Genomic DNA, 72,089 nt, shown 5'->3' on the forward strand with positions numbered 1-72,089 from the left:
GCGGATGACCCTATCCCTACTCTAAAGGTGACAGTCTTTAGCAACAACTGAAAGTAAAGCTTTGATGTTTTCCTTTATGAAAGTACAGAGAGGGGGAAGAAATGATTAACTAACCTGGTGTCCTTCGCTTAGTTGATCTTGATCCTCTCTCTTTGTCTCTTGTTCCCAGCTCCTTGCTCTCTTTGCCGGTCCAGCTACACACAGATCCTGCACAAAACAAGAGAGGAAACTACAAGATACATGTACTCATAACTGATGCATGGATTAGAGTGAATCAAATATACATGTAAATACAATACATCAATGCAATACAAGTATATAGGAGAACATGCAAAACTTTATTGATAGAAGTAATAGGGTTCTGAGAAGGTTACAACCAATGATGGCTCCAATCCAGCAGCACCTCCCCAGCAGCAAGAACTCTCCTCTTCACCTCTAGTAAAACAATCACCCAATAGCTCTAACTGTAATCCAACAGCACCTCCTTGCTTTACACAAAATTCCAGCCTCCCTAGACCTCATAGAAGAGCTCTATATATAGGAGGGAAGAGGAAAGGATGAGTCAGCTGGAGGCTGGCATATAGCTGACTAGTGTCCTCTCCATCTTCAGTTAATCTTCAGTTCGTGTGTCCACTTGGAGATCCTTGCTTACACATGGTGATCAAGTACCTCTTACTCATCACAGGGCGAATCTCATGAACCAAGTGTCATTTTGGAAGCTTCCTGGGCAATTGACACCTTGCAGGATGACTGTGCCACTTGGCCAATCTCGCCCAGCGCAGGTAGCCTTCATTGTTTTTGACTTCCAGCGCAGGTACAGAGTGGGACAGTTGCAATACAGCGCAGAAGCTCAGTTAAGCAGCTGACATGATCCAAAATAAGCCTGTTTTGAAGTGTTTTCAGGTGGAGAACTGATTGGAAGTGCTGTTGTTTGATGACCTTGTTCTTTTAGGGGTAAGAACAACATGTTTAGGGACTGAGGATCCCTGTAATTATCGACATTCCATGCTCCGTGATGCGAGGCACAAAAATGTCTATAACAGTTGCCCCCTAAAGTATGAGGCCGTTTATCAGGTGAAATGCTTTATCTAGAGGATCCGAAGTTCGTTCCAGTGCTGAGGAGAGTGCCCTGTAATACAATACAATACAATACATTATTTTTCATTCATCATTATTCTCATGATCTAGCTGAGGCGGGCATTCCCATGCTCAGCTTTTTATAAATACATTTTGGTACATATGACAGACGATCGTCTGAAGATAGACTGATAATTTTCTGCTGAAATTATCATCCTTTGAGTAGGATGATCATCTGCTGCAATGATGTACATGGTAAATGCTTTTATATTTCCTGAATATATATCGCAGCCCGGATGGATGAAACTAGATCCGGGGTCTTCAAACTCGTTCGATCTTCACTCTAAGTACAAGTCGATCCATGTGAGAATTGCGCTGAAGTCGAACACGGAAAGACATCGCTTGATTACCGGTCAATAATGAAAACCGTTAACAAGCGTGAGAGGAATCACCAATAATGACGATGACCCTCAAGGTACTGCAGTACAATTCACGTGGCGTGAATAAAGGACTTGGCGTCGAACGCCACGCAAAATCTTCTGGTCAAAGGTCATTGATGTATACCTGTCGCCGGAAGTGAGAAACTTGCCATTGAGGCATGCAAGCTTCAAAGTACTGATGGGGGTGTTCCTAGATCAACTTCTTGGATAATGAGCTGAAGTCGACAAGAAGCGATCCGTCAAAGGAGGGCCTTAATGAATCCCACATCAATGACACGGAACGGAGCTAATGACTTTAGTGGAGGTGAAAACAAACTGTGACATATGATTCAGGGTGGCGATCATGAATGGATGAAGGATAATGTATGGCAGTGGATGGGACACGGTTGACACTTTCAGAATGACCCCTCTTGAACATATAACGACACTGATGCGATGAATCGGTAGCATTACCCCAAATGTGGATGGTGTGGCGAGGACCATGGTGATGAGACCGGTGAATGAAACAACCCAACCCGATGTGATACGGAGGAAAAGTGTCATGTTCAAGAGTGACTTGCTACCATTAAATTTTGAATGTTCTCCCAATTTTTCCCCAGTCATTTCTGACCAGTACCTCTTTATTTTTGTCAAGCTTGAGGAGGATAACATATGCTTGTTCTATAACCTGCCCTTCGGGCAAGCCTATCGCTATGATTTAACGAGCCTAGCGATAGGGAAACTCGTTCTCGTCTAAAGACGAGTTTGTCGCTGTTTAATCATTTTAACGAGTCTAACGACAAAGAAAACTCGGTCCTTTTCATTTTTAGAGAGTCTAAAAAGGTACGAAAAGTTAACTCCGAAATTCCTTTTTCGTCATCTAATCCCTTAAGTCCGAAAAAGTTTAAAACAATACAGAAGGGATGAATTTTCGGTTGCTTTAACGAGCCGAACAAAACAAGCGCTCGATCTTTTTGTGCAATAATCCCTCAGGTCCAAAAAGATTAAAATCTAGAGGAGGGATAGCTTTCCGGTCGCTTTAACGAGCTGGAAGGCCAAAACTCGGCAAACTTTTCATATTTTACGAGTCAGTGAAAAGAGCTCAAAGAAGACTCGTCTTTTGAGGAACGAGTGATGAACATGGATAGCAGCAGATTCCAGGTACAGGTTGGAATTCTCCAATCACAGCAGTGTCACAAGGATGGCTAAGTGAAATCACTCTTCGCAGTTGTTCCTCAAAATGGGTAAACAAACATATGGAGGTGAACGATTGGCCAAATGAACAGATGGAGGCGATGGCATATAAACACGACCAAGGGTTTTTAATATGGCTTTCAAAGGTTACATTTCTCGAGGTTGTTTACCGGTTCATTTTTTCTGGATGAGCTTGAACTGCTAGGGAAAGATTGCTCACAATTTACGTTTATTTTTTAACGAGCATGAACTTCTGCACAAAAACTGCTCGATGATTGCGTTTATTTTTTAACGAGCATGAACATTGCTAAAACTGCTCGATTTTATGCATGCCCCCAGCATCATAATGACGTATGTCAAAGGAGGGTGCCCCCCAAGCTTCATTGCATTCAACTTTGGTGGTTGGAATGAAGGTTTACTTTGGTGGATGGAATGAAGGTTTCATTTTTTTTTTTTAATGAGGTTGACATAGTAAAAGAACTATCCTCATGACTCCTTGTTTCATTTTTTAACGAGGTTGACACGAGATAAGAACCGTCCTCAGAGCCCACTGTATTTACAGTATTTCCATTAGGGCGATGATCCATGCTGACAAAATATTTAGGAATCTTCTGAATCCAACCAGAAGATTGGATTAGATTTCATATTGTAGGTTTCCACTGTGGCCACCTCCGCTAGATTACTTGCAGGCGGTAGGGAAAAAGTACCCATTAAGGCAGGGTCTTTTAGGAGACCTACTCCAATATTTTGAAGCGAATGATCGCTTCCATGTGTCATTGGAATGCTTCCCGTAACTTGTGAACTGTCGGGGAGGAAAGTTTGTTGGTCGACGACTGTAATTCCTCCTTGAAAGGGAAATGCAATCTTCCTAAAGTAGGTCGACACGACTGCGGCCATGGCATATATCTAGGGCCTTCCTAGTAGGATGTTGTAATCGAGGTTTCCATCAATTACTTCAACATCGACCTCTACTGTTTTGCCCCCCAGTTCAACTTGCAAGTTACCTAAAATCCCGTAGGGAGTGTATGATCGTCCATCAAATGCTTTTAAGGTCGTTGACGATTTCGACAAGGGTGGTGAGCCTAAATTTTTCCAGCAACTCATCGACATAAGACATGTAGATGCCCTCTCATCAATAATTGTTCGATGAACAGTTTTGTTGAGGGCTTTCACTTGAATAAGGAAAGCTAGTTGAGCTGGTAACTTAGGGTCATATCCTTTATGATCAAAGGCCACAAGATTGGAATCCATTGGGCCAATCCCACCTATTGCTGATAATAAAGTTTGCTCTTGGGAGGGGCAATTTTGTGGTACCTCAAGTGTCGACATAGCGGACGGCGATTGGGCCAGGTCCTCTATTATATTATAATTCTGTGCTATTTTGGCACGAGGATTAAATGTCGATTTGTGTACTACTCCCTTTGGCAACTTTACCATTGGTTCAGGAATGATGGGTGGCACAACTTTGGTCAAAGCTGTCGTCGAACTACTAGGTTGTTCATTAGCCTTGTTATTTGACAGCCATGGATTCCCGTAATCTTTATTCCTTGTCAAAGCATTATTCTGCTGCTTTGAGGTAGACAACATAAGCACTTGGGATCGGGAAGCATTTTGATTAGCAACCAGATTTTGACCAGGATTAGGAAACGGATCAGTCAACACAGCTGAGGTTTTCGGACTCTTAAAGAATCTTTTAAGCTCAGCTTTGTATGGACAATTTGCTGTCCAATGATCCTCATCGCATATATGACACCCCGAAGGGGGTTTCCCTTTTCTCCCTTTCTTTTTCTTCTTGTCTCCTGGTTGCTTCAGTTGTTTGCCCTTGTCGTCCGACACGACACTTACTTCCGAGGCAAGAAGTTCTTCATTTGCATTTTGATTTGAAGTCTTACGGGTTTTCTTAGACGAATCCCGTGTTGACTTTGCATTTGCAGTGCCAATCACACCATCGCCGGCATGAGAGTCACTATTTGATCCAGGAGGGGGAGGAATTGAAAATTCCGGTCTAGGGGCGTCAGGTATCTTGTCATAGAGCGTGCCAGACTGAGTATATACTAAGTCTAAATACTGGGCACGAGCAATAACTTGCTCCTCTGTTACGACGCCTCCCTTGGCCACATCTTCTGTTATAGCAGGAAGAAGCGACTTTATAAACCACTCAGCTAAAAGCTGATCTGGAACATAAGTCTTTACCATTCTGCGACGACGACGCCACTCATGTATATGATCTGATATATGTGTGGCCGTTGTCTGCTTGAAATTGGTTAAGATCTCGGTTCCAGTTTCGTACCTTATAGGTAACTGAAAGTGTGTTAAGAAAGTCGTGGCTAGGGAACTAAAATTGTCGAAAGAGGCTCTAGGTAATTCAATATACCATTTAGCCGCCGGACCAGTCAATGTCCTCTGGAAAAGGCGAAGCCTTATCGAATCATCATTCAAGGTATTCGACGAACACCACAGATGGAAAGTCATCACATGATTCGACGGGTCTTCGCCAGGATTTCCATTGAATTTAGGAATGTCCGAAGGAAGTTTGTGAGGAATCGCTGGCCACCAATGGGCATAGGCTATTGGATCATTCGTCAATCGATGTAAATCTGGTAATTCTAGAGTCGCCACAAATGGCAACTGCTGATTTAGGTTTGGCGAGGCGTACCCAGGATACGATGGAATCGCCTGAGCAGTAGGCCTTTGCATACCAGCATAATGCAACTGATGTTGATAGGACTGATATGGCTGGTGGGCTTGGCCACTGTAAAGTGGTTGATTTAACCCGTTCTGAATATAGGGTTGCCCACTATTCGCAAAGATCTGTCGCTCAGATCCCTGGTACACCTGTTGAAACTGAGGTTGTTGGTATTGCATCATCCATGGCTGCGAAGCCATGTTTTGCTGTGCGATACTAACCGACGGACCAAGATGCGGGATTATGGTTTCCGTTTGTATCTGTGTCGTCCCGGCAGTTGGCGATTGTGGTTGTGTTGCAGGGTCAAGGGGCTGTTGCATTACAACTTGGGGTTGACATACAACAGGCATCGATTGAACTTGCGACACGGTTACAATTGCTGGCGTCGTCGGGATGCTAGACATAGGTACACATTGTTGCATGGAATATACAACTCTAGGTTGTTGGGGTAACATAGGTACCCAACCACTCGTCATTACTTCAGTCAAACCTGAATGTTGTTGAAAACTGCCGTATGGGTATCCCCCCAGAGGGGGAAGTGAAAGGGCATATTGCCCCCCATACGGTAACAATCCGGAGCTCAAGGGTATAAATTGCCTTTGAGGACTGGATGGCCCAAATTGATTTCCAAAGGGATCAATTTGTCTAGTTTCAACATAAGAACTACCGGGTATTATACCGGAAGAACAAACTGGAACAGACCAAGTTGTCATAATAGTCCCTGGGTGTGGACTCCTTCTAGCTATTGAGAGCTAGTCGGGACAGCTGGTATGCCGGCAAACATCGTCGGAGTGACAGCAGGAGCTTCTGCTGTCGCTGTGTCATTTGGCATAGTCCTAGATGTCGACGGTTGCTCAGACATTTTAAGTCTATCCAATAAACTGCCTAACGATTCTACAGGAACTTCCACTGGCGATGGACAAACTTCTGATGCAGAAGGAAAAAGAGTGATGCCTACTCCAAAATGAGTTGGAGTATTTGCTTGCTGGTCCTCTACGATTTCCTCTATTGCAATCAGACCAGGAGGAAGAGGAAGACCGTCAGGTCCGTAAAAGATTTCTGGTGCCGAAGAAGGGGTTGCTTCGACAGCGACAGTTGTTTGAGCAACAAGACTCTGTGGACCGGTTTCAGATGGAACTGGTTCAGTTATGCAAGTACTTGTTCTCAGACTAGGATCAGTACAACTGTCCCTTTGTCGCTGTTGAACTTCTTCAATAGAGGCAGGGATTCCAGAAATATTAGGAGTGACCAGAATCTCAGATGTAGTTGGAACTGTTGTTCTAACTTTAATGGGAGATTTTGACCCGGTCAAGCGAGTTTGCTTCGTCCGTACTACTCTCGATTCCGGAGACAAAGACGGTTGACTCGCGAGTCTCCTCGAACGACGGAGTTCTAATTGACTTTCCTCCACGGTTGCGGATTACTTGATCAACTAAAATACAAAAAGGGGAATTATGTTTCCGTATTGAATGAATTTTATTAGACGCTTTTAGACACAACTTTGCTTTTTCATGTTTTAAGAGTCGAGAAAAAGCTAAAGATGACTCTAGTCGCCTTCGATGTATTAACGAGCCCGAAGTGACAAATGCTCGGTTGGACTTTTTCAGTTATAGAGTTTGAAAAAGGCCAAAAGAAACTGCTCTGGAGATCTAGGCAGAGGGTGTGCCAAACCTTTCGCGAAACCACAGAATACGTTTTACGGTACGGGTGGTCGATCTTCGTGAATGCTGTGTTCACTGCATCGCGATCAGTAGGGCGGCCGACACGGCTTCCTAAGGATAAAGGATAAATGCCTATAGGGGTCTCCCAATATACGCGACGGTACGCGGGAGCACGAGTCCGTATTAGTGCTATCGTCCCTCAGGAGGAATCACCCACCTTCGTAGAGATCGACAGTCACTACGTTTAACGACGCCGGAACACGTCTCTACCTAGACCTCTATTGTGAGCGTTATGTTACAAAGCGTTTTTAGATTCATTCAATATATTTTAAGTTGATCTTGTTTAGCAGTTTGTCTTTCAGGATCACCACGAGATGTATTGGTACAAATTCCTAAATGCAGCTAAAATGATAAGCAAGCTTTACAATCTTTTTAGCTTTGAAAATCCTAACTACTGAGGGGAGAGAAAAACATTATCTTTCCACACAGAGCACAAAGCACAAACTAATGCACTTTCCCCTAGATCAATCACGCAAACTTATCAAAAAATGCAAATGCAAGATGCATGTATTTCTTTTCTTTTCCTTTAATGTTGATGTAGACAAAAGGAAACTGTCGTATAATTTTCGAATTCAATTTGAAGCGTAAACAAACAAGTTTTGTCTAAAATCAAAAGACGCCTTACAGGTACTTGTTTCGACACTAAAAATGTATGAATTCAAACCATAAAATGAAAAACAAACAAACTCAAACAGCCATGAAAAGTAATAAAACTAGCTCTTAAGATCACGACGACACTTTTACAGTTCAAGATCTAAGAGGCCACAACTATACAGGTTTGCTTTTCACAATGGGAAACTGTAACTGAAACAAGAAATACTGAAAGAACAATCACAGTTTCATCACACAACAGAGGCGGAATAACGTCAAGGAAAGTTGGTTTACAGCAAGTACAAATGACAAGCAATCAGCAGCAAAACAACAGTGAAAACAGGGCCAAGACTCAGTAGGAAACCTCAGCAAGACACTGGCTAACTGGTCCAGCGCAGGCTCTGGTCTGTCAAACTAACTTTCAGCGCAGTTCCCGAAGGGAGTACCTGCGCTGAAATGCAGACTGCCTTTGGGCAGCCTGCACTGAGACACGAGAGTTGCGTTTACAAGGGTTTCTGGGTCATAAAAAGCTCAAAAATTCACTGTTTTTGCTGAAATAAAAAGCTATAGGTCAAGTACAAGCTAAGGGATGATCAAGAGGATGAAAAGCTATCACAAAGAGTACAAGAGTCTTTTGTAGATCAGCTCTTCAAATCATGAATCTGCTCAGAAAATGAGCAAGAGTAGCAGCCCCTCTACTTCGCTTTTGATATAGTCAAAAGCTTTTCGATTTGGTACTCTTTTCTTCAGGAAATGAATAGCAAAGATACTACAAACACAAATCAAACGGATACAATCCCCAGCGGAGTCGCCAGTTTGTTGTGGGGAAAAGTATCCGATGCGGATGACCCTATCCCTACTCTAAAGGTGACAGTCTTTAGCAACAACTGAAAGTAAAGCTTTGATGTTTTCCTTTATGAAAGTACAGAGAGGGGGAAGAAATGATTAACTAACCTGGTGTCCTTCGCTTAGTTGATCTTGATCCTCTCTCTTTGTCTCTTGTTCCCAGCTCCTTGCTCTCTTTGCCGGTCCAGCTACACACAGATCCTGCACAAAACAAGAGAGGAAACTACAAGATACATGTACTCATAACTGATGCATGGATTAGAGTGAATCAAATATACATGTAAATACAATACATCAATGCAATACAAGTATATAGGAGAACATGCAAAACTTTATTGATAGAAGTAACAGGGTTCTGAGAAGGTTACAACCAATGATGGCTCCAATCCAGCAGCACCTCCCCAGCAGCAAGAACTCTCCTCTTCACCTCTAGTAAAACAATCACCCAATAGCTCTAACTGTAATCCAACAGCACCTCCTTGCTTTACACAAAATTCCAGCCTCCCTAGACCTCATAGAAGAGCTCTATATATAGGAGGGAAGAGGAAAGGATGAGTCAGCTGGAGGCTGGCATATAGCTGACTAGTGTCCTCTCCATCTTCAGTTAATCTTCAGTTCGTGTGTCCACTTGGAGATCCTTGCTTACACATGGTGATCAAGTACCTCTTACTCATCACAGGGCGAATCTCATGAACCAAGTGTCATTTTGGAAGCTTCCTGGGCAATTGACACCTTGCAGGATGACTGTGCCACTTGGCCAATCTCGCCCAGCGCAGGTAGCCTTCATTGTTTTTGACTTCCAGCGTAGGTACAGAGTGGGACAGTTGCAATACAGCGCAGAAGCTCAGTTAAGCAGCTGACATGATCCAAAATAAGCCTGTTTTGAAGTGTTTTCAGGTGGAGAACTGATTGGAAGTGCTGTTGTTTGATGACCTTGTTCTTTTAGGGGTAAGAACAACATGTTTAGGGACTGAGGATCCCTGTAATTATCGACATTCCATGCTCCGTGATGCGAGGAACAAAAATGTCTATAACACCATGACATCAAGAACATCATTCAACCATACCTCGATGATCTTTCGGCTCATTCATGAAAGCGGACTGATCATCCGCAACATTTAAGAGCGATATTTCTACGTTGCCGACACTACAAGATACGACTCAATCCACACGAATGTGTATTTTGCGTCAGCTCTGGTCGTTTACTTGGCTTTGTAGTCTCCAAAGATGGGTTTCGTCTCGACCCCTGTAAGGTTCAGGCAATCATAAATTTGCCTCCACCTTCAAACTTGCTTCAAATTCAGAAACTCTAAGGGAAAGCAATCTTTCTGAGGAGGTTCATTCCAAATTACGCAGAACTTGCTAAAGGTTATACTCGTCTTTTGAAAAAGGATGTACCTTTTGTCTGGGATCAGGTGGCGCAAGCTTCCTTTGACGCTCTGAAAGATTCTTTAGTAAAAGCATCATTAATGTATGCCCCGGACTATCAAAGAGATTTTAACCTGTATCTGGCTACAGCGGATACGACCATTGCGATGGTTTTAGTTCAAGAAGTTGATGGAATCGAACACCCTATATATTATTTAAGTAGAAACTTGAATGATACAGAAAGCAAATATTCTTACGTTGAAAAGCTAGCACTCGCTGCTGTTCAAGCGATACAAAGATTTCGACATTATGTCCTCTTTCGGAAAACTACCATTCTATCAGATTGCAACCCCATGACTTATATATTGTCGCGACAGTTGTTGGGGGGAAAATATTCAAAATGGATAGCAATCCTTCAAGAGTTTGATCTGGAATTTTTAAAATCCAAATCAAAGAAAGCTTTGGTTTTCGCAGAATTATACTATCAAGTTCATTCATCGTGCGATCTCCCATCGTCGTCCAACGATGAAACATCCGAAGAATCAATCGTGGACGAGAATTTGTTTCTGATATCTACAAGCAATGAGTGGTATGGAGATATAATAATTTATCTCCAAACCCAAAAGTTCAGGCCTGACACATCTCACTCAGAACAGAAACATATACGATACCAAGCAAAAGACTACATGATCGTCGGTGATACGCTTTACCGTCGTGGTATCGATACAGTTCTGAGAAGGTGCCTCACTCATGATGAGGCCGAAAAAGCCCTGAATGAGTGTCATTCAGGCGCGTGTGGGGGGCATCAGTCTGGATATGCTACAGCACAGAAAATCTTACGAGCAGGATACTTCTGGCCAACCATGTTCAAAGATTGCATAACCGCAGTCAGAAGTTGCCATGCTTGTCAAATTTTTGATAGCAAAACCAGAAGACCACCCGCACCTTTACGGCCAATAGTTGTTGTGGGGCCTTTCGCCAAATGGGGCATCGATTTCATGACATGTAACCCCACCTCGACCGGGGGGCATGGGTATATTATAGTCGTCGTTGACTATTTTACCAAGTGGGCCGAGTCGATGCCTACATTAGATAACACTGGTGAAACAACTGCCCTTTTCTTTTTCAATCATGTAGTCACCAGATTCGGCGTACCACAGGCTATAGTTACGGATCATGGATCGCATTTTCGCAATCACATGATGGTTGAATTAGCTGCTAAGCTAGGGCTATCTCATGACAGCTCTACCCCGTATTATCCGCAAGCCAACGGACAGGTTGAAGCGATTAAAAGAAGGTGGCACCTAATCCTGTACTCAGCCTTGTGGGCTTACCAAACATCGGTAAGGAATGCGACCGGGTTCACACCTTTCAAACTGGTGTATGGCCTGGAAGCAGTCCTACCAATCCAGTGTGAAATCTCGTCTCTTAAACTCGCAATTGATCTCCTCCTCGGAAATTCAGAAGAAGAGGCCCGTTTCTTGGAATTAATCCAATTGGATGAAACCCGTCGTGATGCCACTTTGGCTAACGAAGCCCATAAGAAATGAGTCAAGGCGCAGTTCGACAAAAATGTCAAACCCCATGTCTTCTCAGAAGGTGACTTGGTCTTGCTTTATGACCAAGAATCCGATAAATTGGGAGCGGGTAAATTTAATTCTTTATGGATGGGCCCCTATATTGTTAAACGAGTGTTAGCAAAAGGAGCCTACGAGTTAATGGATTATGACGAAATTCCACTGGCGCAACCCCGTAATGGGTTGTACCTCAAGCGTTACTATGCTTAAATAGTAACCTGTATGCTTTTGTTGTATTTTGTTTTCGCTAAAGTGCTTGTTTTGGTCAAGTAATCCACCTTTTTACATTTATTGCAGATGTCAAACCTTTTGGAGACATGTGTGGGATACGCCGACAGAGCGAGTCGTAGTTCGCAGAACCTGTCCTCCGCAACTTGGGCCATTTTTGATCCAAGCGGCGAGTTAGTAAGTTTCAGAGGTGTATGTATTGGGCAATCAACGAATAACATCGTTGAGTATAGCGCGTTGATAGAACTACTCTCTGATGCCATCACCCATGGTATACGCCGACTAATCGTCAGGCTAGACTCACAACTCGTAATACTACAACTCAATGGTATATATTTCGTCCGCAATCCAGCTATTTACCGCATGTTCCTAAGGGTTAGGATTTTGGAAAGACAATTTGATTTAATTCAATACCAACATATTTCCAGAAACTTAAACACATTAACCGACTCATTAGCAAACTATGTGTTAGATAGACATTTGCGACATTTATAAAATGAAACACATCATCAATGTTGTACATATGGATCACATAACTCAACCAGAATAAAACCCCGAAAATCAAAATATATATATATAAGCTGTTTATGGTTTACATATAATGTTCTGTAACCAAGACAAAATCAGTCACATGACCCAAAAACTCAAAAATGCTATGGGGCACCCTAGTCTAGTGATGCTCATGATAGCACATCACAGCCTGTGCGATCATGCGTAAGAGACGAGTCCACCGTCTAGGCACACCAGTAGTATGCCGCTGCAACTGTAAAGGTAACTCGTCAATCCTCACATCTGGAATGCCGAGAGTAAGGCTCTCAACCTGCTCCTGCACAGCTATAAGGGTCTCGGCCACGTCAAGGTCATGAAGAATAACCCTCCCAGCAGTCTCCCCTGCTGGGGCAGCCGCTGGCGCTCTCGGGCGAACTGCTGGACGAATAGGACCAACATCTGCATGCACACATGAGTTTGATTAAAGTCTTGATAGAATAAAGCACAAGGACATTATAAATAAACGCAAGATCGAGCAGTTTTAGCACACAGTTCATGCTCGTTAAAAAATAAATGCAAGATCTGAGCAGTTTTAGCACATAGTTCATGCTCGTTAAAAAATAAACATAAGATTGAGTAGTGTTTTCCCCGTGTTTAAGCTCGTTAAAAAATGAACTATTCCGGTAAATAACCACTGTGAATGTAACATTATCAGCCATTAAAGCCTTGGTCGTGTTTTCACCATCACCTCCACTTTTCCATTGGCCGATCGTTCACCTCCATATGATTGTTTACCCATTTTGAGGAACAACTGCGAAGAGTGATTTCACTAGCCATCCTTGTGACACTGCCGTGATTGGAAAATTCCAACCCGTACCTGGAATCAGCTGCTAACCCGTTTTATCACTCGTTCCTCAAAAGACGAGTCTTCTTTAAGCTCTTTTCATCTGACTCGTAAAATATGAAAAGATTGCCGAGTTTTGGCCTTCCAGCTCGTTAAAGCGACCGGAAGTGCTATCCCTCCTCTAGATTTTAATCTTTTTGGACCTGAGGGATTATTGCACAAAAAGATCGAGCGCTTGTTTTGTTCGGCTCGTTAAAACTATCGAAAACTCATGCCTTCTGTATTGTTTTATACTTTTTCGGACTTAAGGGATTAGATGACGAAAAAGGACTTTTGGAGTTAACTTTATGTACCTTTTTAGACTCTCTAAAAATGAAAAGGACCGAGTTATCTTTGTCGTTAGACTCGTTAAATGCATTAAATAGCGACAAACTTGTCTTTATATGAGAATGAGTTTCACTATCGCTAGGCTCGTTAAAACATAGCAATGGGCTTGCCCGAAGGGCAAGTTATAGAACAAGCATATGTTATCCTCCTCAAGCTTGACAAAAATAAAGAGGTACTGGTCAGCAATGACTGGGGAAAAATTGGGAGAAACTCAAGAAAACTTTGATGGTAGCAAGTCGCTCTTGAACATGACACTTTTCCTCCGTACCACAGTCAGGTTGGGTGGTTTCATTCACCGGTCACATCACCATGGTCTCGCCATACCATCCATATTTGGGGTAATGCTACCGATCCATCGCATAAGCGTCGCCATATGTTCAAGAGAAGTCGTTCAGAGAAGTCAACCGTGTCCCATCCACTGCCATACATTATCCTTCATCCTTTCATGACCGCCACCCTGAATCATATGTCATCAGATCGTTTTCACCTCCATCAAAATCATTTGCTCCGTTCCGTGTCACTGATGTGGGATTCATTAAGGCCCTCCTTTGACGGATCACTTCTTGTCGACATCAGCTCATTATCCAAGAAGTTGATCTAGGAACAACCCCTTTCAGTACTTTGAAGCTTGCATGCCTCAATGGCAAGTTTCTCACTTCCGGCGATAGGTATACATCAATGACCTTCGACCGAAAGATTTTGCGTGGTGTTCGACGCCAAGTCCTTTATTCACACCACGTGAATTGTACTATAGTACCTTGAGGATCATTATCATTATCGGTGATTCCTCTCGCGCTTGTTAACGGTTTACCTCATTGACCGGTAATCAAGCGATTTCTTTCCATGTTCGACTTCAGAACATTTCTCACATGGATCGACTTGTACTTAGAGTGAAGATCAAACGAGTTTGAAGACCCCGGATCTAGTTTCATCCATCCGTGCTGCGATATATATTCAGGAAAGATAAAAACATTGACATGTACATCATTGCAGCAGATAATCATCCTACTCAAAGGATGATAATTTCATCAAAATTATCAGTCTACCATCAGACGATTGTCTGTTCTATGTACAGAAAAATGAATTTATAAAGCTGAGCATGGGAATGCCCGCCTCAGCTAGATCATGAAAGCAGTATGAAAAATAATGTATTGTATTTTATCTTATTACAAGTCTCCTCCCAGCAATGAAAGAACTTCGGATCCTCCTAATAAAGCATTTCACCCGATAAACGACCTCATACTTTAGGGGGCAACTGTTATAGACATTTTTGTGCCTTACAGCATTGAGCATGAAATGTCCATAATCCAAGGGATCCAAAGTCCCTAAACATGTTGTTCCTACCCCTAGAGGAATAAGGCTAACAAACCACAACAATTCACAGAAGTTCTCCACCAGAAACTACTCAAAAACAAGCCAATTCAGGATCAATTCAGAGGCTCCACTAGCTGTCTGCGCTGAAATGTAGAGATTGCACTGGCTAGGTGCTCTGCAACGCAGGTAGAAGCACTACCAGGGTGCGCTGAGCGGGAAGTGACAAATGGCAAGTTCATTCAACGAGGTGGAAATACCTTGGAAGCTTCCAGAATCTTCTCCAATGACACTTGCCTCAATGAATTCGACTAGTGATGAGTAAGAGGCTCTTAGTCTCCAAGTGGAAGCAAGAACTGACAGAGAGAGAGGACACTAGTCAGATCTCAAGCTGACTCATCCTCTCTCCAAACATCTATATATGGATCTCTCCTCCATGAGATCTAGAGACTGGAATTTTGTTATTGCAAAGAATTGCTGTTGGTTTGAGATTGGAATCATTGGGTGCTTAATGCTTTGAAGGGAGGTGAAGATAGGAATTTCATTTGCTGGGAAGGAGATGCTGGATTGGAGCCTTCTTGGTTGTATCTCTTCCTGAACCTTGTTATTCATCAATAAAGCTATCTTGGTTTCTCCTATATACTGGTGTATCTTTGATGTATGATTGCATTGGTATGTTTAGTTTATTTCTAATCCTGAACTAGTTATGAATATGAATCTATGTCTTTATGTAGTGTTCTTTTCTTGTGATCTTGCAGAAACCTGTTGAAGTTGGGCGAGCGAGAAGGCAAGTAGCTGGGAACCCTCAAGGAGAAGAGAAACCGGATCGAGGGACAAACGGAAGACACCGGTTAGTCCATCTATCTCTCTTCATTCTTAATTCATAAAGGAAGAATACTAGGATAGCTGTTTCTGTTTGTTGCTAAGGCACTGTCACACCTTAGGTGGATAAGATCGTCTTGCATAGGCATTTTTCCCCACAAAATTAGGGCATTAGTTTTCTAAAGAATTAGGTACAATTTGCTCAGAAAGACAAAGAATCTACTCTTATGGAAGATGAATGTTCTCTTAAAACTCAAATCTTGCTTATCAGATACGATTTTCATAACCAGAAAGAGAGATACCTTAGAATACTTTCTTAAGGCTTGATTAGTAGTAGTCGGGTTCAGTAACTCAAGTTGAAGGCCTTTAGAATTCATAAATGGGCTTGGCGATTGGTTGTTAGTGGTAATTCTTTGTGCTAGTGAACACAACATCTCATGTGGAATCAATTCTGCATGGCTTTCAAATACCGAACTAATCAATGCACTTGGGTTTTCGTTATTGATCATAACTGTATGAAGGTGATCTATTCATAAAGAAACACGTGGGTGGTTAGTTCCAAATTATTGCAGGGGGTTGAGCTCAACATTCTCCACCGCACCGCATATGATGATCAATGATACAAAATATTTTAATCATATAACGCATAGGATCGACGACCCACAATAACACACAGTGGCATATAGGGTAGTTCTTCTCAAAGGGAACACCTTACAACGTAATTGTCAACCTTAAACATGACCCCATAGCTTATTACTCCTACTCTTGAAATGTTGCAGTGTGTCATTACATTGAGTTCAAACATATTATTATGTTTAAAATGTCATAATATATTATAATATTTAAATAAACATTTTAAATTATTATAGTTAGAATATCATTTTATTTTTAGATGTCATAATGTGACAATTTTGAAGTCAACCATATTATCAAACTCTTTATCTTAAAATATGACAGAATATTAAAATTAACATGTTAAGTGGTGTGGAATATGCTTCATACAGTAATTCATGAGAGTAATTTGTAGAAAGATTTAAAATTAGAAATGTTGCAAACATAAACAACAAACCATTAACAACATGATTTCATAGAGAAACATTGTCCAAAATAAAATTTGTACACCATAAAACACACTCAAAGTAATATTCAATAACTAAATGATTGTAATATGAGGACTCTATGACCTTAATAAGAGTGTTTATTAGTAGCATAAGTCTTGAGAAATTTTGGTAGCATAAATGTGAGATAAAACTTACATAATCATTTTCCCCTTAGCCCTAACACTCAATAAATATGCATATTAAAATCATAAATCATTTATAGCTTTCGACATCTACATATTGAAATCCACCTATAGGTTATGACCTACAATTTCTCTATCTTTTATTTTATTCTGCTTCTTTGTATGCACTCGCTATCACTACTTTTCATTTATTCCATGTTATAGCTCTGTGTTTATTCTCTTATCAACTATAGCATTACAAGGTGTGTGAAACACTTAATAAAACATTCTCCCACTTTTCATATGCTTTGCGAGGTTACAAGGGAGAATGAATCAAACTATCAACTACTTGATTAGGTTCAAAAGCCCCATTTACTCATAACACAACTTAAATTTACCTATTTTCACTACTTTCATCAATGTACCTATAAATTTTTGCAAGGTGTCAAATTTCATTAGCATCACCTTTCCATAATTTACCACATCCCTAATGAAATGGTATTATATACCTATATTATTTGTATTTCCATGAAAGTTTGGATTCTTTGCCAAAGAAATAGCACTATTACTATCCCATCAAACTATATTATCTATTTGACTTAACTTTACTTTTTAACATAGTTTCATAATAAAAGGGCCTTCTCACTAGCATGAATAACAACCATATAGTGTTCCTTTATAGTAAAAAAAGTCATATACCTTTTAATTTCCTCGTCAAACTTTTTTCCCCACCCAACAATCAAAACACTTATGTACTCAGATATCTTTCGATATTCATCCCCTATCGTATCAATATCCATATAACCCTATATGTTCACTAAGTGTTAGTTAGATAGAACATTAGTTTGATAGCAAATGGAATATTTAGAAGTGCCTCACAAATACATAAAGCATTATTTAAAGAAACCCAATGTTTACATCTAGGATTTGCTATGGATCAGTTCAAGGTACCCAGTGCTTGGGTAATGCCTTGTCTTGTGTATAACAAAACATGCATCTAACCGTAAATTTATTTAGAATAAAGAATAGAAGCCATATATTCCATCTCTATAGGTGTTGTAGGGCACTACTCAACTGAAATTTGTATTCCCAAGTAAATTAAAACACTAAGTGGTCTACAACGTGCCATGCAAAAATACAATATAACATAATATACATACTTTCTCTGTTTAAATGAAAACCTTTTCTTTTATTTATATTTCTTGATTTCAATTAAGAATATAGATAAATACATTTTGTATCCCCCAAGTCCTTTATATGAATTCATGCTAAAAATTGAGACTTAAAAGCACAAATCTCACCCATATTATTACCAAAACATTATTGTCATCTACATAGAGAGCGATAACAAGGAAATATACATAGTGATTTGATTTAGATTTCAAAAATCCTAATCCATACAAAAAGGAATCAACCTTTTGGTTCCGTAATTCCTTAGACTCTTTGAGACCATATAAGGACTACTTTAACTTCTAAAATGATGAATATTTACCTTTTTAAACATAGTGTCGTGGTTGTGTCATATGCATCTCCTTCTTCACCTAATCATGTAGGAATTTACTTTCAAATCCATCTATTTTCATCTATAAATCATGGGATAATATTATAAATAATAGGAACCTAATATATGTTAACTTAGAAAATAGGGAAAATATCTCAGCAAACTTTATCCTTTCAACTCGGAAATATCAATTTGCTCCTAACCTTGCCTTTCATATTCCAACATTACCATCTAAATCAATGTCCTTTTAAAATACTAACTTACATCCAATGGGTTTCTTCCCATTAAAAAATGGGACCAAGCCCCAGGTATCATTATTTATAAGAGAAATGATTTCCTCATCCATGGCCAATCTCTAGGATCCATTATCTACAATATCCATTACCTCTTTCATAGTTCTAAGCTTAATGCTATTATCTAATGAAGAAAATATCAATATGAAATTAAATGGACTACAATTATACTTGTTTGGTTTCCTTCTGTAATATCCCTATGGACCTTCTTTTGAAACATTGACTTTTTTTAACATTGGACTACTATTAGATTTAATGTTGATGGACAACATGATGAGACTTAGGTGATGCTTTAATTATTTTATTATTGTTTGAGTAATAAATAAATTGCTTAGAAATATTTAGGGGAGAGCACTAGAGTTTAGAATACTTCTTTCCATCTTAGAAACGTTGTTGGTGGTTAAGTCCACATGATGAATCTTCCATAAAAAGTCTCCTAAAAATCCCTATGAGAAAATATTTAAAAGAAATTAAATTAACATAATGGGAGAGAAATATTATGTTAATCACTTAGTTGAAAATAAATACTAAGTGGGGTGGAATAAAGCACTATGTGAGAGAAAATTGTGCTTTAAAGAAAAATAAAAGATTTTTTTTTTCAAAAAAAAACCAAAAACTGAAACAAAAAGACCTAGGTAAAAGGCTCACAAACCTTAAAGAAAGACGCTGCTAAAATATACTGGGAAGAAAATCTATAACATAAACGACCAAGTAATCAGAACGAGGGTTTTTAATTCTTGAGAGGAAGAATATCTTGGCTCAGGGGGAACTGGTAGTGAAAGTTCATGGTTGGGAGACACATGCTCTATTCCTGTATATTCCCAAGCAGTAATAATGATTAGTTGAAAAATCTATGATTTTATTATTATTGTTATTATTATTATTCTTATTATTCTTATTATTATTATTATTATTATTATTATTATTATTATTATTATGGCTATTTTAAGATTGTTTAATGACATATATAGTGACAGAATAGAAGTAATTTCACATGTCTATCCATAATGGTATATGTTGTAATTTCTTGCATGATTTACCTAATTTCTATAAATTGTGGCTATTTGGGTATTATTACTATAGGCAGGCATCGAAGACGAAGCTGTTAAAATAATTGCTACTAATAATAATTGCAATGGTTTAATTTTTGCTTGAAATTAGGCTAGAGAATGATATTTAATGATACGTGCACCCGCCAAGTAAGAATTGTAATATAATTGTCAAAATGTAATCTTGAACTATACAATAGTATTGATAATGAAGGAATAGAGATAACGAAGGAACTGGGTTGAAGATATGAATTATACAAAAATAAAATAAGTTCATTGTATCGTAATGGTGTAGCTAATTCAAGAAATACTTCATAATATTTCTACATAATCTGTTTATTATAAAATTTATTTCTTTGAGTTAAGAGTGAAAGTGTTATAATCTAATTGCTTTGTTCCCATGTAATGTTTCCTAGCAACAATTCTGGTTAGGAATGTGGTTGCTTGAGTCAATGCCACATTTATCATTGAAAGCTTAATTGAAAGTTGGAATTTGAGAGGGTTTCTTTCACTAAATTGTACACAGTTGCATGGGTACAGAAAAGAAAATTAAATAGTATTTCTTAGAAAAAAAATGTTAAACTTTGCATGTGTTGCATATTGCATTATTGTGATGTGGTTAAGGCTACACATCTCACTGGGTTATAAAATTTATGAAATGAATTTGACGAAGAAAATACCTAATGAAGTAGGTAGTATAAATATAGTATAGATATATGGATAATTGAGGGAGGTAGGTTTGGTGAAAAAAAAATGTTGATTCTTCTGTTGGTATCTGCATTTTATTATAAAATTCCTATATCTAGAATATTCAATTCTAACTTACTTAAAAACAACTAACCTTATACTTACATGGGAAAGGGAAGAGTCGAAATTAAAAATCAAAATAGTATGGAAGGTTCATGAGGATTTGAACTAGTAGATGTCTAGAAAATGAATTTATGTAGAAGAAGAACGAAGGACATCAATCCTGACTTCACTAACCCTATTATCCCTGCACATTATTTGGAATTAAGAATAGGCAAAGAATGTGGAAGACTGCACAAAACTCACAAGAACTAGTTGGGATGGTATCATGAAATTGAAACTTCACAATTACGAGTCATAGGCATACAATGGGATTTCTATCGTTTATCGGAATGGGTATTCTATGGTGTTTCATTTACCCATATATGAGAAAATCCCTCTTATGTACTGAAATAAACATGTTCAATAAAATTTAATTGAGTTTCCACAAAGAGTAAGAGAGGCACATAGTTAATATATATTCCATGCCTATGGTCCTATTCTTAAGAGACTAGAAACACATGGAGAGAAAAGGATAGTTGGAAGGGCTTATAACTAGCAAAAACAATTCCAAGTTCAAGTGGCCTTATCTATGTGGAGGCCTAAATTATAATTCCATGATGAAAAAATAATAGAATAATGCACAATGATGCACTTCATAAAGATTAAGTAAAATATCAACATCATTTCTTAATGTCTGACTACCATAAGCATCGGATACTTCGCTTGTCAGAAAACAATTCTCTGAAAATTGAGAAATGTTATCATAAACTATATTAATTGAGTTCAACTAGAAAACAACATTTAATTAAAATTTCAAAATACACATGCTCACTATGTAAGAAACAAACTTGTGCAAAGAAAACCTGAGAAAGGATAAGCATGCACACCATTACTCCTTTAATTAGAAAGCATCTCTTTTGAAGCCATAAACTCTAAGTGCTAAATCAACCTTTTCATCTACAAAGTAAGATGCATAGATAAGGTGATAATAACAATCAAATATAACAAACACCATGAAGGAAACATAGAATGAATGAGGAACTAAATAATAGAATATAACTCGAAATATTTAAACATGAAAAAGAAATTTAAAAATTATTTCATTACCAAAACCACGGGTTGATCAGAAAAAAATAACATCATTTTGTAAAGCACAAACCCTTAGGGTTATATATATATATATATATATATATATATATATATATAAATATAGGCAACCTATCATTATCTAGTGAACTCCAACACTAATACTTAAAAGTTATAGAGAAACTAGGATGTCTTCAAATGTGTACAAATACAGGACATAGATTGTTTAGATAAGTTATACACCAACACTATGGATTTCTGCCTTAATAAAATTTCCTCAAGGGAAAATATTGATAGTAGTCACTCTATGGTGAAAATTTAGGAGTAGGACTAGAACCCAACTTATCTCTGGGCCTTAGCTAAACAATATGAGCTCGGGAAATATGATGGAGACCAAACTGTGACACGACAAGTAGATGTTAGGGGTGAAAGCATACCATCGGCCACAAAAAGTTAGGAAAATAATAACCTCAACATACCTAGAATAAGGGTTCAAATATGGTGGTAAATGCGAATAAATTTTATGAGAAAAACCATGGAAATAAATTGAAGAAATAAACAATTGTAAACAGAGAGACTATTCCTGTAGCTGTGAGTAGCCTTAGCATTCCATTCCTGGTAGATTAATGGAATACACCATTATCATTGTGTGAGAGTGTCTAGAAACATAGTATACAAGAAAAAGAAAAGAAACAACATAAACTATACAATATTCAAATAAATGTACTATGCATGGGTTGTGACCCTTCTGTGACAAATTTATATGAGGGCATGAAAATGAATGGAGATTCATATCTATTTAGGAAAACTAACAATTACCAAATTATCTCTTAGTACCGCTCTCAACAAAATTTTTCCCATCAAGCATTATGAAGTGGTGACACTACAAGTCACGGGAACATATAGAGAAAAAGATTAATCAAATCCCAAAGGATGAAATTGCAAGCAAAAGATAAAAATAAAAAATTATGGAAAAGAAACTCATAACCAGGGTGGAATCAAATTTACCATATAAAACACATTCACAGTTCTTAGTATTTAGCACTAGCTAAATCATTCATTTCTTCTATTTCTCTTCTAAAAGGACCACTGTGAGACAAGACTTAACTTTTCTAAAATTAACATTCTATCTATAAAGAAAAATTATAGGCATAAGATTGTAGGTATTGTACCCTTTCACACCTAAACCATAGTCAATGAAGATACATTTCACTATCTTGTTATCTGAACTTGACCATCTCTTGAACATATTCCTCATGAATAGAAAATTTTAAGACCACAAACTGATGTACTCATGCCCATTCACACCTCCATAGGGTTATTATCCACAAGGGATAACATGAGAGGCTTGCTAATGAGTTAACATATAGTAGCAACCACTTCTACCAAAACATTTATCGCTAAGGTGGAAAAATTAAGTATACTTCTAGATCACTCTATCAATATTTTATTTTTCCATTTTCCAAATCCATTTTCATGAGGGGTATATCAATTTGTCATATATATTTCAATGTAATTATAATTACAAATGTTATAAAAATTTATAGCACAAAAATCACTACAATTATCAATCCTCAACCCCTTAATCTTCTTAACAGTTTAACTTTCCAAGTGATTTGTCAGCTTCTTAAACCAACTAAAACCTTATATTTAGTTCTAAGAAAATATAACCATGTTGTTACAAACATTTTTGTGCCTTGCAGTACCAAGCATGAAATGTCCATAAACCAAGGGCTCCTAAGTCCCTAAAAGTGTTGTTCGACCCCTAAAGGAACAAGGTCAACAAATTACAGCTTCTCCCAGAAGTTCTCCACCAGAAACTGCTCAGAATCAGTCAAATCAGGATCATTTCAACTGCTCCACTGGCTAACTGCGTTGCATAGCACCTAAATACACTAGCTGGGTGCGTTGCAACGCACCTAAATGCACTATCAGGGTGCGTTGAGCAGGAAATGACAAATGGCAGTGCCATTCCACGAGGTGGAAAGACAATGGAAGCTTCCAGAATCTTCTCCAATGACACTTGCCTCACTAAATTCGACCAAGGATGAGTAAGAGGCTCTCAGTCTCCAAGTGGAAGCAAGAACTAGCAGAGAGAAGACACTAGTCAAATCATAAGCTGACTCATCCTCCTTGCATACATCTATATATGGATCCCGCATCCCAGAGATCCAGAGGCTGGAATTTTGTACATTGCAAAGAATTGCTGTTGGTTTTGAGATAGATATCAGAGTATTGGGTGATTTATGCTTTGTTGGAGGTGAAGAGGGGCTTCTTTGCTGGGAGGTTGATGCTGGATCAGGAATCATCGGTTGTAACTCCTCCTGGATCTTCTTGTTATATCAATAAAACTATTTGAGTTTCTCCTACATGCTTGTGTATCATTGATGCTTGTTACATTTGTATGTTTAACTTAAATCTGATCCTAAGCTGTTTATGAATATAGATCCATGTCTTTGTGTAGTTTTCTTCTTCTGTGATCTTACAGGAACTTGGTGAAGCTGGGCAAATAAGGAAGCAGGTAGCTGGAAGCTGTCAAAGAAGAGAGGGATTGGATCAAAGGATTAGCGCAAGACACAGGTCGGTTCTTTCTATCCCCCTCTATCTGTAATTCATAAAGGAAATACAAAAGTAGTTTTCTCTGTTTGTTTCTAAGGTAACTGTCACACCTTAGTGGGATAGAGTCGTTCTGAATAGACACTTTTCTCGGTAACAAAATGGCGACTTCACTGGGGAAGATTGTCTAATTAGTTTATTTGTGTATCGTTTTGTTGTTTGTTTCATAAACTTATAAGTAGCATTCGAACTGCATTTGCCATAACAAATGCAAAGTAGACATCTGCTACTTCAATCCATTCACTGGATCTGTTTATGATTTGAACATCTGATTCACAAATGATCTGATTTCCCTTTGTGATAGCTCTTAGACCCTCCTTAGATCTACCCCCTGATTGTGCATTACTGATTGCTTTTACTCGGCCAAAAACCAAAGACTAAATTGTAAACTGTGACCCAGAACCCGGATAGAATTCTCGTTTCTGCCCTAGCGCAGGTACTGTGAAGAGTTCCTGCATTTCAGCACAGTTCCCGAGAGGGCAACCTGTGTTGCAATCCAATTTCTCTGTGTTACAGGTGCGCTGATCAGACTAGCCCTGTGCAGCTGAGGTTCTTGTGCTTCATTCTTTCCAGTTTTGTCTCTGATTTTTGCAGCCTATGATCAGTGTGTGTGTCTGTTTAAAAAACCCTTTTCTTTGCTGTAATTCCGCCTCCTTTGTACAAAAGAACTGTAGATGTTTTTGTGTGTTTGTTGAGTCGTTTACAGTTTTCCATTGCAAAAGTAGAATAGTCGTATTGTCGTCCTTTGATTTAGATCTGTCGCAAATGTCGATTTCGATCATAGGAGAAAGTTTGATTACTGTTGATAGTTGACTATAATTTTACTTTTACCTTTGGTCTGAATTTATGTTTTTCTAGTGTCAAAAACGAGTGTTTATTTCAAAATCGTAAAGCGTCGTAATCGTCTTTATCTTTTGATTTCGAAAAGAAGCTTGTTTGTGTTTGACGCTTGAAAGCAAATTCAGATTTGTGCATCCACTTTCTTTTTAGCATCAATATTAAGAAAGTCGAAAACAAATACATTCACATGTGCATTTGCATATTGACAGTCTGTTTGGCTTGATTTAGGAAAGTGCATTTACAGTGTGCTCTTTGCTCTTTGTGAAAAGATTGTGTCCTTCTTTTCCCTTTGTAGCTAGGATTTTCATTGCTGAAAAGAGATAAAAGTTTGCTTATCATCTTTAGATTGCATTTTAGGAATTACATCTACATCTCGTGGTGAACCCAAAAGGCAAAATTCATAAGAAAGATCAACTTAAAATAAATTCAATAAATCTAACAACGCTTTGGAACTTAACGCACAACATTTAGAGGTCTAGGCTAGAGACGTATTCCGGCGTCGTAAAGCCTGGTAACTGTTGTCCTCACTGATGGTTGGGTGATTCCTCCACTTTGAGATGATAAGTGCCAGTACGGACTTGTGCTCCCACATACCGTCGAGTATATATTGGGAGACCCCTATAGGCTTAAAACTTTTATCCATAGGAAGCCATGTCTACCGCCCTATCGATTGCAATGCACTGAACACAACATTCGGGAAGATTGACTGCCGTACCGTAAAAAGTATTCTGCAGTTTTGCGATTGGTTTGGTGCTCCCTCTACCTAGATCTCCAGAGAAGTCCCTTTCGTTCCTTTTCAGACTCCTTAACGGAAAAGGTCCATCTGAGCACTTGTCACTTCAGGCTCATTAAAAATCGAAGGAGACTAGAGTCATCTTTTGTTTTTTCTCGACTCTTAAAAACTGAAAAAACAAGTTGTGTCAAAAGCGTCTAAAATTCATCTAATTCGGAAACATATTTCCCCTTTTTATATTAGTTGATCGAGTAATCCGCAATCGTGGAAGAAATTCAATTGAAACCCCGTCGTTCGCGGAGGCTTACGAGTCAACCGTCTTTGTCTGCGGAATCGAAACCAGTACGGACAAAGCGAACTCATTTAACCGGTTCCAAATCTCCTATTAAAGTTAGAACAAGTGTTCCAACGACATCAGAGACTCTAGTTACTCCAAACATTTCTGGAATCCCTGCCTCTACAGAAGAAGTTCAACAGCCACAGAGGGACAGTGATACTGATCCTAGTCTTAGAGTAAACACGTGTGTTACCGAACCAGTTCCATCTACAACCAGTTCGGAGAGTCTTTCTCTTCAGACATCTGTCACTGTCGATTCTATACCTTCTTCGGCACCAGAAATATTTTACGGACCTGACGGTCTTCCCCTTCCACCTGGTCTGATTGCTATTGAAGAAATTGTAGAAGATCCTCAAACAAGTACTCCAACGCACTTTGAAGTCGGGATCACTCTTTATCCTTCTTCATCAGAAGTTAGTCTACCACCAGCGGAAGCTCCTGTAGAATTGCTAGGTAATCTTTTGGATAGACTACAAATGTCTGAACAACCGTCAACATCTAGGACTATGTCATCTGACACAGCGACGGCAGAACTTCCTGCTATCACTCCTACAATGTTCGCCGGCATACCATCTGTCCCGACTAGCTCTCAGCTGCTAGAAGGAGCCCGTTCATGGGCTATTACGACAGTATGGTCCGTTCCTGTTTTTTCATCCGGAATAATATCCTGGAACTCTTATGTTGAGTCTCAACAAATTGATCCATTTGGAGGTCAATTTGGGCAGTCCAGTCCCCCAGGACAAACAATTCCCTTGAGTTCTGGATTACCACCGTATGGGGGGTAGTATGCCCTTTCATTACCCCCTCTGGGAGGATATCCATACGGGAGTTCACAACAACATTCAGGTTACACTGGAATTACCTCAAGTGGTTGGGTACCTATACTACCTCAACAACCAAGAGTTGTGTATTCAATGCAACAATGCATACCTATGTCGAATATCCCGACTACACCAGCTATTGTGATGGTGTCTCAAGTTCAAATGTTGCCTGTTGTATGCCAACCTCAGATTTCTCAGGTTGTAATGAAACAGCCCCTTGACCCTGTGACTCAACCACAATCGCCGACTAATGGGGCGACACAGGTCCAGGCGGGTACAATTACCCCTCACCTTGGTCCAACGGTTAGTATAGTGCAACAACACATGGCTTCACAACCATGGCTGGTGCAATACCAACAACCACAATTCCAACAAGTATACCAAGGTTCTGAGCAGCAAATCTTTGCGAACAGTGAACAGCCGTACATTCAAAACGGTCAAAATCAACCATTTTACAATGGTCATGTCCACCAACCTTACCAAACATACCAGCATCAAATGCATTATGCTGGTATGCAAAGACCAACTGCTCAGGCAATACCATCTTATCCTGGGTATGCTTCACCTAACCTGAATCAGCAGTTACCCTTTGTGGCAACCTTAGAGTTACCTGATTTAAATCGGTTAACAAATGATCCAATTGCTTACGCCCCTTGGTGGCTAGCGATTCTGCATAAACTTCCATCATATATTCCTAAATTTAATGGAAATCCGAGTGAATATCCATCGAATCACGTGATGACATTTCATCTATGGTGTTCATCAAACACCCTAAATGATGATTCATTAAGACTTCGCCTCTTTCAGAGGACGTTAACGGCAGGGAAAATTTTAAGAACCCCCCCTAAATTTATAAATATAATAAATGGGCGAATCTCCATGGTATATAGGAAAAATGAAAGGCAATTTTATCAATAATATAATATGTATATATAATTTTTTGGCGAATCTCTCACGAGGCATGGCGAATATTTTACTCAATTATAAAATCTTGTAAGATCTTGGCGAGTCTTCCACTAAATAATAAAACTTTGTAAAGTCCCAGTGAATCTTAGCATAGGCTACATGCTGGTTTAATTCCCCCATTTAAATAGGCTACATTCCAGGTGAATACCATGGGTCAATACCATGTGCCATTTTGGTGAATACCATGGGTCAATACCATGTGCCATTTTGGTGAATACCATGGGTCAATACCATGTGCCATTTTTATTTTTATTAATTCTAATATTAGGTTTAATAATGGTTTTTTGCATGGTATTAATAACAATCTAGTCCATGGTATTTGTCCCATAGTATTTTGGCCATAGGTTTCACCTAAATATAACCCATTTTTTGAGTGTTCGTAAATATAAGGTGACTTATGGAGTAAATATAAAAAAATGTTTTATTTGTTTACCATACCTCTTGTTTATCTATATTTTTATTAATTTACCATACCTCTTTTACAAATATGGTATTTGGCCCATAGGATTCACTTAAATAAAACCTCTTTCTTGAGCCTTCATAAATAGAACGAGGGTTATGGACTAAATATAAAAAGAGGTTTTATTTATTTATGATATGTCTAGTTTATTTATATTTTTATTTATTTACCATACCTTTTGAGTAAGTATAAAAAGACGTTTTATTTATTTACCATACCTCCACTTTACTTATTTTTTTATTTGTTTACACCCTTACATGTATATAAGGTGACTTATGAACTAAATATAAAAAATGTTTTATTTATTTACCATACCTCTCATTTATTTATATTTTTATTAATTTACCATACCTCTTTTATAAATATGGTATTTGGCCCATAGGATTCACTTAAATAAAACCTATTCTTGAAAATGGGCGAATGGATTCACTTAAATAAAACCTATTCTTGAAAATGGGTGAATGGAAGGTTGTAAGTCCTAATTTCAAGGGCTAAATTTACCTTTTTTACCCTCTCCCTTAAAATAAGGTGGGCTATTTGAGGTGATTTGTAAAAATGTACTATGATACAAAATATTCACCCACCAAAAATTTAAAACCCCTTAATTTCTCCAAAGGGCGAACATTCGCCCCTAAAATTATCCTTGGTTAACGGGTCCAGCGGCAAAATGGTACATTGAATTGCCTAGAGCTTCGTTCGACAACTTCAGTACCTTAGCCACGACCTTTTCAACCGATTTTCAATTACCGATAAGGTACGAAACGGGAACGGAACTCCTTACCAACTTCAAACAGACAACGGCCACTCACATATCTGATCATATACGTGAGTGGCGACGTCGTCGTAGGATGGTAAAAACGTACGTCCCCGATCAGCTATTAGCTGAATGGTTTATCAAGTCATTACTGCCTTCCATAACGAAAGATGTGGCAGAGGGGGGAGTTGTAACAGAAGAGCAAGTTATCGCTCGTGCACAATATCTGGACTTGATCTATACTCAGTCCGGCACACTCTACGACAAAATACCTGACGCCCCTAGACCGGAATTCTCAATTCCTCCTCCTAAATCAAACAATGACTCTCATGCCGGCGATGGCGTGATTGGCACGACAGACACGAAATCGACAAAGGCTACCCCCAAAAAGGCCCGTAAGATTTCACGTCAAAATGCAAAAGACGAACTTCTTGCTTCGGAAGTAAATGTCGTATCGACAGATAAAGGCAAAGAAACCAAACAACAAGGAAGCAAGAAGAATGGCAAAGGGAAGAAGAAGAAACAGGAAGGATCATCACCTGAAAAATCTTCTTCAAACCCTCTTGGAAATAGGAAACCAAAATATCCATGCTTTATATGCGATGAGGATCATCGGACAGCAGACTATCCATACAAAGCTGAGGTTAAAAAATTCTTCAAGAATTCAAAAACCTCCGCAGTGTTAACTGATCCGTTTCCAAATCCAGGAACAAATCTGGTTGAAAGTGGAAATGCTTCCCCGTCTCAAGTGCTAATGTTGTTGGTTTCAAAACAGCAAAATGATGCTTTGATATCGACAAGGAAAAAAGATTATGGGAATCCACAGCTGTCGAACAACAAGGATAAAGATCGACCGAGTAGTTCGACAACAACTTCAACAGAAGTTGTGCCACCCACCATTCCTGAGTTAACGATAAAACCGCCAAAGGGAGTAGTACACAAGTCGACATTTAATCCCTGCGCTAGAGCGGCACAACATTATAACATAGTGGAAGATTTGGCCCAATCGCCATCCGCTATGTCCACTCTTGAAGTACTACAAAATTGCCCATCCCAAAGGTAGGCTTTATTATCAGCCATTGGTGGGATTGACCCAAAGGATTCCAATCTTGTATCCTTCGATCATAAAGGATACGATCCTCATTTACCAGCTCAACTAGCTTTCCTTATTCAAGTGAAATCCCTCAACAAAACTGTTCGTCGAACAATTATTGATGAGGGGGCATCTACATGCATTATGTTGATGAGTTGCTGGAAAACTTTAGGATATCCAACCTTGTCGCGATCTTCGACGACATTAAAAGCATTCGAAGGAAGGACATATACCCCATATGGTATCCTAAATAACTTGAAAGTTGAACTAGGAGGGAAAACGGTAGAAATAGATGTTGAAGTCATCGATGGGAATCTTGATTACAACATCCTACTAGGAAGACCATGGATTTATGCCATGGCAGCTGTTGTGTCGACCTATTTTAGAAAGATTGCATTTCCCTTTCAAGGAGGGATTACAATCGTCGATCAAGAAAAATTCCTCCCCAATGGTTCTCAAGTTACTGGAAGCATTCCCATGATCCATGGAAGCCCCCATTCACTTCAGAATATCGGAGTAGGCCTACTGAAAGATCCCATATTAATGGGAACTTTCGCTCTCCCACCTCCAATCAATCTGGCGGAAGTAGCGTCGATAGGAACCTGCAACATGATATCTTCTATAAAGATCTCAGAAAACGATATCGACATGGATCATGCAGTGGTTTTGCCCCCAAGCCCAATAGAAATATTATAGCAATCAATGTTTCTAGCATGGGAGGCAAACCCAAATGAACGCTCATCAAGCGTTTGGATAGATAGGTCTAGAGAATATGGTACTCCTTCACATCCTTGGTCGCGAGTGCATGTCACCGACGAAGGAATTGTCCAATCTATGGTAATTGAAGGAGCACCATGGAATGATTCCCACCATCGTTCTCTTCTTCAGGATTGTGGAGAAGATACTCAAAATGACCTTTATCATCCTTCAGTCTTTTATTTTCTATCAAATACTGTAAACATGGTGGATTCCAAGCAAAACTTGTCCAACATTGAAGAGACTATAGCCATAAATATCTCGACCAAAATAGATATTTTAGAGAATATTTATGTTGGCAAATGTTGTTCTCCGTCAGAACTAGAAGTATATAACACTCTTTTTCGTGAATTCAGAGATGTCTTTGCTTGGTCATACAGTGAAATGCCAGGCATTGACTTGAGTATCGTTGAACACGAAATTAAGATGTATCCAGATGTCAAACCAGTACGACAACGGCTAAGGCAGGTGCACCCCAAGAAAGCCGCTGCCATTAAGGCAGAAGTTGAAAAACTTCTCCATGCTGGTTTCATCTACCCGGTTCCTCTAACCGATTGGGTATTGAGAATTGTCCATGTTATGAAAAAACAAGGAACAATTAGAGTGTGCGTCGATTATAGGGATGTAAATCAAGCTTGTCCAAAGGAAAACTACCCTACACCCTTGATTGACCAGATAATTGATGAATGCACCGGATGCGAAATCTTTTCATTCATGGATGGATTCTCCGGGTATAATCAAATAAATATCCGCCCACAGGACCAGTCAAAGACTGCATTTATTTGTCCGTGGGGCACATTCGCATATCGAAAATTACCCTTTGGTTTAAAGAACGCAAGGGCAATGAATTATGCCTTCCATGACATCAAAAACATCGTTCAACCATACCTTGATGACCTTCCGGCTCATTCGCGAAAGCGGACTGATCATCTGTAGCATTTAAGAGCGATATTTCTACGTTTCCGACACTACAAGATACGACTCAATCCGCACAAATGTGTATTTTGCGGCAGTTCTGGTTGTTTACTTGGCTTTGTAGTCTCCAAGGATGGGATTCGTCTCGATCCATGTAAGGTCTAGGCAATCATAAATTTGCCTCCACCTTCAAATTTGCTTCAGATTCAGAAACTCCAAGGGAAAGCAAACTTTCTGAGGAGGTTCATTCCAAATTACACCGAACTTGCTAAAGGTTATACATGTCTATTGAAAAAGGAGGTACCCTTTGTCTGGGATCAGGTTTCGCAAGCTTCCTTTGATGCTTTGAAAGATTCCCTGATAAAAGCATCATTAATGTATGCCCCCGATTATCAAAGAGACTTTAACCTGTATCTGGCTGCAGCAGATACGACCATCGCAATGGTTTTAGTTCAAGAAGTCGATGGAATTGAGCATCCTATATATTATTTAAGTAAAAACTTAAATGATACAGTAAGAAAATATTCCTACGTTGAAAAGCTAGCACTTGCAGCTGTTCAAGCGATACAGAGATTTCGACACTATGTCCTCTTTCGGAAAACTACCATTCTGTCAGATTGCAACCCCATGACTTATATATTGTCGCGACAGTTATTGGGGGGGCAAATACTCAAAATGGATAACAATCCTACAAGAGTTTGATCTAGAATTTGTAAAATCCAAGTTAAAGAAAGCTCTGGTTTTCGCAGAATTATTATGCGATCTGCCATTGTCGTCCAACGATGAAACATCTGAAGAATCAATCGTGGATGAGACTTTGTTTCTGATATCTACAAGCAATGAGTGGTAGGGAGATATAATCATTTATCTCCAAACCCAAAAATTTAGGCCAAACGCCTCCCACTCTGAACGAAAACGTATTCGATACCAAGCAAAAGACTACATGATCATCGGTGATACACTTTACCGTCGTGGTATCGATATAGTTCTGAGAAGGTGCCTCACCCATGAGGAGGCCTGTTATAGACATTTTTGTGCCTTACAGCTCTAAGCATGAAATGTCCATAAAACAAGGGATCCTAAGTCCCTAAAAGTGTTGTTCCTACCCCTAGAGGAACAAGGTCAACCAATTACAGCTTCTCCCAGAAGTTCTCCACCAGAAACTGCTCAGAATCAGTCAAATCAGGATCATTTCAGCTGCTCCACTAGCCAGCTGCGTTGCATAGCACCCCAGTACACTAGCTAGGTGTGTTGCAACACACCTAAATGCACTACCAGGGTGCGCTGAGTAGGAAATGACAAATGGAAGTGTCATTCCTCGAGGTGGACAGGCAATGGAAGCTTCCAAAATCTTCCCCAATGACACTTGCCTCACTGAGTTCGACCAAGGATGAGTAAGAGGCTCTCAGTCTCCAAGTGGAAGCAAGAACTGACAGAGAGAGGCCACAAGTCAAATCATAAGCTGACTCATCCTCTTTGCATACATCTATATATGGATCCCTCATCCCAGAGATCCGGAGGCTGGAATTTTGTACTTTGCAGAGAATTACTGTTGGTTTTGAGATAGAGATCAGTGCATTGGGTGATTTATGCTTTGTTGGAGGTGAAGAGGGGATTCCTTTGCTGGGGGGTTGATGCTGGATTAGGAATCATCGGTTGTAACTCCTCCTGGACCTTCTTGCTATATCAATAAAACTATTTGAGTTTCTCCTACATGCTTGTGTATCAATGATGTTTTGTTATATTTGCATGTTTAGCTTAAATCTGATCCTAAGCTATTTATGAATGTAAATCCATGTCTTTGTGTAGTTTTCCTCTTCTGTGATCTTGCAGGAACTTGGTGAAGCTCGGCAAGTAAGAGAGCAGGTAGCTGGAAGCTGTCAAAGAGGAGAGAGATTGGATCAAAGGACTAGCGAAAGACACAGGTTGGTTCATCCTATTCCTCTTCGTTCACAATTCATAAAGAAGAATACGAAAGTAGTTTTCCTTGTTTGTTGCTAAGGCACTGTCACACCTTAGTGGGATAGGGGCGTTCTGAGTAGACACTTTTCCCAACAACAAAATGGCGACTCCACTGGGGATCGTGTCTAGTTAGTTTGTTTGTGTTTCTCTTGTTGTTTGTTTCATAAACACAGAAGTAGCAATCGAACTACATTTGCCATTATCAAATGCAAAGTAGACACCTGCTACTTCAATCCACTCACTAGATTTGTTTATGATTTGAACATCTGATTCACAAATGATCTGATTACCCTTTGTGATAGCTCTTAGACCTCCTTTAAATCCACCCTCTGATTGTGCATTACTGATTGCTTTTACTCGGCCAAAATCCATAGATTAAACTGCAAACCGTGACCCAGAACCCGGATAGAAGTCTCATTTCTGCCCCAGTGCAGGCACTGTGAAGAGACTCTGCATTTCAACGCAGTTCTCGAGAGGGTTACCTGCGCTACAATTCAGTTTCTCTGTGTAACAGGTGCGCTGATCAGCCTTGCCCTATGCAGCTGAGGTTCTTTGCTTCATTTTTCAGTTTTGTCTCTGATTTTTGCAGCCTATAATCAGTGTGTGTCTGTTTAAAAACTCCTTTTCTTTGCCTTAATTCCACCTCCTTTGTACAAAAAGACTTTAGATGTTCTTTGTGTGTTTTTTACATCATTTACAGTTTTCCATTGAAAGAGTAGAATAGTCATACTGTTGTCCTTGGATTTAGATCTGTCGTAAGTGTCGATTTTGATCTTAGGAGAAAGTTTGTTTGCTGTTGACAGTTGATTATACTTTTACTTTTACCTTTGGTTTGAATTTGTCGCTTTCTAGTGTCGGAACGAGTGTTTATTTCAAAATCATAAAGTGTCGTAATCTTCTCTACCTTTTTGATTTCAAAAAGAAGCTTGTTTGTGTTTGTCACTTGAAAGCAAATTCAGATTTGTACATCAACTTTCTTTTTAGGCATCAATATTAAGAAAGTGAAAACAAATACATGCATATGTGCATTTTCATATTGATAGTTTGTTTGGCTTGATTTAGGAAAATTGCATCTACAGTGTGCTCTTTGCTCTTTGAGAAAAGATTGTGTCTTTCTTTTCCCCTTGTAGCTAGGATTTTCATTGTTGAAAAGAGATAAAAGATTTGCTTATCATCTTTAGATTGCATTTAGGAATTACATCTACATCTCGTGGTGAACCTAAAAGGAAAACTTCTAAGAAAGATCAACTTAAAATAAATTGAATGAATCTAACAACGCTTTGGAACTTAACGCACAACATAGAGGTCTAGGCTAGAGACGTAGGCTAGAGACGTAAAGCCTGGTAACTGTTGTCATCACTGATGGTTGGGTGATTCTTCCACTGTGAGACAATAAGTGCTAGTACGGACTTGTGCTCCCAAGTACCGTCGAGTATATATTGGGAGACCCCTATAGGCTTAAAACATTTTATCCATAGGAAGCCGTGTCGGCCACCCTACTGATCACAATGCACCGAACACAGCATTCGGGAAGATTGGCTGTCGTACCGTAAAACGTACTCTGCAGTTTTGTGATTGGTTTGGTACTCCCTCTACCTAGTTCTCCAGAGCAGTCCCTTTCGTTCCTTTTCAGACTCCTTAACGGAAAAGGTCCATCTGAGCACTTGTCACTTCAGGCTCATTAAAAATCGAAGGAGACTAGAGTCATCTTTTGTTTTTTCTCGACTCTTAAAAACTGAAAAAACGAGTTATGTCAAAGCGCCTAAAATTTATTTTAAACGGAATAATAATCACCTTTCCCTCGTTGATCTTCGAAGTTATTCTCTGTTCATCACAAGTTCTTGTAGAATCGCTAGGAAATCTTTTGGATAGACTAGATATGTCTGAACAACCATCAACATCCAGGACTATGTCATCTGATGCAGCAGTGGCAGAGCCTCCTGCTGCTACTCCAACGATGTTCGATGGTATACCAACTGTCCCGGCAAGTTATCAACGACAAGCCGGAGTCCAATCGGGGACTGTTTCAACGACATGGTCAGTTCCTATTTCTTCATCCGGATTATCATCTGGTATTTCTTATGTTGAAACTCAACAAGTTGATCCAATGTGTCTTCAAAGGCCAATCTACCCTTTAAGTACTGGATTTCCACCATATGGAGGGCAGTATGCCTTTTCATTGTTCCCTCCCGGAGAACAACCATATGGGAGTTTACAACAAAGTTCGGGTCAAACTGGAATTACATCCAGCGGTTGGGTACCAATATTGCCTCAGCAACCAAGGGTTGTATATTCAATGCAACCAGTCCACCCTGTGTCGAATATTCCCACTATACCTGCTATGGTGACTGCATCGCAAGTACAAGCGTTACCTGTTGTATGTCAACCCCAGGTTTCTCAGGTTGCAATACAACAGCCTCTTGTCTCAACGACTCAATCACAACCTCAGGTTAGTGCCTCCTTATCTGGAGCGACTCAGGCTCAAACAAGTACTATGACTCCTCATCTTGGTCAATCATCCAGTATTGGACAACAGCAAATGGTCCAACAACCAGGGCTGGTTCAATCTCAACAACCGCCATTCCAGCAATCATATCAAGGACCTGAGCAACAAGTCTTCGTAAGTAATGGGCAACCACATTTCTAAAGCGGTTATCAACAACCATATTATAGTGGTTATGCCCATCAACCTTGTCAAAGTTGCCAACATCAAATACATTATGCTGGTATGCAAAGACCCATTGCTCAGGCGATTCCATCTTATCCTGGGTATGCTTCGCCTAACCTGAATCAACAGTTGCCCTTTGTAGCAACTCTAGAATTACCAGATCTAAACCGGCTGACGAATGATCCAATTGCTTATGCCCCTTGGTGGACAGTGATTCCGCATAAACTTCCGTCAGATATTCCTAAATTTAATGGAAATCTGGGTGAAGATCCATCGAATCATGTGATGACATTGTCATCTGTGGTGTTCATCAAACACCCTAAATGATGATTCAATTAGGCTTCGCCTTTTTCAGAGGACGTTAACTGGTCCGACAGCAAAATGGTATATCGAATTGCTTAGAGCTTCATTCGACAACTTCAGTACCCTAGCCACAACCTTTTTAACCCATTTTCAGTTACCGATAAGGTACGAAACGGGAACCGAACTTCTTACCAACTTCAAACAAACGACGGCCACTCACATATCTGATCATATACATGAGTGGCGACGTCATCGTAGGATGGTAAAAATGTACGTTCCCGATCAGCTATTAGCTGAATGGTTTATCAAGTCATTACTACCTTCCATTACGGAAGATGTGGCAAAGGGGGGAGTCGTAACGGAAGAGCAAGTTATAGCTCGTGCGCAATATCTGGACTTGATCTATACTCAGTCCGGCATGCTCTACGACAAAATACCTGACGCCCCTAGACCAGAATTCTCAATTCCTCCTCCTCCTAAATCGAACAATGACTCTCACGCCGGCGATGGCGTGATTGGAACAACAGACACGAAATCGACAAAGGCTACATCTAAGAAGGCCCGTAAGATTTCAGATCAAAATGAAAAGGATGAACTTCTTGCTTCGGAAGTAAATGTCGTGTTGACGGATAAGGGCAAAGAAACCAAACAACCAGGAAGCAAGAAGAAAGGCAAAGGGAAGAAGAAGAAACAGGATGAATCATCACCTGAAAAATCTTCTTCAAACCCTCCTAGAAATAGGAAACCAAAAAATCCATGCTATATATGTGATGGGGATCATTGGACCGCACATTGTCCACACAGAGCTGAGCTTAAGAAATTCTTTAAAAGTTCAAAAACCTCAGCTGTGTTAACTGATCCGTTCCCAAATCCAGGAGAAAATCTGGTTGAAAGTGGAAATGCTTCCCCGTCTCAAGTGTTAATGTTGTCGATTTGGAAACAGCAGAATGATGCTTTGATTTCGACAAGGAACAAAGATTACGGGAATCCGCAGCTGTCGAACGACAAGGATAAAGATCAACCAAGTAGTTCGACAACAACTTCGACAGAAGTTGTACCACCCATCATTCCTGAATTAACAATAAAACCGCCAAAGGGAGTAGTACACAAGTCGACATTTAATCCCCGCGCTAGAGCGACACAGCTGTTATAGACATTTTTGTGCCTTACAGCATTGAGCATGAAATGTCCATAATCCAAGGGATCCAAAGTCCCTAAATAAGTTGTTCCTACCCCTAAAGGAACAAGGTCAACCAATGACAGCTTCTCCCAGAAGTTCTCCACCAAAAATCACTCGGAAATAGTCAATTCAGGATCAATTCAGAGGCTCCACTAGTTGTCTGCGTTGAAATGCAGAGATTACACTGGCTAGGTGCACTACAACGCAGGTAGAAGCACTGCCAGGGTGCGCTGAGCGGGAAATGACAAATGGCAAGTTCATTCAACGAGGTGGAAAGACCATGGAAGCTTCCAGAATCTTCCTCAATGACACTTGCCTCAATGAATTCGACTAGTGATGAGTAAGAGGTTCTCAACCTCCAAGTGGAAGCAAGAACTAACAGAGAGAAGCCACAAGTCAAAACATGAGCTGACTCATCCTCTCTGCTCATATCTATATATGGATCTCTCACCCAGAGGTTCAAGAGGCTGGAATTTTGTATTTGCAGAGAATTGTTGTTGGTTTGAGATTGAGATTAGCACATTGGGTGATTTATGCTTTGTTGGAGGAGAGGAAGGGATTCCATTGCTGGGAGGTAGATGCTGGACAGACCTCACTTGGTTGTATCTCCTCTTGGACTTTATTACTCTATCAATAAACTATTTGAGTTTCTCCTACATGTTGTATATCAATGATGTTTTGTTATGCTTACATGTTTAGCTTAATCTGATCTTGAGCTTTTTATGAATGTATATCTGTATCTTCTTGTAGTTTCTCTCTCTTGTGATCTTGCAGGAATTCGGTGAAGCTGGGTCGGTGAGAAAGCTGGGAGCTGGGAGCTACTGAAGAGAGGAGAGATTGGATCAAAAAACTTGTGAAAGACATAGGTTAGTTAGATCTTGCTTCCTCATTTACATTCCATAAAGAAGAATACTCGAATAAGTTTCTTTGTTTGTTGCTAAGGCACTATCACCTCTTAGAGTGGGATAGGGGCATTCCGAATTGGATACTTTTCCCAACAACAAATTGTCGACTCCACTGGGGAGAGTATCTTGTTAGTTTATTTGTGTTTCTATTGTTGTTCTTCTCATAAACTCAGGAGTGCCGAATCGAAATGCATTTGCCATTTTCAAATGCAAAGTAGAGATCTGCCACTCTAGTCCACTCACTGGGCCTGTTTTTATGATCTGAACAAACTGATCCACAAGTGCTCTAACAGCCCTTTGTGATAGATCTTAGTCCTCCTTTAAATCATACTCCTAATTGTACCTAATTGATAGCTTTGATCCGGCCAAAAACTGTAGATTTAACTGCAAACCGTGACCCAGAACCGAGAAACAACTCTTGGTTCTGCTTCAGCGCAGACTCTGTGAAGCGGTTCTGCATTTCAACGCAGGTCCTGTGAAGGCTACCTGCGCTGAATGTCAAAACCTCTGTGTTGGGAGTACGCTGAACAGTCTTTGCCTTGTGCAGCTGTGGTTCCTTGATTCCTTTTGCTCAGTTTCATCTCTATTTTTTGCAGCCTATTATCAGTCAGTGTACCTATCTGAAACCCCTTTTCTTTGCCTCAATTCCGCCTCAAGTTGTATAAAGAAACTGTATTTGTTCTTTGTGTATTTGTTACATCATTTGCATTTTCCCATTACAAAAGTAAACTAGTCATACTGTCGCCCTTAGATCTAGACCTGTCATAAGTGTCGTTTTGATCTTAGGAGTGAGTTTGTTTGCTATTCACAGTTGATTGAGCTTTTACTTTTGTCATTTGGTTTGAATTTATGTATTTCTAGTGTCGAAACAAGTAAATCATAAAGTGTCGTAATCGTCTTTTTGATTTTGAAAAGGGAACTTGTTTATTTTTTCACTTGAAATCGAATTCAAATTTGTACAACAGCTTTCTTTTTAGGCATCAATATTAAGAAAGCGAAAAGAAATACATGCATTTGTGCATTTGCATTTTGATAGTTTGCATGCTTTGATTTAGGGAAAAGTGCATTACAGTGTGCTCTATTCTCTTTGAGAAAAGTTTGTGTCTTCCTTTTCCCCTTGTAGCTAGGATTTTCATTGTTGAAAAGATATAAAAGCTTGCTTATCATCTTTAGACTGCATTTAGGAATTGTATCATACATCTCCTGGTGATCCAAAAAGGCAAACTTCTAACAAAGATCAACCTAAAATAAATTGAATGAACTTAACAACGCTTTGTAACTTAACGCACAACATAGAGGTCTAGGCTAGAGACGTGTTCCGGCGTCGTAAAGCCTGGTGACTGTCGATCTCGCTGATGGTGGGTGATTCCTCCTGAGGGACGATAGCGCCAGTATGGATTGTGCTCCCATGTACCGTCGAGTATATATTAGGAGACCCCTATAGGCATAAAACCTTTATCCTTAGGAAGCCGTGTCGGCCGCCCTACTGATCGCAATGCACTGAACAGAGCATTCAAGAAGATTGACCGCCCGTACCTTAAAAAGTATTCTGCGGTTTTGCGAAAAGTTTGGCACACCCTCTACCTAGAACTCCAGAGCAGTTCCTTTTGGCCTTTTTCAGACTCTATAACGGAAAAATTCCATCTGAGCATTTGTCACTTCGGGCTCGTTAAAACATCGAAGGAGACTAGAGTCATCTTTAGCTTTTTCTCGACTCTTTAAAATTGAAAAAGAAAGTTGTGTCTAAAGCGTCGTTAAAATTTATTTTAAACGGAACAATCACCCCTTTTTCTTGCGTTGATCTTTAGGTTGAGAAAATGGAACCCACCAACAAAGGAATTCCCCTTGGTGGAAATCCTAGTCCCTTCTCCTCTTGGGGAGATGTTGGTGCGCCCCATATGGCCACATTGTCGCTTCCAGGACTGACAATTGGCTTGCCGGTCTGGCTCTTCTCAACCAATTCAGAACACCACTATTCCTGAACAGTCAAATCAACAGTTAGACCAGTCCAGAGTTTCCCACCAGCCTTCTACTTCCTCTAATTCTTCTTCTCCTCCTTCCTCTTCGCTTGACAGAACTGGTAAAACAAAAAACCAAGTTCCTAAGGAGAAGAAGGAAAAGAAGAAGGAAGAGAAGAAGAAGAAGGAGCCAAAAGTGACTGGGGGCAAACAAGTGTCGTCTGACAAAAATCCACACACAGCACTGACTAGGCCTAAATCACCATGTGTCATATGCAAGGGAGACCACTTCCACAGAGATTGTCCCTGCATCCCTCAGATACTAAGGGACTGGTCTCCCCGTTTGCACAATCCGGTAGCATCAACCTCTGATAGCCATGTTGAATGCATACCGTCAACTAGCGAAAGTGAAGTGCTTGGACAAAAAGGGAGAGCTAGATCTCCCTGTAGACTGTGCGAAGGCGACCATGCCATCCACCGTTGTCCCTTCTTAGACGAAGCGAAAAGAGTTTTGGATGATCGACCGGTTTCACTGTTACGACTTCCTCCTGGATATAAAAAACTCTTGCCGAGTCCTTCGTTAGTTGAAAATCCAGCTGGCCCGCTCAAGTGGTCAGCTGAAGCACCGGTCATTGAAGATGAACCAGCTGAATCCATATCCGATGAAAGTCAAAAGGTCGAGACGGCAGTTGACCCGGTCTTGCCTTCAGAGGATTTATCTTCGAATGATACAGTCACTGAAGAGGATAAAGATGACACCATCCAAATTCTATCATCAACACAGACTCCGACGAGCATGGGGGCAATCCCCCCATTCCTTTATCGCAGGAAGGAAGTTCGTCAGAGTGATACCCGGCCGTTTACTCGGTCCCACCACCAAGCAACCTAGTTGTCTCCTTCAACTGGAACCAATTAGGCAGACCCCGTTTGCCAGCAAGCATACCATTCAGAATTATCGTCCAAATATACAGAATGGTCATGGCTGGCACCATCATTGATGAGGGGGCATCTGTGAGTATCCTTTCCTCTATTGCTTGGAAAGCGCTTGGTTCGCCAGCGCTTTTGCCTGAAATGAGAAATCTGACAAGCTTTGATAAAGGAACCAGTCGACCTTTAGGGATCCTCCCCAATGTGCCCATAAAATTTGAGAGGGAAGACCATTCAAATGAACGTGATGGTCATTCAAGGACCCTTGGATTATAACCTACTCCTTGGACGAGACTATATATATTGCATGGGAGCTATTGTCTCCTCACTCTTTAGAGTAATGTGTTTTCCGCATGAAGGAAGAGTGGTCAAGCTCGTGGACCAGCTTTCATTTCCCGGATCACGCATCGCAAATAGTCATATACCATCCCTAAATGGTCTCTTCGCGCAAGAAATGTCTCAACCTACGGTCCGTCCTCCTGATGAGCGCGAGTGATTCGGAAGGATATGACTGGAACCCAGGGGGCATGCGTCCTGGTTTGCTTTGGCATAAAATCTTTGGGTACAAGGTAGGTTTCCGCAGAAGAATATGACTAGTCCGTACCCCGTCTGTGGTTGGAAGTGGGGTTGTTCTGGAATAAGATTCTTTTGTCAAAGTTATGTGTTTGGCGCTCATTGTCACTCACCTTTGTCTATCTCGGTAGACACCGCCGAAGAAATGTTTTGTTTGAAAGATTAATAGAACAATCTTTGGGTAACTTGAAAGAGGTAGGCCTCTCCCGGTTAAACAAATGTTTTTCCTACAAATTGAGGGGTAACCTTGAAACTTTACTTTATACCTGGGGGCATGCAAACCTTTTGGAGTGCAAGCAAAGAGCGGTTATTTATCTGTTTTTTGGGTTAATCATTTCCTAACTTGCATAAAGAAAGGATGCAGGGCATAGCTTTGGTAAGGCGCAAACTCCATAAAAAATGGAATCTTACATGAGACATTCTTATCATATGACTGGATTAATCGAGCAGTTTTAGCGCATAGTTCATGCTCGTTAAAAAATAAACATAAGATCGAGCAGTTTTAGCACATAGTTCATGCTCGTTAAAAAATAAACATAAGATCTGAGCAGTGTTTTTCCGCGTTCAAGCTTGTTAAAAAATGAACTATCCTCCGGTAAATAACCACCGTGAATGTAACATTATCAGCCATTAAAGCCTTGGTCGTGTTTGCACCGTCACCTCCACTTTTCCATTGGCCGATCATTCACCTCCATATTGATTGTTTACCCATTTTGAGGAACAGCTGCGAAGAGTGATTTCACTAGCCATCCTTGTGACACTGCCGTGATTGGAAAATTCCAACCCGTACCTGGAATCAGCTGCTAACCCGTTTTATCACTTGTTCCTCAAAAGACGAGTCTTCTTTAAGCTCTTTTCATCTGACTCGTAAAATATGAAAAGATTGCCGAGTTTTGGCCTTCCAGCTCGTTAAAGCGACCGGAAGAGCTATCCCTCCTCTAGATTTTAATCTTTTTGGACCTGAGGGATTATTACACAAAAAGATCGAGTGCTTGTGTTGTTCGGCTCGTAAAAACTATCGAAAACTCATCCCTTCTGTATTGTTTTATACTTTTTCAGACTTAAGGGATTAGATGACGAAAAAGGACTTCCGGAGTTAACTTTACGTACCTTTTCAGACTCTCTAAAAATGAAAAGGACCGAGTTATCTTTGTCGTTAGACTCGTTAAAAACATTAAATAGCGACAAACTTGTCTTTAGACGAGAATGAGTTTCACTATCGCTAGGCTCGTTAAAACATAGCGATGGGTTTGCCCGAAGGGCAAATTATAGAACAAGCATATGTTATCCTCCTCAAGCTTGACAAAAATAAAGAGGTACTGGTCAGCAATGACTGGGGAAAATTGGGAAGAAACTCAAAGAACTTTATTGGTAGCAAGTCGCTCTTGAACATGACACTTCCACTCCGTGCTTAAGTCGGGTTGGGTTGTTTCATTCACCGGTCACATTGCCATGGTCTCGCCATACCATCCACCTTTGGGGTAAATGCTACCAATCCATCACACAAGTGTCGCCGATATGTTTAAGAGAAGTCATTCAGAGAAGTCAACCGTGTCCCATCCACTACCATACATTATCCTTCATCCTTTCATGACCGCCACCCTGAACCATATATCATCAGATCATTTTCACCTCCATCAAAATCATTTGCTCCGTTCTATGTCACTGATGTGGGATACATCAAGGCCCTCCTTTGAAGGATCGCTTCTTGTCGACATCAGCTCATTATCCAAGAAGTTGATCTAGGAACAACCCCTTCAGTACTTTGAAGCTTACATGCCTCAATGGCAAGTTTCTCACTTCCGGCGACAGGTATACATCAATGACCTTCGACCGAAAGATTTTGCGTGGTGTTCGACACCAAGTCCTTTATTCACACCACGTGAATTGTACTGCAGTACCTTGAGGGTCATTTTCATTATCGGTGATTCCTCTCGCGCTTGTTAACGGTTTACCTCATTGACCGGTAATCAAGCGATGTCTTTCCATGTTCGACTTCAGAACATTTCTCACATGGATTGACTTGTACTTAGAGTGAAGATCAGATGAGTTTGAAGACCCCAGATCTAGTTTCATCCATCTGGGCTGCGATATATATTCAGGAAAAATAAAGACGTTGACATGTACAACATTACAGCAGATAATCATCCTACCAAAAGGATGATGATTTCATCAAAATCATCAGTCTACCATCAGACGATTATCTGTTCTATGTACAGAAAAATGAATTTATAAAGTTGAGCATGGGAATGCCCGCCTCAGCTAGATCGTGAAAGCAGTATGAAAAATAATGTATTGTATTGTATCTTATTACAGGTCTCCTCCCAGCATTGGAAGAACTTCGGATCCTCCTAATAAAGCATTTCACCCTATAAACGGCCTCATACTTTAGGGGGAAACTGTTATAGACATTTTTGTGCCTTACAGCATTGAGCATGAAATGTCCATAATCCAAGGGATCCAAAGTCCCTAAATAAGTTGTTACTACCCCTAAAGGAACAAGGTCAACCAATGACAGCTTCTCCCAGAAGTTCTCCACCAAAAATCACTCACAAATAGTCAATTCAGGATCAATTCAGAGGCTCCACTAGCTGTCTGCGCTGAAATGCAGAGATTACACTGGCTAGGTGCACTGCAACGGAGGTAGAAGCACTAGCAGGGTGCGCTGAGCGGGAAATGACAAATGGCAAGTTCGTTCAACGAGGTGGAAAGACCATGGAAGCTTCCAGAATCTTCCTCAATGACACTTGCCTCAATGAATTCGACTAGTGATGAGTAAGAGGTTCTCAACCTCCAAGTGGAAGCAAGAACTGACAGAGAGAAGCCACAAGTCAAAACATGAGCTGACTCATCCTCTCTGCTCATATCTATATATGGATCTCTCACCTAGAGGTTCAGGAGGCTGGAATTTTGTATTTGCAGAGAATTGTTGTTGGTTTGAGATTGAGATTAGCACATTGGGTGATTTATGCTTTGTTGGAGGAGAGGAATGGATTCCATTGCTGGGAGGTAGATGCTGGATTGGACCTCACTTGGTTGTATCTCCTCTTGGACTTTATTACTCTATCAATAAACTATTTGAGTTTCTCCTACATGCTGTATATCAATGATGTTTTGTTATGCTTACATGTTTAGCTTAATTTGATCTTGAGCTTTTTATGAATGTATATCTGTATCTTCTTGTAGTTTCTCTCTCTTGTGATCTTGTAGGAATTCAGTGAAGCTGGGTCGGTGAGAAAGCTGGGAGCTGGGAGCTACTGAAGAGAGGAGCGATTGGATCAACAAACTTGCGAAAGACATAGGTTAGTTAGATCCTGCTTCCTCATTTACATTCCATAAAGAAGAATACTCGAATAAGTTTCCTTGTTTGTTGCTAAGGCATTATCACCTCTTAGAGTGGGATAGGGGCATTCCGAATTGGATACTTTTCCCAACAACAACAGCATTATAACATAGTGGAAGACTTGGCCCAATCACCATTCGTTATGTTGACTCTTGAAGTACTACAAAATTTCCCATCCCAAAGGCAGGCCTTGTTATCGGCGATTAGTGGGATTGACCCAAAGGATTCTAATCTTGTATCCTTCGACCACAAAGGATACGATCCTCAGTTACTGGCTCAACTAGCTTTCCTTGTTCAAGTGAAAGCCCTCAACAAAACTGTTCACCGAACAATTATTGATGAGGGGGCATCTACATGCATTATGTCGATGAGTTGCTGGAAAACTCTAGGATCTCCAACCTTGTCGCGATCTTCGACGACATTAAAAGCGTTCGACAGAAGGACATATACCCCATATGGTATCCTAAATAACTTGAAAGTTGAACTAGGGGGAAAAACGGTAGAAATAGATGTTGAAGTCATTGATGGGAATCTTGATTACAACGTCCTACTAGGAAGACCATGGATATATGCCATGGCAGCTATTGTGTCGACCTATTTCAGAAAGATTGCATTTCCCTTTCAAGGAGGGATTAAAATCATCGATCAGCAAAACTTCCTCCCCAATGGTTCTCAAGTTACTGGAAGCATTCCAATGATCCATGGAAGCAATCATTCGCTCCAAAATATCGGAGTAGGTCTCCTAAAAGACCCTGCCTTAATGGGTACTTTTTCCCTACCGCCTCTGAGTAATCTGGGGGAAGTGGCCACAGTGGAATATGAAACCTTCTATATCTAATGGATTTGGACTCTGAGGACGGTTCTTATCTCGTGTCAACCTCGTTAAAAAATGAAACAAGGAGTCATGAGGACAGTTCTTTTACTGTGTCAACCTCATTAAAAAATGAAACAATCCCCTTTCCAAATCTCAAAGGTAAACCTTCATTCCAACCACCGAGTTGAATGCAATGAAGCTTGGGGGGTATGCACCTCGATTTGCGTTATTATGCTGGGGGCATGCAAACTTATCATGAGCAGTGTTACCGCAGGGTTCAAGCTCGTTAAAAAATAAACCTGCCTCAAGCAGTGTTACCGCAGGGTTCAAGCTCGTTAAAAAATAAACCCGCATCGAGCACTTTTAGCACATAGTTCAAGCTCGTTAAAAAATAAACATAAGACCGAGCAAGTGTTTCAATCCACGTTTAAGCTCATTAAAAAATGAACTATCGTCCGGTAAATAACCACTGTGAATGTAGCATTATCAGCCATTAAAGCCTTGGTCGTGTTTGCACCGTCACCTCCACTTTTCATTGGCCGATCATTCACCTCCATTTGATTGTTTACCCATTTTGAGGAATAGCTGCGAACAGTGATTTCACTAGCCATCCTTGTGACACTGCCGTGATTGGAAAATTCTAACCCTTACCTGGAATCAGCTGCTACCCATTTTATCACTTGTTCCTCAAAAGACGAGTATTCTTTAAGCTCTTTTCATCTGACTCGTAAAATATGAAAATATTGCCGAGTTTTGGCCTTCCAGCTCGTTAAAGCTTCCGGAAGTGCTATCCCTCCTCTAGATTTTAATCTTTTTGGACCTGAGGGATTATTGCACAAAAAGATCGAGCGCTTGTGTTGTTCGGCTCGTTAAAACTATCAAAAATTCATCCCTTCTATATTGTTTTATACTTTTTCGGACTTGAGGGATTAGATGATGAAAAAGGAATTTTGGAGTTATCTTTACGTACCTTTTCAGACTCTCTAAAAATGAAAAGGACCGAGTTATCTTTGTCATTAAACTCGTTAAAAAGATTAATAGCGACAAACTTGTCTTTAGACGAGAACGAGTTTCACTATCGCTAGGCTCGTTAAAACATAGCGATGGGTTTGCCCAAAGGGAAAATTATAGAACAAGCATATGTTATCCTCCTCAAGCTTGAAAAAAATAAAGAGGTATTGGTCAGCAATGACTGGGGAAAAATTGGGAAGAAACTCAAAGAATCTTTATTGGTAGCAAGTCGCTCTTGAACATGACACTTCCACTCCCTGCTTGAGTCGGTTGGGTTGTTTCATTCACCGGTCACATCACCATGGTCACGCCATACCATCCACATTTGGGGTGAATGCTACCGATCCATCACATAAGTGTCGCTGACATGTTCAAGAGAAGTCATCCAGAGAATTCACCCGTGTTCCATCCACTACCATACATTATACTTCATTGCTTCATGACCGCCATCCTGAACCATATATCATCAGATCGTTTTCACCTCCATCAAAATCATTTGCTCCGTTCCGTGTCATTGATGTGGGATTCATCAAGGCCCTCCTTTGACGGATCACTTCTTGTCGACATCAGCTCATTATCCAAGAAGTTGATCTAGGAACACCCCATTTAGTACTTTGAAGCTTGCATGCCTCAATGGCAAGTTTCTCACTTCCGGCGATAGGTATACATCAATGACCTTCGATCGAAAGATTTTGCGTGGTGTTCGATGCCAAGTCCTTTATTCACACCACGTGAATTGTACTGCAGTACCTTGAGGGTCATCATCATTATTGGTGATTCCTCTCGCGCTTGTTAACAGTTTACATCGTTGACTGGTAATCAAGCGATGTCTTTCCATGTTCGACTTCAAAACATTTATCACATGGATCGACTTGTACTTCGAGTGAAGATCGGACGAGATTGAAGACCCCGGATCTAGTTTCATCCATCCGGGCTGCGATATATATTCAGGAAAAAATAAAGACATTGACATGTACAGCATTGCAGCACAGATAATCATCCTACCAAAAGGATGATGACTTCATCAAAATCATCAGTCTACCATCAGACGATTGTCTGTCCTGTGTACATAAAAACGAATTTATAAAGCTGAGCATCAGAATGCCCGCCTCAGCTAGATCATGAAAACAGTATGAAGATAATGTATTGTATTGTATCTTATTACAGGTCTCCTCCAGCCATTGAAAGAACTTCGGATCCTCCTAATAAAGCATTTCACCCGATAAACGACCTCATACTTTAGGGGGCAACTGTTATAGACATTTTTGTGCCTTACAGATCTAAGCATGAAATGTCCATAAACCAAGGGATCCTAAGTCCCTAAAAGTGTTGTTCCTACCCCTAGAGGAACAAGGTCAACCAATTACAGCTTCTCCCAAAAGTTCTCCACCAGAAACTGCTCAGAATCAGTCAAATCAGGATCATTTCAGCTGCTCCACTAGCCAGCTGCATTGCATAGCACCCCAGTAGACTAGCTAGGTGCGTTGCAACGCACCTAAATGCACTACCAGGGTGCGCTGAGCGGGAAATGACAAATGGCAGTGTCATTCCGCGAGGTGGACAAACAATGCAAGCTTCCAAAATCTTCTCCAATGACACTTGCCTCACTGAGTTCGACCAAGGATGAGTAAGAGGCTCTCAGTCTCCAAGTGGAAGCAAGAACTGACAGAGAGAGGCCATAAGTCAAATCATAAGCTGACTCATCCTCTTTGCATACATCTATATATCGATCCCTCATCCCAGAGATCCGGAGGCTGGAATTTTGTACTTTGCAGAGAATTGTTGTTGGTTTTGAGATAGAGATCAGTGCATTGGGTGATTTATGCTTTGTTGGAGGTGAAGAGGGGATTCCTTTGCTGGGGGGTTGATGCTGGATCAGGAATCATCGGTTGTAACTCCTCCTGGACCTTCTTGTTATATCAATAAACTATTTGAGTTTCTCCTACATGCTTGTGTATCAATGATGTTTTGTTATATTTGCATGTTTAGCTTAAATCTGATCCTAAGCTATTTATGAATGTAAATCCATGTCTTTGTGTAGTTTTCCTCTTCTGTGATCTTGCAGGAACTTGGTGAAGCTGGGCAAGTAAGGGAGAAGGTAGTTGGAAGCTGTCAAAGAGGGGAGAGATTGGATCAAAGGACTAGCGAAAGACACAGGTTGGTTCATCCTATTCCTCTTCGTTCATAATTCATAAAGAAGAATACGAAAGTAGTTTTCCTTGTTTGTTGCTAAGGCACTGTCACACCTTAGTGGGATAGGGGCGTTCTGAGTAGACACTTTTCCCAACAACAAGGCCGAAAAAGTCCTGAATGAGTGTCATTCAGGCATGTGTGGGGGGCATCAATCTGGATATGCTACAGGACAAAAAATTTTACGAGCAGGATACTTTTCGCCAACAATGTTCAAAGATTGCATAACTGCAGTCAGAAGTTGCCATGCTTGTCAAATTCTTGATAGCAAAACCAGAAGACCACCCGCACCCCTACAGCCAATAGTTACTGTTGGGCCATTCGCCAAATGGGGCATCGATTTCATGACATGTAACCCCACCTCAACTGGGGGGCATGGGTATATCATAGTCGCAGTTGACTACTTTACCAAATGGGCCGAGGCGATGCCTACATTAGATAATACTGGTGAAACAGTTGCCCTCTTCTTTTTCAATCATGTAGTCGCCAGATTCGATGTACCACAGGCTATAGTCACAGATCATGGATCGCATTTTCGCAATCACATGATGGTCAAATTAACTGCCAAACTAGGGTTGTCTCACGACAGCTCTACTCCGTATTATCCACAAGGCAACGGACAAGTTGAAGCAATCAACAAGGTCCTGAAACGCATGCTGCAAAGGATGATCGGAGTTCACAAAAGAAGGTGGCACCTAATCCTGTACTCAGCCTTGTGGGCTTACCGAACATCGGTAAGGAATGCAACCGGGTTCACACCCTTCCAACTGGTATATGGCCTGGAAGCAGTCTTACCAATCCAGTGTGAAATCTCGTCTCTCAAACTCACAATTGATCTCCTCCCCAGAACTTTAGAAGAAGAGGCTCGTTTCTTGGAATTAATCCAATTGGATGAAACCCGTCGTGACGCCGCTTTGGCTAACGAAGCCCATAAGAAACGAGTCAAGGCGCAGTTCGACAAAAATGTCAAACCCCGTGTCTTCTCGGAAGGTGACTTGGTCTTGCTTTACGACCAAGAATCCGATAAATTGGGAGCAGGTAAATTTAAGTCTTTATGGATGGGCCCCTATATTGTTAAACGAGTGTTAGCGAAAGGAACCTACGAGTTAATGGATTATGACGGAATTCCACTGGCACAACCCCGTAATGGGTTGTATCTCAAGCGTTACTATGCATAATGGTAACCAGCATGCTTTTGTTATGTTTTTGTTTTCGCTAAACTGTTTGTTTTGGTCGAGTAATCCACTTTTTACATTTATTGCAGATGTCAAACCTATTGGAGCCATGTGTTGGATATGCCGACGGAGCGAGTCGTAGTTCGCGGAAACTATCCTCCGCAGCCTGGGCCATTTTTGATCCAAGCGGCGAGTTAGTAGGTTTCAGAGGCGTATGTATTGGTCGATCAACGAATAACATCGTTGAGTATAGCGCGTTGATAGAACTTCTCTCTGATGCCATCACTCATGGTATACGCCGACTAATCGTCAGGCTAGACTCACAACTTGTAATACTACAACTCAATGGTATATATTCCATCCGAAACCCAGCTATTTATCGCATGTTCCTGAGGGTTAAGATTTTGGAAAGACAAATTGATCTTATTCAATATCAACATATTTCCAGAAACTTAAACACATTAACTGACTCATTAGCAAACTATGTGTTAGATAGACATTTGCAACATTTATAAAAAAAAAAAAAAACATGTCATCAATGTTTCGCATGTGGATCATGTAGCTCAACCAAAATAAAACTCTGAAAATCAAAAATATATATAACTGTTTATGGTTTACACATAATGTTCTGTAACCAATACAAAATCGGTCAAATGACCCAAAAACTCAAAATGCTAGGGGGCACCCTAGTCTAATGATGCTCGTGATAGCAAGTCACAGCTTGTGCGATCATGCGTAGGAGACGAGTCCATCGTCTGGGCACACCAGTAGTAAGCCGCTCTAACCGCAAAGGTAGCTCGTCGGTCCTCACATCCGGAATACCGAGAGTGAGGCCCTCAACCTGCTCCTGCAACGCTGTGAGAGTCTCAGCCACATCGAGGACATGAAGAACAGCTCTTCCGACGGCCTCTCCTGCTGGGGCAGCAGCTGGTACTCTCAGGCGAACTACTGGACGAATAGGACCAACATCTGCATGTACACATGAGTTTGATTAAAGTCTTGATAGAATAAAGCACAAGAAAATTACAAGAAAAAAACGATAAACAACAATATGGTTAAAGATTTTACCAATGGCGCCCCACTGCTCGCCATCCGGCAGTACTAAATCTAGATCACCCCGGAAGTCCATGCCAGCATATGGATACTCAAAATAAACCATCTCCTGACGATCAAACCACCTGAAGAAGGTATCAGAAAATGAAATCTGAGACTGGCCAGCATGCCTAGACATATGGTCAACCCATCTCTGCATACGTGGTTCAGTAGGAGAAGGTAAATTAAGTGCAATGTATTGCGGTTGCATCAGTGGTATCTTCTCCAAGGCAAAGGTGGTCAAAATAGAACCATACCTAAAGTTCTTCAACCTCCCATTCTTTATCTTGGTCAACTGTTCTTTTATCACAAGAAGTACTGCATCGCACCAGTTGAACACCTTCGGTTGGAGGCATTCCAAGGCATGTTGCATATAAGATCGATTGGCTACATGAAGAGACGCACTACCGGCCATCCGAACAAAAGTAAACAGAATAGTCCTAAGGGACCTGTCAGTGACATCACGGATGATGATCTTGCCGTCTTTACTCGGCTAAGATCCTTCTCTGCAATACCGGCGGACATAATCTCTCACAGAATCGCCTCCTCGGGCCGAACCTGACAAAGAGATGGGGGCACACCGCCTCGACAAGCCGGTCAAGAAGTAAATGTCTACTGTAGTCAAGGGGATAGATTTGCCCCTGATCTGAAAAACCTGATTGGTAGGATCCCAAGCATTGAGCAAATACTGCAGTAAGTTGATCTGTTGTCTCATGCTAGAAACACGGAAGAACTTCAGCAAGCCACAATTTCGCAGCGCATTCACTGTAACAGGATCATGTAGGGCAACCATGTCCTCTTCTTCATGCTCACGCTCTCGCCATGTAAGGGTCATCTTACTCCAAAGACCTCTGAAAAAACAAACAAGAGAGGCGTTAGGTCCTGATTTTGGTGAGAAACAGGCAAAAATTCCATCAAAAATTGTGCATCAAATTCCCTTTCTGCGCCCAATGCAGTTGCAGCAGTGTTGTAGGTGCGTTGAATGCCAGATAGCCTTTAGACAGACCAACACTCAGCACAGGTTTCGATACACTGAGGGTGCGTTGATGGCAGAACGAGTTCCTCAAACCCCAGGGGCTCAGAAAAGCTAGGAATCAAGCTCAAAATGCAAAATGGAAACCATGAAATGAAAGAGCTCAGGTTTAGCTCCTACCTGGTCCAGACGGCGCCGAGAATCGTCCACAGAATCTCTCGAAATCAACTGGTGAAAATCGAGGGGGAAAAGCACCTCCAAAGCTCCAACAAACCAAGTTCAAATGAAATGGTAAAATGAGAGGTAAAAAAAACTTTTTGATTACTTTTACGTAGTTCAAAGTAAAATATTAGTGTTTTAACTCATTTTTCAAGCAAATATTGTTCATTTCTGACTAGTTTGATGGAGCAGTTGAAAATACAGTACGATCTTTGAAAGAACAAAGCTATTTATGGTAAAATCAGAACAAGGCCATCCAATCGAGCTGTGTTTGCCGCGAGGTTCAAGCTCGTTAAAAAATAAACCCAGACCGAGCAAATGTTTCCACCCGCGTTTAAGCTCATTTAAAAAATGAACTATTCCCCCGGTAAATAACCACCGTAAATGTAGTACTTCAGCCATTAAAGTCTTGGTTGTGTTTGCATCGTCACCTCCACTTTTCCATTGGCCGATCATTCACCTCCATTTGATTGTTTACCCATTTTGAGGAACAGCTGCGAAGAGTGATTTCACTAGCCATCCTTGTGACACTACCGTGATTGGAAAATTCCAAACCTTACCTGGAATCAGTTGCTACCCTTTTTATCACTCGTTCCTCAGAAGACGAGTCTTCTTTAAGCTCTTTTCAATTGACTCGTAAAATATGAAAAGATTGCCGAGTCCTTGGCCTTCCAGCTCGCTAAAGGGACATGAAGTGCTATCCCTCCTCTAGATTTTAATCTTTTTGGACCTGAGGGATTATTACACAAAAAGATCGAGCGCTTGTTTTGTTCGGCTCATTAAAACTATCGAAAATTCATCCCTTCTGTATTGTTTTACACTTTTTCGGACTTAAGGGATTAGATGACGAAAAAAGAATTTTGGAGTTACCTTTACGTACCTTTTCAGACTCTCTAAAAATGAAAAGGACAGAGTTATCTTTGTCGTTAAACTCGTTAAAAATATTAATAGCGACAAACTTTTCTTTAGACGAGAACGAGTTTCACTATCGCTAGGCTCGTTAAAACATAGCGATGGGTTTGCCCGAAGGGAAAATTATAAAACAAGCATATGTTATCCTCCTCAAGCTTGACAAAAATAAAGAGGTACTGGTCAGCAATGACTGGGGAAAAATTGGGAAGAAAAATCAAAGAATCTTTATTGGTAGCAAGTCACTCTTGAACATGACACTTCCACTCTGTGTCCGAGTCGGGTTGGGTTGTTTCATTCACCGGTCACATCACCATGGTCTCACCATACCATCCACATTTGGGGTTAATGCTACCAATCCATCACATAAGTGTCGCCGACATGTTCAAGAGAAGTCACCTGTGTCCCATCCACTACCATACATCATACTTCATTCTTTCATGACCGACATCCTGAACCGTATATCATCAGATTGTTTTCACCTCCATCAAAATCATTTGCTCCGTTCTGTGTCATTGATGTGGGATTCATTAAGGCCCTCCTTTGACGGATCACTTCTTGTCGACATCAGCCCATTATCCAAGAAGTTGGTCTAGGAACACCCCGTTCAGTACTTTGAAGCTTGCATGCCTCAATGGCAAGTTTCTCACTTCCGGCGACAGGTTTACATCAATGACCTTCGACTGAAAGATTTTGCATGGTGTTCGACGCCAAGTACTTTATTCACACCACGCAAATTGTACTGTAGTACCTTGAGGGTCATTATCATTATCGGTGATTCCTCTCGCGCTTGTTAACAGTTTACATCATTGACTGGTAATCAAGCGATGTCTTTCCATGTTCGACTTTAGAACATTTCTCACATGGATCGACTTGTACTTCGAGTGAAGATCGGACGAGATTGAAGACCCCGGATCTAGTTTCATCCATCCGGGTTGCGATATATATTCAGGAAAATAAAGACATTAAATGTACAACATCGCAGCACAGATAATCATCCTACCAAAAGGATGATGGCTCTATCAGAATCATCAGTCTACACTCAGACGATTGTCTATCCTATGTACATTAAAATGAATTTATAAAGCTGAGCATGGGAATGCCCGCCTCAACTAGATCATGAAAAATAGTGTGAAGATAATGTATTGTATTGTATCTTATTACAGGTCTCCTCCCAACATTGAAAGAACTTCAGATCCTCATAATAAAGCATTTCACCCGATTAATGGCCTCATACTTTAGGGGGCAACTATTATAGACATTTTTGTGCCTTGCAGTACCAAGCATGAAATGTCCATAAACCAAGGGCTCCTAAGTCCCTAAAAGTGTTGTTTCGACCCCTAAAGGAACAAGGTCAACAAATTACAGCTTCTCCCAAAAGTTCTCCACCAGAAACTGCTCAGAATCAGTCAAATCAAGATCATTTCAGCTGCTCCACTGGCTAACTGCGTTGCATAGCACCTAAATACACTAGATGGGTGCGTTGCAACGCACCTAAATGCACTATCAGGGTGCGTTCAGCGGGAAATGACAAATGGCAGTGCCATTCCACGAGGTGGAAAGACAATGGAAGCTTCCAGAATCTTCTCCAATGGCACTTGCCTCACTGAATTCGACCAAGTATGAGTAAGAGGCTCTCAGTCTCCAAGTGGAAGCAAGAACTGACAGAGAGAAGACACTTTTCAAATCATAAGCTGACTCATCCTCCTTGCATACATCTATATATGGATCCCTCATCCCAGAGATCCAGAGGCTGGAATTTTGTACATTGCAAAGAATTGTTGTTGGTTTTGAGATAGATATCAGAGTATTGGGTGATTTATGCTTTGTTGGAGGTGAAGAGGGGCTTCTTTGCTGGGAGGTTGATGCTGGATCAGGAATCATCAGTTGTAACTCCTCCTGGATCTTCTTGTTATATCAATAAAACTATTTGAGTTTCTCCTACATGCTTGTGTATCATTGATGCTTGTTACATTTGTATGTTTAGCATAAATAAGATCCTAAGCTGTTTATGAATATAGATCCATGTCTTTGTGTAGTTTTCTTCTTCTGTGATCTTACAGGAACTTGGTGAAGCTGGGCAAGTAAGGAAGCAGGTAGCTGGAAGCTGTCAAAGAAGAGAGGGATTGGATCAAAGGATTAGCGCAAGACACAGGTCGGTTCTTTCTATCCCCCTCTATCTGTAATTCATAAAGGAAATACAAAAGCAGTTTTCTCTGTTTGTTTCTAAGGTAACTGTCACACCTTAGTGGGATAGAGTCATTCTGAATAGACACTTTTCCCGGAAACACATGTCCTTCCCAGATAATCATCAATGGATGAAACATATTACATAGCCTTAAAAATTTAAGGAACTTTAATTCAAAAAAATACATCATAATGAGTTAAGCCCAATGTAACCCAAAATATTTGTAAAAATTAGAATAAAATTGAACATGCTTTTGTTTTCCCTATGTGAAGATCACAAATCAAGTTTAAGAGTACAACCATTCATTCTAACATTTTTGTTTTTCAATCTTTGTATTCCCTTCTCACCTATATAACTCAATACTTGGTGTCATAGAATTGTTTTCTTTATGGGTATCTTTCTTTTTAAACAAAGTACTTATTTACAAGTTTTTAATTATGACCCTACAGATCCTAAAAATCTCTCTACTATGAATTATTACATTAAGTATTGTATTCATCAAGCTAGAAAAAGGTCCCCACATGAACATCCTTGGTGAGTATTATAGAACCTCAAACCATCTTACACTCCTTGTCAAAGTAAATAACCAATAGACTCACATCATTTAGTGTTCTTACTCATAGTAGCTTTTTTTCTAGACCTAGAATGTGAAAAACTCCATTGAAGTAATTTATTATGCCATCAAGGAATTTGATCAAGAGTTCGCCATGACCAATATGTTGATAGGAGATTCATCACTCAGGTATACCTTCCCACAATCATATTTATCACATGTTAGAAACTACTTTTAATCAGAAGTGATATGGAAGGAAGCTCCAAGGTCTATTATCCATGTACTCTTTCCTATGCATGATGTTAGAATTGCAAGGAATCTCCACCATCCTATTGAAAATATTCATTATATTCATTATGAGAATCATTATTTCCCCTGTTATTCTTCTTCTTCTCTTCCTTTTGATTCTATCCAAAATTTAACCTTTTACTAGTTCTAACATTTTCCCATCAACTTTCTAGGAGAGTTATTCCTTCCATGCCATTTGAATCCACTCGTTTATTTCTTCTCGCATATACCCTTTCATCTTCCATGAACAACATATTCCTAGTTAGTGGATTTGGAATATCTTTCCACACATGCTTTCAAAGTAAAGTAGTATTTATATCATTAGATATTGATGTCTTTGTAATGCTTCTAATGGTCATTAGCTAGTTATCTCATGAATCTAGAAAATAATGCAAAAGGGTCATACAATGATCCTTCTAATCCATATTCAATCCAAATTATATCAAATGGGTTAGAATAGTATTAATTACAATTCAATTCTTAATTAATCACCATCACTCCTCCTAAATTAAAACAACATTTTCCATAGAAATTTTTTTCCTTGATATGAATCCCCCAACTTCTTTTGAAAATTTGTTGCGTCTTTTTCATAAAAAATATTCAATAATATCGTATCAACCAAATAATGCTTGACAAAACTTTTTTCCTTTCTCTCCAACATCAACTGCTCTTCATTATTCATAACAATGGACCTAAATACTACAACATATATACCTTGATCAATAAGAATATCCTCCATTTTGAGCTTCTACAACTCAATTTTAGTACTAGTAAACTTCTCTATTTCAATATCGATGTTCTCACCATGTTAGGTGTGGATCCTGGTTATCTTCTTTATTCAGAGGTATCGTCCCATTGGTCCCCATTTCATAATGGAACAACAACATTGCTCGTCTGATCACTGGTAGGGGGGTCCAGGGGGGGCGACAACTAAAAATAGATGTAAAATTGCCTTGTAAAATATTGTAATTTCGTAGTCAATATGAGTTGTTCATTAGGCAGATGATCTAACAATAGAAGTTATGTTTAATTTAGGGATTTTTTCCCTATAAGTAAAACCCTCGCTATATATGAGGGAATTGCATTGCGATTAGATATATGTGTATTTTGAGCAAGAAAAAGAGAGGATATTGTGTGAGAGCAAAGATGAAATTACAAAGGATTTGTTGTAGGTTGTATCTCTTCATTCTGATGGATAATATAAAAGGAAGGACCAACTATTTTTCCATGGACGTAGCCCAAATTGGGTGAACCACGTTTATCTGTATCTCTCTGGTTTTATGTGTGTTCTATGTTTGTGTTTCCGTAATATTTTATGTGTTCCATTGCTCTGTAATATATAATTTTGTAACATCTAGTATCAGAGGTTAAGGTCTACTTGGATGATAAAACCACAGGATAGAAGGGTTCCTAGTTCAAGTGGGAGAAACAACAAAAGATGGTAGGTTTAGGGTCGAGAAATTTAATGGCCAATACTACCAGTTGTGGATGATGTAGATGGAAGATTATATGTATTAGAAATATTTGTACCTACCATTGAGAAGAAAGACAAAGAAGCTGACAAGTATGACAGACACATAATGAGATATTCTTGATAGAAAGGGCCTTAGAACAATACGATTGTGCCTAGTAGCGTCAATAGCTTTTAATATTTCAAAGGAAACGACAACAGAGTGTTTAATGTCAGAATTGGCCAAATTATATGAAAAACCCTCAGTTTCAAATAAGGTATTTCTTATGAAGCATTTATTTAATATGAAGATGTGAGAAGGTGGATCTGTTTCTGATCATTTAAATGAATTTAATACGTTACCACTTAGTTATGTTATGTAGGGTTAAATTTTGATGATGAAGTTAGGGCTCTGTTATTTCTATGCCCATTTCCAGAAAGTTGGAGTGGTTTAGTTATGGCCATTAGTAAATCTGTCTCTGGATCTAGTACTTTAAAGTTTGATGATATTGTCAATGCAATCCTTAACAAGGAAATGCGACGAAAAAGCTCTGGTGAGACATGAGGTAATTCTTTGACTATAGAGACTAGGGGAAGAAAAATTGAAAGAGGAAAGGGCCCAGGATATTGTAGTAAGTCAAGGAAAGGCAGATCCAAATCCAAATCAGGGATACTATGTTGGAAATGTGGGAAGAGAGGACACTTGAAGAAATACTGTAAGTCTCGAAAGGGAAAATTAGGAGACACACAACAAGAAAACATTCATGAAGTGAACGCGACAGGTGATGTGTTGTAATATGATTTGATTCTTTCATTAGAAAATATTATTGATGCATGGGTGGTAGTTTCAGAGGCCTCATTCCATGCCAGATTAGATAGAAAACATTTTCATGATTATGTTCAAGGAGATTTTGGATAGGTTTATTTGGGTGATTATAAACCCTGTAAAATAATTAGAATGGGTAAAATTTTCATAAAACAATAGAATGGAAAAAAATGGCTATTGAAGGAGGTAAGGCATGTTCCAGATCTGAAGAAAAATCCAATTTCAATAGAGTAGTTGGGAGGTGAAGGTGTTGTATCTACATTTATAGATAAAACTTGGAAGGTCACTAAAGGAGCCTTGGTAATATAAAAAGAAGAAAAGGTTAGTACATTGTATTTATGCAATGGTATTTCTAATTCTACTAATGCTTTATCCTCTATAGTAGCAGATACAACAATGTGGCATCATAGGCTCGGGCACATGAGTGAGAAGGGGATGTAGATTCTTCAATCAAGATATTTGTTGCCAGGTTTGAAGCATGTTGATTTGGAATGATGTGAAAATTGTGTTTATGGAAAACAGAAGAGAGTCAGATTCCTCGAAGTTGGGAAAGAAAATAAGAGTGAAAAATTAGAGCTTGTGCATACAGATGTATGGGGACTTACTGAAGTATCATATCTTGGTGGCTCTCATTATTATGTTACGTTTATTGATGATGCAACCAGAAAAACCTATATTTCTTGTATTCGAAATACATCTCATGTATTTGATACTTTCAAGAAATTGAAATCTTTGGTTGAGAATGAGACAAGAAAAAGGTTGAAGTGTCCTAGATCAGACAATGGACGTGAATATTGCAGCAAAGAGTTTGATAAATACTATTTAGAGCATGGAATTCGTAGAGAGAAGACATTTCCAAGAATACCACAAGAAAATGGTGTGTAATAAAGGATGAACAAGACAATCATGGAGCGTGCAATGTGCATGAAATTGCATGCAGTATTGCCTTTACAACTTTGGGTAGATGCAATAGATATTGTTGTTTATCTAATCAACAGAGGGCCTTCAAGTTCCTTGGATGGAGGTATTCCAAAGGAGGCATGGATAGGTAAAAAGGTAAACTACTCATTTTTAAAGTCTTTTGGTTGTGAAGCCTTTTTCCACATTAATAAAGAAAATAGAACAAAGCTTGAGACAAAATCAATGAAATGTACCTTTATTGGATACAGTGTTAATGATTTTGGTTATCTCTTATATGATTATGAAAATCACAAAATCATTAGGAGAAGAGATGTCACATTCAATGAAAAGGTTTTGTATAAGGATCAGATGCAGGAAAAGAAATGGGAAAAGGAAAACAGAGAATACACAGTGCTTGATGAGATCACAAAAAAGTAAAGGTGTCTATAAATCATAATGATTAATAATCAGAACAACAAAAACAACCACAACATCAATAGACACTGTAAACGCCTGAAAGTGGTGTTAGAATGTCTATCAAGATAAGTAGACCCCCTGAACAATACTCTCCTTCATTATATTATGTATTTTTGACTGATTTTGGTGAACCAAAATGTTATGAAGAAGCAGTGCACATAGAAACTAGGAAGAAGTAGGAGCTAGCCATAAAAGAAGATATGGACTCCTTGGTACATAACTAGACTTGGGACTTAGTCAGGTTGCCTGTAGGTAAAACAACATTTCAGAATAAATGGGTTTACAGTTTGAAGGAAGAAGATGGAGGTAGAAAAAGGTATAAAGTTAGACTTGTGGTGAAGGGGTTTTGACAAAAGAAAGGTATAGACTTTGATGAAATGTTTTCTCCTGTTGCTAAAATAACTTCAATTAGAACTATTTTTAAGTGTAGTAGTAGCAAAATATTTGCATCTTGAGCAGTTAGATGTAAAGATGACCTTTCTCCATGGGGGTTTGGAGGAAGAGATATATATGCAACAACCACAAGGATATGAGGTCAAATGGAAGGGGAAACTAGTGTGCAGGTTGAAGAAGAGCTTGTATGTATTAAAATAGGCTCCACGACAATGGTATCTAAAATTTGATAGATTTATGTCTGAACAAGGTTATACTAGATGTCACTCTGATCACTGTGTTTATCTTAAAGGGAAAAATGATGGAAATTATATTATATTATTATTGTATCTAGATAAAATGCTTGTTGCAAGGTCTAACATGCAGGAAATAAATGTTCCCAAAGGAAAATTGGCAAATTCATTTGCAATGAAGAATTTGGGTGTTGCAAAACAAATCCTTGGTATGAGAATAACTAGAGGCACAATAAATCACAAATTAGCATTGTCTTAGAGTGAGTACTTTCAAAAGGTGTTGGAAATATTTAATATGAAGAATGTGAAGCCATTTACTACATCTTTGGCTAGCCATTTCAAACTCAGTAAGGAGATGTGTCCCAAGACTTAGGAAGAGATGGATTACGTCTTTAAAGTTTCATATGCATCAGAGTTGGAAGCTTAATGTATGAAATGTTCTACACAAGGCCTGATATTACACATGTCATGGGAGTTGTAAGAAGGTACATGAACAATCTAGGAAAATAACATTAGATGGAAATGAAGTGGATTCTCAAGTATTTGAGAGGAACCACATATCAAGAATTATGCTTTGGTGTTTCAAACATTTCTCTACAGGGATATGTTGATGGAGATATGGTAGGTGATATAGATAATAGGAGGAGCACCATAGGGTATGTGTTTATTATAGGTGGAACAACTGTTAGTTGGGTTTGAAAATTGCAAAGTTTTATTGCACTCTCAATGGTGGAAGTAGAGTATGTTGCTGTTGTAGAGGCCAGTAAAGAAATCATTTGGTTACAAAGGTTTCTCGATGAATTGGGTAAGAAGAAGGAGTTGGGAAGGTTATATAGTGACAACCATATTTTCATTCATCTTGCAGAGAAATCTCCATTTTATTCCAAGACTAGACATACACAACTTAAGTAACATTTCACACAGTCAGTATTAGAATATGGAACGTTGAAGATGGAAAAGGTACATACTAGCAAGAATCCTATAGATATGCTAAAAAAGTTGTAACCAAGGAGTAACTAAGATTCTGTTCAATTTCAATTGGTCTTCAAGTATGATGACGAAGATGAGAAATAACTAGGTCCAAACTTGAGTCATTGTCCAACAATTGAAGCAGCGGTGGTGTTGCTATAATCAATCTCCAGGTGGGAGACTGTTGGGTGTGGAGCCCAATTATATTCTTTATTTAGAGGTATCATCATATTGGACCCTATTTCATAATGGGGCAGTAATACCGCCCATTTGATTTCTGGCAGGGGGGTCCAGGGGGGGTGACGACTAAAAATAGATGTAAATTTTCCTTGTAAAATATTGTAATTTCATAGTCAATCTAAGTTGTTCATTAGGAAGATGATCTTACGGTAGAAGTTATGTTTAATTTAGGGTTTTTTTTCCCTATAAGGAAACCCCTCACTATATATGAGGGAATTATATTGCATCTAGATATATGTGTATTTTGAGTGAGAAAGAGAGAGGATATTGTGTGAGAGCGAAGAGGAAATTACAATAGATTTGATATAGGTTGTATCTCTTCATTCTAATGGATAATATAAAAGGAAGGATTGGCTATTTCTTCGTGGACGTAGACCAAATTGGGTGAACCACGTATATCTATGTCTCTCTGTTTTTATGTATTTTCTTTGTTTGTGTTTCTGCAATATTTTATGTGTTCCATTGCTCTGTAATATATAATTTTATAACACACCATTACCTTGTAAATGGATTTTCTTATGTGTAAATTCACACTAAAAGATTAGATTATAAACCTTATCCCTAACACATTCAATTCAAAGGGTTGATCTTTGATACGAAATGGAAGGAAGCATAGGTCGGAAATGCAGTCCCTACAAGAATCCATGAAACGAGTATGTACATTTAAAAAGTTTAAAAAGAAAGAATGGTCATTATTTCAGTGAAATAATTATGATATAAAGTATTTTTACTCTCATCAAGAGTGTTCATATGTAGCATGACTATGGAAATTTTTTGGCAACAGAAAAATAAGATAAGACTTACATGAACATATTTCCTTCTACATTAGCGTTCAATAGATAAAGATAGTGGAACCATAAATCATTCATTCATTATATTTATATATATATATATATATATATATATATATATATATATATATATATAGTCTTTCTAACCTTGGAAGTACATTTTCCATTACTTTTCTTCAAAGGTAGGTTACATACAAGTATCAAATCATTAGGTGGCCTCAACCTGCCCAATGGGAAACCAGATCTGTTGGCCACCTAACTGCATTATATGCCAACCAAAACTGAAAGAGTTTGATATTGTCAAACACATCTATATAAGTCTGAATGTCATGATTCTTGTTATAAGATAAATATATAAAGTATCAAACTATAAACTGTAAACACTGCATATGGAAAAATGTAAATCAAAATTAAAACCTCTAAACCATTATTTTTTCTGAAGAATCCACTGGGGTTGGATCCTTCATAATGGAACCTGGAAGTTTTGACTGGGGGATATAAGGAATATGGCTCTCAATAAGGCTAAGTCTATCATTCTATTGCTATAGTTGAAACTGAATATTTTGTATGTCTTTTTTAATTTCAGCATGCCCATATTTAGTCTGAATACATTCACCTAGAGTGAAAGCCAAGTATTTTGCTATTATATTCTTCATAATCCAATAGGGATAAACATTTTTTTTGGATTCAGTAGATATTCCACGTGAATGGTCTAGGTTTGAAGTCAGATCTTGCTAATCACACAAATCTAAATCTAATTTTTCCACTTGTTGATTCAACTCTGCCTCCCATCCCAAAATTAGACAATGGACCTGCTCAGGGGTACCTATTTCAAAATCCTAGGCTACATCATGAATAAGATTGGAGATGGTACAATGACCACAATTTCTTGAGGGACGATGTTTGGGCTAATTGGCCTTATATTCTTGCCAATTTCTTCTACCACAACCATGACCTCCTATGATCGACAAGCCAAAGGTAGATGAAGGGCAAGCCATGGTTTGAACAATCACACAAATGGACAATTGACTACTCTAGAAGTTAAACCCACAACTGGCATAGAAGAGGCCGACACATAGGTGGTGTACAGGTTAACTATCCGCAATGATTTTCATATGTTACTAGTTGTAAGAGATGACTGTTAAGGGAGCCGATACCTCTAGATGCAGGTGGAAATCCATGGAGACCTCCGCTTCCTGCCTTCTTCTTCCACTCAGAGCTCTAATTTTATATGTCTCTCTTCCTTGTTGGGAGCCAGAATGCCACAACTAAACTGCACCGTTCAAGTTTTCCAAAAACTTCATACCCTTGCCACCTTTACTCTCATATTATTGTGCTTCATGTCTACTTCCACTCTTACCTCCTCGCCATAGATGCGAGAAGTACGGGGACGCCACTCTTCAATATCACACTTATTCATTTATCGACTAGTCATTATTCTCTCCAGCTGGATTGCACCCCAATCAGGGGAGTTGGTTCAGGGATTGGTTGGACTAAGAGCCCTCCCCAACATCCTGAACTAGTATTCTACTCAGAACAATCATTTCCTACATATGGTTTTAGGGGGGGCATGTTATATCTAGAGTTAGATCCTTGATTAAACATCCCCAATTTGATAAAAAAGTGACTGCCTTATTGCCTTCCCATCTAACACGTGAAGGAATTATATAGTAAAAAATGGGTAACAGATCACCTAGGTTCTAGAGGAAGTGTGTTGTTCTCCATCTATGACTGGGTTTCTCCCATATGGTGTCGTCGTTCAGTTTTTTAATGATATCTATAACCAATATGGAATCTTCTTCAACCACCATCTTGTTATAACCTAATCGTTTGGTGATGATAAGACCTTCTTTTATTTCATGAAATTCGGCCTCATTGTTGCTAACGTAACCACAATCAATAATATAGATAAATCTAGTATGATTATGGGACTCTCTGAATCATGAGGTTCAGTTTACATGGTTTGGGTTGGGTAGAGACTTGTGAAAAAGAGGGATATTGTGACGTTCAATCATTCCATTCACCAACACTTGTTGAAGGTGTGCCTTTAGGCGATTAGTGCTTTGCATTCAAAAGGAATCCTTTAGCTCCATATTTTCAAATAGTTGATTTCTTCATTCCGTTAACTGCATCTACCATCTGAGCTATTAAATGTTGACCAAGATAATCAAATATCAATGAACCTAAGCCACTAATGGAAGATTTGGGCCTGAGCTTATTGGAGGTTAGTTGATTTCTCATTTTATAAGTAAAAATAAATAATTTAGACCATTCAAAATGAATATAGCCTTTGAAAAATAAACTTGAATGACAAATTAAAAAGTTGAGATTTAAAGGCTAAGAAAGGACCACCAATTCCTATCGTCCCTGGATTGCCTTTAGATGCCCCATCAAAGTTTAACTTTAGGAAGCCAACCCGGGGGGCATAGTAACGAGAAGGAGAGTAAATCGATGGAACCGTGACTTCCATAAGGTTGGGGCAATCATTTCAGGATATAACTTCAAGAGATGAAGAATCCTATGTTTATGAGGAGGTACTTTCCAATTATCTAGATGTCATTTGTCAGCCAATATTTTTTCTCTTATATTTCCTATGATCTGTTGCCATACTCTCTCTTGAGTGTATTATTTTTCTTTGAAGATTCTATTATTCCTTCGCTTCCATATGGCTCGGAGAAGGAAGCCTAGGCTTATACCCCATGCATGTTTTAGGACTGGACTTGAAAATAGTCTCGTTCACCAGATTTCAATGGATTCTTTGACGTTGTGATGATCCTGATCTAAGAACCCAAACAAGTGGTTGATTTTGTTCCATAACTTTTCTGCAAAAGGGCAAGAATTCAGGAGATGTTCCATGTCTTTTTTGTGCAATCTACATAAGACATAGACTGAAGGGCTAAATAATCCTCTTTTATGTAAATGAACCCAAGTGAGGATTCGTCTTCGACATACCAAACATAGGAAGTGTGTAACTTTTGGCCATATATGTCTTGTCCATATCTTTCTCCAAATGGGGTTGAAATGGTTTTGATGGTCCTCGTCAGCCAGTCTATAGGCCTCTTTTATGGAAAACCTTACCCGGGGGTATAATCCCATCTTTCAATATCACGACCTTCCTGTTTTGTAATCTTCCTGGATTGGAGTTCCTTATCCAAAATATGCCATTGATTGGTGTTTGGAGGGCTAACCCAATCCTAGTCTCCTTTCCATTGTCGCCATAGAATCTTGTTGGGGTGGGTTCCAAAATTAATTCACCGAAGAGCGGTTTTCATCATTAGTGAAGAGGAAGATATTGCCCAACTCTTGTCTACTAAACAATTTATCTCTTTGTTGCCATGAATCCTTCCAAGATAGGGCACTCCTCCCATCCCTAATTTCACATAAAAAAATATTGATCAATCAAATTTTTATTTGTGGATGCCAAGTTCTAGATTCAAGACCCTTTTGGCATGTTCATGTGTGGATGTTTGGCCTCTATGGAACTCGACATATTATATTTTCTAGTCCATATTGTTTTCCATAAAGCTTGTCCCCCTTTGAGCCATCTCCACTAGAGTTTGGCCCACATAACGTTATTCAGAATATAGGTATCTATGAGGCTTAGGCCTCTTGCCATCTTGGGTTTAATGACATTGGTTTGGGACACCAGGGCCCATTTTTTGAGATTTTCGTATCAGCCACATTGAAATATTTTGAAGATCTCAGTCATATCATTGCATGAGGTTTTACATGCTTCCATTATTAAGAGTTGGCAAAGACAAAGAGCTTGCAGAATTACCTTCAAAAGATACACTCTACCAACCAAGTTGAGGGATCTAAAGGTCCAACCATCCAACCTTTCTTGGATATTTTGTAGTAGTTGTTTCAAGTGGGAGGTTTTAAATGAATTGACCACTAAGGGAATACCTAGGTATTTGATGTGGAGAGAGAAAATAAAGAAACCCAGGGATTTTGCAAGAAAATATTGAGTAGGGGCAGGAGTATTAAAGAAGAAGATATTGGATTTTTCATTATTGATCATGGTTATGAAGGCTTGCTTAAAATGATGAAGAATCCCATTAATTTTCCGGACTTCCATGAGGGAAACCTGACAGAATAACATGATATCATCAAAGAATTGTTAGTGAGTGATAAGAAGGTCATTTCCATATAAACGAATTTCTTTTAATTGGGATGAATGGGTTGCCGCTTTGATATATCTTCTGAGGCCTTCAACTGCGATAATAAAGAGGAAAGGAGATAACGGGTCACTTTGTCTCAAACCATGAGTAGGGTTAAAGGTTCGTGAAGGCGAAGAGAAGAGGGAAGAGACTGAGTTAATCCATGTGTGGTCGTAGCCATAAGTATTAAGGACACTATTCAAGGAAGATCAATTGATTTACTCATAGGCTTTTGATAAATCCAACTTAACCAACATACTAGGGGAATTTAGTTTCTTAAGGTTGTGGACAATTTCTTGAGAAGTAACTACCCCATCCAGAATTTGTCGACCCTCCATAAAGCTCATTTTCTTAGGGGAGATGAGAATAGGCAAGAGGGGCTTCAGTCTCTTGATGATAACCATTGATATAATTTTTTAAAAGACATTATAGAGGGAAATAGGCCGGAAACCCTTACGATATTTAGAATGATTTGATTTAGAAATTAAAGCTATGAAAGTTGAATTGAGACGAGGGATTACCTTTTGATATATGTGGGATTCTTCTACCACGTCAAGAATGTCTTGGAATATGATGTCTCAGGCATCCTTGAAGAAATCTGTCGTAAACCCATCTGGAGAGATTTGTTTCTGACCATTCCCTTTACAATATCCTCTATCTTCTCGAGAGTTATTGCCCTACTCAATGCCAGATTTTGTTCACTATCGACCATGTCAGGGATATAGCTGGTAATTCTCTGAATTGCTTCGGTGCAATCTATTGGAGGTTCTGAAAGTAAGGATTGAAAATTCTCCTAAATCAATTCTTCCATTTACTGGTGTTGAGTAAGATGATTTCTTGAAGAGTCTTTTAAAGAGAAGATTCTATTGTGTTGTCTATGTTGGATCATATCTTTGTGGAAGAAGCAAGTGTTTCTCTCCCCCTCACGCAACCATTGAGTTCGTGATTTTTTCTTTCAAATGATATCCTCCCATTTTATCCTTTCCTCCATTTGATTTACAACCCGACCTTCTTCCACCGCTAATTCTTCCCATCTCCTTTCCTTGATTATTCTTTGTTGTATCCCTTGCATTTTGTCTTGGAGATGGTGTTTATCTTTCAGAATATGATCAAATTCCTTTTGATTCCAGTTCTTTATCTTTTGTTGAAGCTCCTTTAATTTCAAATGGAAAGTATGCATCTATTTTCTCTGTTGCACCGTACTTTCCTCCCACTACCCGTTCACTTCACTCATGAATGATGGTTCTCTGAGCCAAAAGGATTCAAATATAAAGGGTCTATTTTTGGGATCCACCTTTAGGTTCATCTCTAGTTTGATTAGCCAATGGTCATTACCAATACATGAGTGAATTAAGGCTTCCAAGAAGATGTCTTTGTTGATCATATACTCAGAGACTAGAAAATGATCTAAGCATGAGGCTACCTGGTGAGATCCTCCACGCTGATTATTCCAAGTGTAGTTCTCATTGATTGTATGCATGTCCACCAACTGCAACTCTTTAATTTTGTCATTGAATACTGTCATTTCTGCATCCATGCAAATTATTCCCCCTTTCTTTTCCTGTAACGAGCATATTAGATTGAAGTTTCCTCCAATTACCTAGAGTTCCTCCATGCAAATACTTCTTAGCTTTCCTAGATTTTGGATGAAAGCCTCTTTTCTCTTGGAATTTCTATTTTATATATTGAGAACAACTAGTATGTTATTATTTGTCATTACTATGCATTTATTCCATTTTATATCACAACAATGAAATGTGTATGACTATCCCAACATTAGTATACCAATATAATCTAATACAATTATAACTCATAATGTCATAATATAATGTAATATCATAATTATTTATAATATCTTTATGAAGTAATTTTTTACTTTTAATAATATCACATAATTTTAAAATCAAACTCTTCTATTATCCCAAAAAAAATTAATCACAAAATTCAAACACTTTATTTATATATATATATATATATATATATATACAAAATCATATTATCAACCTAAAACAAAATCCCCTAAATTAATATTCTTGAATATCAATATGACATGTGGTTGAATATTGAATATCAGTATCAAACATTTATTAAATAACACATATTTTTATTTTAAATAATTATTGTTTAAATATAACAATTACACATAATATTCCTCGGAAAAAAGGAAAAATAAAATAAAAATTTCACACAATATTAATCTCTAACTAACTGCATTTGAACTTTGATTTATATTGGTGAAATGAATCTCCAACTACAAAATCCTAACTCGCTTACCGCTCTAACGTCACATGGACGATGGCACGCGACATACAGCCACGACGACCTACCTTGGTTGTTGTCGATTATGATAGCAAGTGAATACGGTGCAGATATTACTATGAGTGACGTGGAGCAACTGAAATCCGAAACCATTACTTCCTCTGCATTGGCATAGAAATCGGCAGAGATTTCTATGGATTTGAGTCTGTCATCTTTAATGGCATTTTTAGTGGCATATATTAGGTGCCTCGATCAATGGTTAATTGTATTTCAATTTTGTTTAATGAATAAAAATAAAATGATATTTAATGGATAGTATGAAAAAGTAAAATAATAAAAAGTTAGTGCAAAATTTTAATATTTACCTACCACCCACAGTAAACATTATTTTTTTCTTAATGAAGGGACTTTTTGAAGGAATCCAAGCCATGAGATTGCATGGGTCATTGATTTTAGTTGACAGTAAGCTTACTCACGGGTAATAATAAGCGGTTGTCAATAAGCCCCATGTTCAAAGGTTGTACACCATAGTTATTATTGATACGTAAGTTAGGTTAAGGGTGGTGTGGGATAAATTTCTGATGTGTTTTTTATGGGGTTACATATGTTGGGATATGTGGTTTTGGGTGGTGGTCTATCAGGGTTCGAATGAATTTTATTGCTTCAAATGGTGTAATGGACATGGCACAACTACTAGGGCGGAGCTAGTGACCCTATGGGGCATTCTCTTGTGTGTTACTTGGACGGGGATTGGAGAAATCGATATATTTGGTGACTCCAAAGTCATTATAGACTCGGAGAATAAGCGAGCAACTCTTAACTCCTCAGAACTACTACACTGGATGAACAAAATAGATTCTTTATCTCCCACCTTCCAAAGGATTACAATTTCACATATTTACAAGCAACAAACATGGTGGTAGATATGTGAAAATTCCAAAACTAGGAATCCTACTTCAAAAACTGATTAAGTTTCTTATATTTGTTAAATAAACAAAACAAATTATTTATTGTTTTATACAGTAAATATTGAAACAAATAAACTATAGCCTTTACAAATAAAATATTGTGGAAGAAAAGTAATGGTGGAAGAATAGATGCATGCACACAAAAGTACATTATTATTTTTGGACCAATGTCCTCGGAAAAAAAACCCAACTTGGGAAAACCAATGCACCAGGTTTTATTGTTACGAAGTAGTATATATGAGTAACAAACTATGGATGCTCGAATATAGAAATCCATAGAGAGAAATGACTGATAGAAAGTCGAGTGAGAAAAAAACTCACTCCCATTAGTGGTCTGACAGTAACCTTGACTCAGGATGAGCTGCTCTCTGCTGCCTCTGTGCAGTCCTTCCATCAGCCTATGCAGTATTGCATCCCACAACTCAAACCAATGTCTCTCTCGATAACTTAGAAGATCGATTCTCCTAGCCTCTGGGTTCCCGTTTCTACCCATCAAAATACATATTCCCCTTTGAATCATTACACTCCCTCTCTGTGGCACTTAATACCACTCTGTTATGCACTCACCGGACTAGAAAATATCCCTTCGGCCTTACTATCCCTGCCCCTCTCTCAATGCTTCGCTCTAACTGAATCACCACCAACAACTGAAATGTTGCTACTCTAGAGATCGATTTCCCAGAAAAATTGAATTCCTGGTCTCTCAAGTGTGTTCTCCAACCCCCATCGAATCTATTCTTATAATCTCTAGTTGAGACATCAATGGCCAAGATTATAACATAATCGATGGCTAGGATTAACTAGAACTCGATCGATGTCTTCTTCTAGAATATTCTCACCATGACTTAATAATACCCTTTAATTAATCAGTTTTCCTAAGTTTAGACTTAGGAACCATTAAAAATATTAATTACTTTAGTTAAGTCATCTCTAGGTGGAAGGTCCAGAAACGATTTTAAGGTTTTGGAGAATACATGTATTCTAGCCTCTCCAGCAAATTTTATGGCTAGAGCACATTTGATGCTACAAAAGCTAATACTCCATCTTAGCGAGGAATGTGTTTTAGCACTGCAACCCACTAAAGTAGCACCCTGTCTCTGCACCACCTCCGGTCACATTGTTGGTTTTTTTATTTTGTGTCCCATTGTTGGCATTATGATGCATGTATTTTACTTGATGACAACCCAGTTGTAGCAGAACAACTCACTTGTATATGGTAACTAGATGAATCCACAGAAGAGATATAAGATGTGACAGAATGCATGACAGTTGTGACAAAATGCAGGGCAGTTCAAAGGAATCAGTTTAGAAGTAATGTACAATGGCAACTCTCTCAGATGACAGTTCACAATGCAGTAGGTTAACAACAAAGAATTACATATCAGACTACAAAGAATGAAG

Source organism: Pinus tabuliformis, chromosome 4_2 (assembly GCF_031772625.1).
Source record: "Pinus tabuliformis cultivar Carrire ecotype Pingquan chromosome 4_2, CPIR1, whole genome shotgun sequence".
Lineage (NCBI taxonomy): Eukaryota > Viridiplantae > Streptophyta > Pinopsida > Pinales > Pinaceae > Pinus > Pinus tabuliformis.